At 38.1% G+C, this 72,089-nt stretch overlaps 1 protein-coding gene across 1 annotated transcript; it reads right to left on the bottom strand.

Moving 5' to 3' along the window:
- Positions 1-42,127: 42,127 nt before the first annotated feature.
- Positions 42,128-50,076, bottom strand: LOC113502507 (ionotropic receptor 75a-like). The gene is made up of 15 exons (XM_026884104.1): positions 49,488-50,076; positions 48,911-49,080; positions 48,499-48,643; positions 47,493-47,588; positions 47,342-47,421; positions 46,895-47,022; positions 46,737-46,794; positions 46,497-46,612; positions 46,211-46,419; positions 46,088-46,135; positions 45,748-45,932; positions 45,510-45,648; positions 45,027-45,189; positions 44,627-44,815; positions 42,128-43,772 (listed from the first exon to the last, which is right to left on the bottom strand). The coding sequence occupies exons 1-15, from the start codon at positions 49,624-49,626 to the stop codon at positions 43,694-43,696; spliced, it is 1,944 nt and encodes a 647-aa protein (XP_026739905.1). The 5' UTR covers positions 49,627-50,076; the 3' UTR covers positions 42,128-43,693.
- Positions 50,077-72,089: the final 22,013 nt, after the last annotated feature.

The following is a 72,089-nucleotide window of genomic DNA, read 5'->3' as shown; positions in this document are numbered from 1 at the left end:
CACATTTCCCGTATATGGGTCAATTGCCTGCATTACAGGTGAGCTTTGTTTACAATTAAGGTTACATTATTTATATCTTTAAAGGTTTTGGTCAGATAGTGCTTTACTTGCTATTGTGTAGCGAAGTTCACAATAAATGTGTATGTGGCGGTATGTGGAGAGGTATTCGTCGTAGCAACCTGTGTCTATGCAGTCGTAAACACTACGGCCGTAATTAGTTACAAAAATTCATCAAACACCTCGACATGTAATCTCAGAAAGGAAGCAAAATGTTTGAGTTTTATCGGACATTAATTGTGTTCGTGAAAGCCGCAAACGAGCAGTTAAAAGCGCGTCGAACTGAGCGCAAAGAATTAAATGCCGCGTAATACGACACACAAATTGTTCACGGATTGTTTCACGTAACTCCGCCGGAGAGGTCGTTCGGGAGTTACTTCCTTTTTACAGTTATTGTAAATGTTCTTAACTTTCGATTCGCTATTTTGATATTGATTGCATTATTGAATTAGGAGTCCTCATTTGGGTATGCTGCAAAACGTCAAAAACTGAAATCGATAGATTTAGGTATAACTAAGGTTAGAAGATATTAGTAATGATTTATATCTGCCCTGTTTTTTTATTGCATCTTCGCTCCTATTAGTTGCAGCGTGATGTTTTTATAGCCTAAAACCTTCCTCGATTAATGGTCTATTGAACACAAAAAGATCTTTCAATTTGAACCAGTAGTTTCTGAGATTAGCGCGTTCAAACAAACAAACAAACTCTTCAGCTTTATATATTAGTATAGATATATGAATATAGCAATGAAATTATCTGAGTTGGCAAAACCATAACGATACTGATCGACAAGAGGACTTAATAAAACTTTTAAATAATATATGTACTACCGTCAAAATAAGTAGCTATTCAACCGACTAGATACCTTATTACACTTGCAGTAGTTAAGTGTCTATTATAAACAGGGTTAACTTAAAAATAATACATCACGTTACTGAAAGCGCTTGCTGACTCTACTGAGTACAGAAATAGGAACTTGGCGTAGCGGCGTAGCAGAGAGAGGCGCCTACAAAAGATTTCAACGAATATTTGCGCCGTATTCGTTCGTTCACATGTTGTGAATAGTAGCGGTTTATTAGTATCACGTATCTATTACCTACCTACTACATATCTATTGTACGAGTATATGGTTCTGACAAGTGTATCGTTTTTCGGAAAATAAACAGAAGAGTCTGACAACTATACACTAAAATTTTTTCCCATAATTCGAGATTTTCCTACTTAAAAAAAGAACAAAATTCAATTAATCTTAACATAAAACAAATATAAGAGCAAAATTGGTTTCTATCAAGGCTTATCGTAGAGGTTTATCGCACAATAAATTTCAAGCTTTTCTTTCTTCAGTGAGCTGCATGACAGCCGCGAGGTGACGTCACTGACACACACTGATGCCGTCACACTGACGACGTTTACCACAGATCGTGGAAAAGTTGGAAAAACTGGTAATAAGGCTTTAAGTGAAAGTCAAGCAAAGTAAAAAAATCGGTAGAGACAGATATTATACCAGTTATGATTTTTACCAAAGGCCAAGATAAAATTTTCTTCTGCCGTCATTTTGCATGATTTTTCTTTCATTTAACGTTTTTGAAAGACGAAAAAGAATAAGCGACTGCCAATGAGTAGCAAACATTGATTCCAGAACTCAACTCAGAACTCCTGTTTTTCTATATTCTGTGATGCTAAAGCTCTTTGTGTCACATTTCTATTTAAAGCTGTAGAGAAAATAGGATTTATTTGTCAAAACAATTCTGTAAATACGTTTGTAAGATCAGCTACACTCAGCACGGTTTGAATAAAATCTTAAGTTAATCCATTCTTGCTAGAACTAGACAAGCAACGTTCATCTCCATAACTTGATACTTACCTTTACTACATCGTAAGGAGCATTACTAACTACACTACTACGGCGTAGCGGTATGCGCCGTAAATCGGTCGCGTGACGTAACGACGACGTAAATACCGATGTGAAGGCTGCGGGAAGAGGGCCGACATAATATAGAGCTTAATTGCACTCCATCCGTTACACAAATTGTAGTCTTCAGGCTTGCTCTAGACAACAAAATAATTCAGCAAAAGATGTTTGTGTCAATTTTAATAACCTGTCGTTGCAGAATGAGTGCATAATATCGAGTTCAGGATTACATGAAAAAATAAATTACAATTAAAGCTTAACTTATGTTTAAATGTATTGATGAATTTTAGATATTACATTGAATGGCTGCCGAGGGAAAGACACAACAAATTAAAACCAAAACTTTTGTTTTACATCAAAACAAAAATTTATATTCTATATTTATATGACTGATGCATGAAAAATGTCCTCCTTAAATTAAACAAACTGCTTAAGAATGATGAACCTTGTAATATACCTCGCAGTCACTTAACCCTTCGCTTGATAGAGCGGTACATTTAAACGGTCTCCTTGCAGGCTGTCTGCGACTCTTGACTAATGACCTCCGCTCGCCCCGCGACATTAAAAAATAAATAGAGAGACGTTTGCGACACAATAATGTACCTTCTCGTTACATATGACAACTGTGTGTTGCTCACTTGTTACCGCGCGTAGGGCTGTCTTCTGTAACGCGAGTGTAGAAGTGCAGCTCTAAGCACTCGTCGTTCTGAAGCGCTCTTAAGTTTTATTAGTATAGCCTGCTGTGAGTAAGCACGAGTCTTGCTACAAAATTATGTTTTTTATTAGTTGATATTTTAGGATTGTATAATTGTATACAAGTAGCAGATTTACAGCGCTAATAAATAACTACTGTAAAGTGAAATTAACAAATAGTAAAGTAATGTACAGAATTGGATGCACCAGTTGTGACATGATAAGAGAGTTCATTTTATATGAGAACTATAACGTTAAAGATGTGTAGTTTAACTTTTCTGGGCACTTGACACGCGAGGGTCTCGGGTGAGCCAGGTGAGAGTCGGCGTGACGGATGACAGCAGACAGCCCTGTGTGACAGACAGAGTATATTGGCCGCATACAGACGTTTAATTCGGCTAATGGAGGCGCGCGGGGGTGAGGGTCGGGTCGCGGGTTCCGCGGGGGCAGGGACTCATTTGTTGAACAGCGCGCTATTACACAAATTGTGCGCCGTAGAGATCGCTCTGTGACGTGGTTAGCTGGAAACGGGTGTCAGAACAATATTTTTTTGTTTTTATCAAAAATATGAAAGCGCAATTTATTTTTTTGTCTTGTTTAATAGTTCAAGTAATATAGTAAACTACTACCATATTTATCAATCATGCCAATAGTACAGCGTATCGTTTACAGCGCGAGTCACGCTCGCAGCTTGCGGCGCACACACAGGCGCGTCACTAACTCGACGCAGGATTGACGCGCGGCTCGTTAGCGCCGCGATTTGTGGCGCCTCTCTATTTATTAACAACACTAGCCGTCAGCGTGACGTCACGCGTCACTCTCGCTGCGCCCGCACTCGCGCGATATTAAGCGCTCGACGGCGACATTATATGATTGCGGCTTTTACTTTTGTTATTTATTGTGATTTATTTATTACTCTTGTCGTTTACAAGTACAATTTCAGTAAATTAAGAAGACAAAAAATATTTTGCTTTTAGTGTTTTTGTAGTAATATCATTTCATACGCTAGCGTTATAAGTATGGAAGCTAAATTAAATACAATATTTTGCTTCAAACATACTTGGTAATGTACTGTTACATTTTATAGATATACGTAGTTACATAAACATCGAGGCATCGGCGACAATATAGTGTACGTATGGTGTTGCACGTACAGAACGCGTATTTGTATATGTTCGATATCTCGCGCTGGCTATAAATTGTTATAATATTTCAGGGCGACTGCCGCTGTGCTATTTGCTTGGCGGGAGCGAGATGATATCCTAAAAGGTTTCACAAAGAGGTCGTCCGGGGGGGGGGGGCGTCAGGTAGGGGCACGGTTGGGGTGGAGGGGGAGGAGCGGTGCAAATGTGCATCTCACGAGATGAGCCGCTTGAATATGCCTCAGTTATGCTAGGCACCCTCCGCTTGCTAAATATGAAAAGGGACCCTTTTTTTGCGCAAGGAATATTAGAGTAAAAGTTGCAGGAAATTAAATATGCTCTAACACATTTAGCGTTATGCCTACAATTTAATGCCTATTTTTTACATTTTAGTAATATGAAAACAGAATTACGTTCTAATAATGGAGTAGTTACTAAAGTACTCGTAGTTAATAAAGGTGATCATGCCTAAACAACGAAAGAAGCACTTTCACACGATAATATAATTCCATACTTTATCTACGTTGATATATAATTTAGTAAACCTTATTAAATCTCATTTCATAAAAATATATAGATAATACAAAAATACTCCTTTTTACCCAGAAACTTGCATGTTTACTATGAATCCTCTGCCACTTCAGCCAACCAGTTAACCTAGGCAGGTGTGTGAGTGGCGTGTCTCGCGAGAGGCGACGTTTTGTTGCTACGGTGCTACAGAGCTACGCCGCTACGCCGCTACGAGGCAGAGGTCGCGATCCGGAGTCAAGCCATTTGTTGCTATTGTGTGCATATGTGAATATTTTAAAGATGCTTCTGATATATGTATAAACGTTATGTTGTGTATTAGAGCAAAGAGGAACATTAATAACGGCGGCAGATAAGAATGTTTGTACTTTTGTAAATGTATGATATCGTTGGGATTTAAGAACTTTGTTTGTTTTCTTGGAATTGATTTATGTATATTTAATAATTTTATGCTTGCATGCTTAGAGTTCAACAGGAATGTAAAAAGTTACTTGCTCCTGTTTATATAACGAAGTTGCTGTAAATATATTAGTGTTTATGAATAGTAAACTATATCTATTGCATCTAGACAGTTATTGTAGTCTTGCTACCGTACAGTATGCGGTATCACACATTGTACACAGGCAGTCGGTATATTATGCAGTGGGATCCAATTAGTGTGAATGTGCTTATTTTTGTTCGGTCGCGGCGCTCGCAGCGTGCACGCGCTTGCGACTGCGTCACGCAGTGCAAAGGAAGCTTGCTACTGACAACTTAATCCTGAAGAAAGAAAGCGCGTATTGTTCTAGTTAATAGAAATTACAGTTCTTTGACGCATGATAAATATGTCTATTTAAACAGCTGCCACATTAATATCATTAGAAAACTCATTTAGAAGAATTTTAAACTCTTACACATGCATAATAGATTTCGTTTTTACCTTTTCTTCGGTGTTCCTTTTACATAAACAAGTATCTTAAGAACTTAACTAAACGAACCGCTCGAGTAAAGCCGGTGTCGAGGAGGTACCACCTCACACCGCGCAGCGCCGCGCTTTATCTGCGGACATCAATTACATCTCTAATCCGATGCAGTGCGCTGCATGCTCAGCCGACAGAGACGGATCCCTGCCCCGGAGGTAGCGACACCCGGGGCTTGGGTGTGGAGCTGAGCAACACCAACACGCGACCTCCTTACCGACTCCTTAGAGCTAAATCTTATCGTCACGGTCTCTTGTAGAGCAAGCACAAACATAACTAAATCATATTCATTTGTTTTGGCTCGGTTTAGGAAATGGACTGTTGTAGTTTTGCTGATGAAGTGAAATACCTATTATTATTTTACGTTATATCAGTTACGGCTAGTTGTCATAGTCTGATAAGTATATAGATATGATAAGTAGTTTGAATTGACTGGTATAACTGCAAAATGCTAGACCGGTTTCTAGGAGGTTCCAGTTTTTAACTCGAATTATTTATGTTCCTGTAGTGTGTAGAGCAAGCAAAAAGATGGTATTGCAATTATTTAAGGAGATACAAAAAGTAAAGCGCTCTTAGCGCAGGAGCCACTTTGTATCGCTCGCGGCGGAGAGTCGCGCACGAAATGTTTAATTAGTTCCGCGATAAATAACGCGCGGCATCACATGCGACCTGTTAATGTACATCCATTGTGCTTGCATAATGAACATTAGCTTAAGGTGCACTCTTAAACGCAAAACGAAATAAACTAGAACGCTTGAAAATAACAGTTTTTGTGAACCATTTAATGTTGTTCATAGTGCCAAAGTAAAGGCGAGGCAGAAGGTTCAGTATCTTAAGTTATCATCAGTAGTACATTTTTAGGTTTGTGCGGGAGATGAAACTGTATATTTATTAACGCAAAAAATGCACATTCAAACAATATTATCATACCGATGTTAATTTTAAAGGATTTCTATATATATAGAGTCTGTGTGTTTGCTATGGTTGATGAAACCATTACAGAAGCTATTTTCTAATCTTTTTATTCATTTTAAAATAACCGCCAACGAATAGATTTACTGAATTACATCTGCAGAGTAAATTCTTTTGCGCTTTTATTTAGGAATGGCATTTCTGTTTATAGTTGTTTTGTGATGTCTCTAACCCCCGCATACGTTGGCATCCCTGGCTCCGAGGACAGACGCGCGGCAACGCCGGTACTAACCGGGAACGAATGTTTCCGTGTATACTTGCCGCTGAGCTGAGGAATAGACTAATTACAAACACGGCAAATAGAACGTCTATAAAACGGTATTATATCATTTGTCTAAAATGTGTGTGTTTTGATATGAAGCATTGGATAGTTGTCTTGTTTAACATGTTTACGAATGTTATTTCTTAGAAGAGTTTGTTTCGTTTATTTTTGTTTTTTTAAATTAGTTCTTATTTTGTTGTGTAATTGGAATTTGAAATACTTTCATCATCATTGTGTGGTAGCTAAAAGTATAGAAAATAATGTATGTTTTTGCTTTACAACATATACAATTTTTACTAGGTATTGCAATTTGCCAATAAATTGTCAATACCTTTAAAGAACAAACTGAATATGGCAAGAATAATAATTTTGACCATAAAAATATCTTAATAAGGGTGCCCAAATACACGAGGTTGTCGTCGCGGACTTCAACTAGTGAGGACAAAGTGCACGTAATTTATGGGCCGCCCGGGAAATTAGCAGCGCGCGCGCCACCACGCCGCGCCGCGCGCCTGCCCCGCGCCGGTCGCAATTACCGACCAGCCACGGCGAGGGCTATTAACGATAGTTTTTATTCTTTCTATGCCCTACAATAGTGCTAAGTGGCTCAGTCAAATCCCAACTGATGAAGTGAAACGGCAGCAATATCGCAATTAATATTCGATGTACAATTAATCGGCTTACTGCGTTGTGAACGCAGTTGTAAAGAATAATAATAGTTTTTGAACAGATTTGTATTTAAATATGCATGACATGGTTTGCAACGAAAATACATTCTTTTGGGATTGCTGTAGAGATGCCACTAACCGCTGGAGGATAGATAAGAAGCAGCTTAAGATATAACTTTGGCCCAATATTTGCATAAAAAGAGTTATCAGAGCGTGGACTTGGTATTCCGTTTTCGGTAGTGAACTTAGCATTTCCGGCATCATTGTGATATCATGCTGTGTTCTGTGAAGTGCTTTTTTGTATTACACGTAATACTACATAACGTTGACTTCGACACTGTTTTAGAAACACAGTGAGTTTTTCGACTCAAAATATCATGACTCACTGTAGTTCCGCACTCACTTTCCTTAGCAGACAGTCACCAAAAACATTAAAGTCCAAGCAAGTCAAGACAATGTTAAAAGGCTGGCAGTATTAGCGCAAGGCTCACAACGTGTCATTACGATTGCTCCGTAATGCAGAGCTCGCGTGCGCGCGGCGCGTGCGACCCGGCCGACACGACCGACCCGACCGGCACGACCGCCGCCCGCCAACATCAACACTAATTCGTTATTAATTTATATTAATATCAATTAGACTCGCGTTTTACACTGCGACATGATTTGTAGTGCAGTTGCTTATTATGAAGGTAATATGGAACAAGAACCGGATATTCTCTACAATTAAATGTGACCTGTAAGGAATAACAGGCCATGAACTAAAATGACAAGAAGTATATAAATATGTCTTTATTTCGGATTAGCTGACATAGCTAACAAATTATGAATTTAAATCATGGAACTTATTCGATTGGGCAAAGTGCAAGTTAAGAAATCACAGTAGTGTCAGTTACATGGGCAAGTATTTCGGCTTGCCTACAAAACTAAACGTCTTTTACTAAAGCAATTGTAGCGCACAACTCAAAATCCGCGGGTGCGCGCTTCAGATTCCACAATAACAACGCCGGGAAAATACATCGGGATCCCGTCGCAATCCCGGACAGCCCGGGATTCCTGGCGCGCCTCACCCAACGCTGCAATACACCCAATGAATTGCTGATTGTGCTCTTACTGTATTTAGTGGTTTATGAACTCTCTGCCAGCGGACAGCGGACTGCGGACGCGGGACGGGCTGAATCAAACAACACACGACTGGTTCTAGTTTAGGGTTGTAAGCAATCTGTTGTATAATATATGTTACGCTTTTATCGCATAATCATGTTATGTTACAAAGTAATATTTGTTCCCTAGTCAAGAACGAACAAATTAAATTTAGAAATATAATACAGCATGGTAAGTATGTGTATAATAACTTTATTGTTACAGGTAAAGCAAACTAAAAACAAATCTTCCAATTTGTAATGCACGTGCTGCCGTAGGTAGTGTCCCGCACCTCTGTATCGTCAGTAGTTTTATACGGTGAATATTTTGCTCGGTGTATGCGGCGGCGCGCCGATATATTACGCTGCGTTTGTTAAAGGCAAGCAGCTTGGACAGCGGCCGGGAAACATATTAGTTTTCAATATTTAATAGAGAGGTCGCGCTGACGCGGGCCGCGCCGGGCCCGCAGGTGTTGTTATGTAAACTTTAGGACGACTTTATTGTATTGAGATATCGTATTTGTTGGGTGTGTGTCAGTAAACATTTTCCTTTTAGTTCAAATGTTACATATTTACGTGAACAGGTAGCATCCACTTTCATTGTCATTGTAATGTTAAGATACAAAGACAAATACGGCGCCTCGAAATAAATTTGGTTTCCTACCCTTTTTAAGTATAAACTTCGCAGATGTCGAAGTCCAAAACTGTTAGTAGCTCCACCTGTTCATTATTTACCAATGTAAGATCTCATAATATCGGTGGCAACTAGTTATGTATGTAGATTATTCCCTTAAGAGCTATCGCACCGTCATTCGCTTGAGTGATTCATAGTGCAGCACAGTATCGCTCATCGATCGTCGCAGCAATTAGATCAAATCTCAGGCAGATAACAGGCTCGGTAACCAGGGGCTTGACAACCAGTTGCGCATTATTGAGGAGACTCTAAAAAGGTTATCTGATCGACATTTCTTTACTGTACTATTTCACGTGAATATACTGTGATATATATACCGCTACATTTTAACAAAAATGCTACGAAAAGAAAATAGTCCGCGAAAGTGAATGATCGTCGGACGCGCGTCGCCCCGAAGGTTAAATAAAGTAACGTACTAACGCAATATGTTCAGCATAGTAACACTGTCAGGTACAAAAGTGCATACATTTGAGTCCTTACTCGATGTTTTAGCATTCCGATCCCGTCACACAACTCCAACTTAACTCCGCGAATGTGTAATGCACTCTAAATACTTGACAATATTTACTTACACCTAGCACGTGCTATAATGAACCTTAACTATTCCACATAAGAGTTATATGAATAGACTTAATAGGTTTGAAGGTGGTATTCGTAAGGCGAATGCTAGTTTTTCTCACTCAGCGTATATACGTGAATGTTTCAGGCGTTTAGGTGGTTGTTGTATATTGTTGTTTAACCCGCGCGAGGTAACCACTTGCGCGGAACTGTTCTTACGGTACGTGGAAATGTCTTTAGATCTAATAGTAAATGGTTACACTGACGCTGAGAACCTTCTTATCTGTTCTGCGTAGTAGTTCCGTATATACTTACTCTAGAAACCACTTGAATGGGAATTGTTAAATGTAGAAATAAATATTTAAAGAAATCTTGGTTGTGGAGCGACCTACAACAACAGTTAACCTGCAAGAACAGTAAACGATTCGTGTTAATAATAAATGAGTACATATGGTTGATATGGTTTCTAGGCATTCTTGCTATATTGCTGGGCTATCAGCTACAGACAACCAATCCTCAGCTTTGAGGTCAGGTTCATATTCTCGGGATGACAACAAATTGGTGCATTCCTGTGGGTTATTATCCCGGCGGAGGATCCCGGTCCCTCCTGACACAAAGCCCTTAATCCGCTTCCACGACATGTTCGACGCTGTGTTAAGTAATGCAGGCGCAAGCCGGGACCGAACACACCCAAATCATTTCTAATAAGTTGACACACATGACCTTAACGTTATTCTGAGTAGGTGTTTTTTTTATAATGATAGAACAATTACTTAGTGTTTATGTATATGGCATCGTTACTGTAAATTGTCACTTTAACAATGCTCCGTACCTGAATAACATGTCTTCATATTTTAATGAAATTCTTTATCAAACTCGTGTACTAACTTACGGCACAAGTTTGACGTGGTAATAAATAACAGCGCAGGGCGGCGACCAATCATTTTAAGAGCAGGTCGCTGTCTCCGTTTGAGAAGTCTCGAGATAAAACAGCGTAATATACACAAAAATACGGAGGGAAATAGCGGCAAGTTAATAGTGTATGTGGTTATAAATGGGCAGGAGTCGCAGCGGATACGCGTCGTGCCGCGGTGTTTGCTGCCTGATTGCCGCACTTAATATCTGGGCCATAAGGCGAATGAATATACATACATGTATAACAATCTAGTAACCCATAACCATTTTTTTGAATACCAATATTTGTTTCAACTATACCTATAAGTACCTGAGCGACTTTGTATATCTCACGGCGTTACTAGATGATAACATTACCAGTCGGCTGCGGGAGGCGAGCGACGCGACATGACAGGACGCGTCATCGTCGACTGTTTATTACACATGCCTATATTCTTTTCCCATACTCCCACAATGTTGACCCGTTAAGTATAGATTCATTAATATAGTCGATAGGTCAATTATTAATTGGATACTAATATTGAGCTAGAATGAGCACTGTAATTTAAATTAAAAAAAATATTTTTATCAATTGTAACCATTTGGGGTCGATATGACTTGCCTTACAATATGAGTTCCTAGTAAACAAAGCCAGTTATTTCCTCAAAGGAAAACAAAACACAGCCAGCAGTCCACCTCGGTCCAGTCCGAGTGTCTTGTGTTGTGTAGTAACAGCGAGACGTATGTCCCGCCGTCAGGCGCGCGGGACACTCGCGCCTCATCCTGGGACAAATGGCGGGACATTTGACTCCGCATACTAGCACATGATTAACTTCCCAACAAGTCAAGCTAATAAAAATAAGTTTGTTCCGGGTATACAGTGTGTTTCCTTGTGGAGTAGTATCACGGAGCTTTAGAGATTCATTTAAGAAATGAATTTCAGTAAGAAACTGGTGTCCTTGACCTTAAGATCGAACTATCGTTAGGTGTTTCACAAAACTGGTCTAAATTTTTGCCGATTTGTAATACGTTGACACGAAATTAAATAAGCCTCTGCTTATTATAATAAAAAAAAAATGGTAATCGTAAGGTACAAAGGATGTCCATAAATAAGCTCAAACTGAAGTCCTTTTTGTAAAAAATGAGGTAGAGAACGAAATTCATCCCGTGCAAAAAGCATTAAGAATTAACAACAATCACACCGGCAATACCAAAGTTGTGTGTAACAATAAAACTAATCTGTTGTCCATGTATCCGTCTGTTAATAGTGGTAGCGACGAGACGGTCGGCTGCTCGCAGCTAAGTCTGCCCGACGCAACAACTCACCGGTAATGTGCGCGATACGGGACCGCAGCTGATCTATGACGCCCAATGAAATAGCTGCAGGTGAACACAACAGGACAAACTACTGATACCTACACTTTCAAAATAGGTTACATTGTAAGATTAGAAGAAAAGTTATTTCTTAAACTTAATCTGTCTTGTAGAAAACGAAATGACCTCGAAATGTTTGACCGGGTAAAAGGTTTGGTTTATTTGGAAAGAGCCAGAAGCCTTGACACCAAGGCTAACTGTAGGTTGAATGTTGAATGAATAGTTAACAGTCGTTGTCCTCCAAGTAATGGTGATATTTTTACGAAATCCATTTCTACAATAAAGTGTTTAAGCAAAAAAAAACAAATTCGTGAAAATTTATTTAAATACGGATTATAATTAAATTTAAATGTAATTTTGATTTAGATCTCGCATAATTAGATATAACTAGTACATAATACAACTGCTTTCCATTGTGGCGCTCCTCGTTAATTTCATACTTACTCTCAATTGTGGTGTATTACAAAAACAACAAAATGTCGGCTAGTGGTAACAATAAAAATAAACATTCAGTTTCAGTACTTTGCAGGAGACTGACCGTGATTAAAGTATGAGCCCTATCCCGGTTCTTGTAAAAATAAACCAATTTATCCAAATGTTAATGCTAAATGTCAGAAGGTCCAAAGCATTTTTCTCTCAGCTCCAAGTTTTGGCAGGTTGATTATAATAAGTTGTGAATATATGCCACAGAGGAGAAGGTTTAAAACACAACAAGTATTACGTTAAGCGCCTGTTTCAGAATCACTGATTAGCCGCCATCTGGCAGATAAATTGAAAAATTTTACCTTCTTTGTATGAAAAGATATGTCAAATAGTTTAACGGGAACTCTCTTGGCAGTGGAGAAAGATGCCCGAAGAGTATCTGTGTTTCTTTTCTTCATGACTAATGAATTAAAGTCATATGGGTACAGAGTCGAGGCAGTCGTCTTGTTTAATGTCGTTCGTAGTGACCCTTCTGAAGTATAGTACAATGTGGCGTGGTGGACTCGGCATTACCCGGTGACGTCACACGTTCGCGTAATGATTAATGAGTGGAATCAGCGCCATCTCTGAGCGGTTCCCGTACAACTCAGCGCGCCGCACTGCCGCACAAATGCAGGCGCCCATTTATCTCACAAATGCACCGTTTAATTCACTACTGGACCGCTAACCGTGTTTAAACCCGATACACGCTTTGGTAACCCATCTCTCTTTAATTTGATACGATAGAAGGAGATGGAGTGAACCAATGGATTTAATGAGGTGCGGTGAAGTAACGAGGTGCTATGAATGATTGATTAGAGTACTGAGCAAGTTATATCGTGGTGTGTGATGTGCGGTAATGGCGACTCCGGTGGAGAGATGCATTGTTAAGTGTGCGACAGCTTCGACTGTCGGATAGGGGAAAGTTGCGGTTTACCTCGCTACTGTAGTGCTTACACATTATAGTATATTCACCAACGGATAAAATACGCACTTAGAACAAATACCTATAATATCAAAGGTACTGAGGCCTTTGATATTACAGACACTTTACCGATCCTCAATACTATTTAAAAGAGCAATTTAAATTTAATAATTCAGTATTAACAGATATAACCATAACCTCATCTACTTTGCATTGGTCTCCAACTGCTCAAATATATTATGCACTTGTTATATTTACTTTGTCCTACACGTGGAAAGTATCTCCTGTAAGTGCAATGACGGACAAATTTGTGACGCACGTTTATTGTATACTGGATTGATGGTCTTCAAATGCAATGAAACTGAATGGAGGTTGAACCCCTTGACACTAAACCATTGAACTTTATCTTTACGAATCACAAATAGCCATTGAACAGTCGAGAAGACATAGATAATAGTCACTGGTATTGCTTCCGACCCTGCACTTATCCGACAACAGCGATCGCAATATAAACGATACTGACAATAGTCCACGAGTAGCTCGGCTCAGCAATATCTCTGAGCTGTCTTCTTGTGCCATCATCTGAAAATTACTGTTAGGTTGAGTTTATTTAATCATCGTAAAAAGCAACATAAAAATAAATAAAACTAAATTGGTCTTGTTTTTAGACATTAACCAGAACTCCCTAGGTACAGTAATGTTTAGATGAGATACGCTTATATATTTTTTAAACAAAATACTCGTAGTAGCAGTCTAGTGTCTAGAAAATGAGCCTCGTCGCCAACGGCTATCAGACTAAAACGCGGTTCATTACAAAAGTAAAATGAGTCTCCCGCTCTCACATAATTGGGTGGCGTTAGAGTATGATGGCGGCGATTTATAAGAGTGTATAAATAAAGTGTAGTGCAAATCCAGGCGCCGGTGTAAGTGGATGCAGATGCCGCGCCGGCTGGAGGCGGCGGGTGATCTATCACCAGCCGGCGAGAGGCGCGTCCGCGACGCCCGCGGGCAGCGACCGGCTGTCGCCCTGCCCTCGCCATATCACCACTAAATACATTGATTCTCATATCTATCTGTACCAAGCTGTGCTCAGGGGATTAGCTACCGCTGAAGATCTTCTTTAGCAGGTTTATAGAAGGTTAGCGTAACTTAATGCGTAATGAAGTCTGCAACATTTTATGCATCACAACTAGAACACAAATTACCAGTTGTGTGTCATAATTAAATCATATACAGACAGAGTTTTAATAAATTCAAACAGGATCTTTAAAAACTGGTTTAAAACTGTTTTCGTGGGATATAAAAATCGCTGTAGTCTTGGCCCCACTACACGGGCGCTTACCGGGGTTTAATAAATGCCCTGTCTTTGCTTTGCTTTATAATTTCCCCGGATGAAAATAAGGTGTCTATAATACTGTGACAACGGAAATGAAACGATCCGGACCTTAGGAATAAAGCCTTTTTATTGCATTCATTTAACTGTTAATAATATGAACAATCTCCCTACTTTATAATGTAAAAGTAGTTTAACCTCCTTAGACCTTAAGTAAACTTGCGCAAAGGTTCTTCAGTGTGACGTCACTTTATGAAGTAATTATGACCTTTTTATAGGAATGTTAACGTTGAGTTAGATAAAACAAATTTTATGGAGCTGATGTTCATACTTGTGAGAAATTGATAGTTTACGTTTCATAAAATATTTTATGTGTATTTAAAATACCGTTTCGCTTTACGATAACAATATCAGTAGCATAGGATTTGTTGATGCCTTAAACATTATTATTTTGAAATGTAAAGATTAACGAAAGAAAAATAAATAAAAATACTTTTTTTTGCTCTACATCTCGTTGTGACTTTGAATTTGAGAACGTTTTATGTCAAGATTTAATTGTTGTTTTCTTGGAAAATATTCAATGATGCATAAAAAATGAGGATACATTACAAAATCCTTTGCGCAGGTTCTCAAGGGGTAGAGTAGAGTGCAGGGTTCGGGGAAGGGAGGAGGAGGGTTTGTAGGAGAGTTCCTTAAAAATCCGGTTAAATATGAACGCGCTCGCACGTCCGCGCCGCCCGCGCCGGGCGCGCCGCGCGCCGCGAACTCACAGAAAACAATTGTTGACTTCTCGATGCCGCACCCCGCGCCCCGCACCCCGCACCCGCACCCCGCGCCCCGCACCCCGCGCCCCGTACAAATGGATAAAAGTTTCTTTTAAATTGTCTCAGCTAACTGTCTTTGTTATATACAAACCATAAATGTTACATCTGTATGGATTTGTCTATGTGTTAAATTCACTAAACAATTGTGTTACTTTATTCCCAAATTAAGATTTTTCGCACTTAATTGATACCTCTACCTAACATTCGTTTCTTTATTAAAATAAGTGGATTTCAAACCTGCATACTTGTTCATCTATTTCATATTTAAACATCTTATCTTAAATAACATTCATAGTTTCCAAATACCAAATGTATATTTTTCGGTCTAATAATACTCTAGGTGACTCTAATAAAACTCTATGTTTGTATTGCAGGTGAACCCGCGCGGTGCCCTAGTCTCGCTAGGCCGGCACCCGCCCGGCAAGTGAGAGGAAAAAGCTAATTTCCCTTCGCATTATAAATTCATGGACTCTTTGTGTAGCCCAAAATAACTTGTTTGTTTCGACATCCAAGTTTTTTTCCGGCGGCAAAGTCCGACATGTAATTGCTGCCTGATCCCCGGACAAATTTACCTCCGTGCAGGCGGATTTATGGGAATATTTAATGCAGGCGCGGTTATTGGGATAGATTTTATACTATGGCCAGTTGTAAACTATTACCATAAATCAGAGAAGGCTTTTAGATTACTTTAGATACCATTGTCGCCTTGAGAAGAATGAAACCAAATTTGTGGCCTAATATTATAGAGAGCGCCTGATAAATGCATGTTAACCCTACCTGAGCAAAACGGTGTGCCTACGCCGTAGCAATATGAATAAGCCGTAGCAAGATAGGAAAGTTCCTAGTTTAAAGCGTAGCGAGTTATGGGCTACACCTCGTTACGTTGAACCGCACGTCGCAACATTAATAGGCAGTAAGTTATATCGGCGCGTCGGCTTCGCTCGCGGCGGCCGAACAAGACAATGCTTTTAGTCGACACCGCCCACTTGTAGCCGATTTGTCCTCCAATAGACGCCAACAGTCGCTCCTAAGTGGAAAAGTGCTTCAAGTCTGAGTGGCTTACTTGTGTCGTAGGGTCACGAATGAGGTTGCTCAAGTTCCTACTTCTTAAAGTGGGACGTTGATTTAAGTCTATTGTTTCACTTTCATTATGTAATGAGATGATTTAAAAAGTTTTGTTTTATGAATAAGAACGTTCAAAGTATACTCTTCGTTTGATCCATTTTCTTTAAAAACTGAATTTTGTCATCAAACATTTGTCCTTTTCCATCTTGAAAAATGGATTATGCGAAAACCAACTAATTTGCTGATTGTGTCGCAGTAGGCCAAGTGGAGTGATGTCCCGGGACCGGGGCAGGAGGGACAGGAGGGTGGAAGGTATCGTTAAGTGCGCGCCGACAATTAGGTGTCGCTCGTGGACACGCCTTACAGCTTGAGGATACCGTCGCAGCTGAGGTACACAAGGCGCGGTGTACAGCTGTTCTAATAGGATTACACATTACACTGCAATTTCAATAAACGGTTTAACTTTAGAGTACTGTTTTACCCCATAAAATTAATTTAATTGAGTGCGGTGAGACTGCAAGCCAAAAAAGGTTAAGGTTAGGTCTAGTTCCTCAAGGAACACTTCAACAAGGACAACTTTTTGTATCAGTCGAGGACTGTAAGAATTAACAAGAGGGAATAAAAAAAAAGCGGAATGGAGTCATTTTAAAAGCCTGGTATTGAATTCGTATAGCTCGTTGTGCCACCGGCTTCAAAGCAAACAGAACTAAAACATGACACTCATTACGGCGCGCGTCCGGCCCAAAGCCTCCATAACGCCGGGATAACTGCCGTGAAATTTGTATAAATTATATAAACTATCCACCTCGCGGCCGGCGGCCGGCGCCCGGCCCGGCCGCGGTCACGCCGCACGTAAATCAGACCTCTACACGTCTGGACCGAAGGAACCCCTCGCAACTGGCCCTTGTGACCTTTTATCTCTTATAGCGGATGTTTACATTTTGGTCACTAAATTGTTGACGCGACCTCGTTGAAAGATAGTGTGGGCATGTCCTGCTTTTAATTACATTACTTAAATAAAGTTGTATTATATAGCTGGATAAAACTAAACGCACTTGTATTTAGAAAATTTCTTGACAAAGGAAGGTAATTTAATTGATCAGATCTGAGCCTATTTTTTCTAATAAAGACTGAGTTGGAATTGCCAAACAATTATGGATTTTATTGCTCAACTAATACCAGTTAAAATCTTATTTCAATTTAGAACAAATATCTATGTACGAAGTCTGAAGAATTTAGCGATGGTGAAGGTTTGCAGAAGCTGGTTTAAGAAGTGTGTCACTAGAATATCACATAACGGTTGTGTTCAAAGTATTTGCGCTCGCATGTTTAGCGTTGCATCTCGTATGCAAATGCGTTGTCTCATCTCAGAGGGATTGGTTCGGCGGCGGCTGCGCGGCGGGAGGGATTCAATTACCTCCGTTTGAATCCGCTCCGTCTTCTATATAAAGTCTCTTTGAGTCGCATCCGATGAAGTATTGTGCGTAAAAATGTTTCATTTGCACTATCTTGAACCGGATCCCATTACTCTAGAAAATTAACCGAAAAGTAGAGGTACTTTATGATTTTAGTTGTGGTCCAAAAGAGCAAAGATATTCAGGCAGCAGCAGGTTGTTCCCAAAAGCCGTTACATTCAATTGGCTCCAGATTAGTGGTATGCAGACACACGCATATTGTTGCGAATTCTTCACTTTGTAGAGAAATAAACTAAATGACGCGTCGTTATTGCATAAACCAAATTTTCTATAGAGTACCAGGGACTGCTCAGCTTTCTTGTGAGCACAGCTGTAAGATTTGCGTGTGACGTCACTCCCGTTCATTAATCCTCTCAGTGAGTTTACTTATTGAACATTTTAGTGAAATGCTGCCACAAACTGTATACTGTAGTAGTCTGGAGATATAAATGAACGAACGCTTTGGTTAACGATTTACATATTCGTTATAAATTTGTTCTAGAATAAGTTTTCCTAATAAGTGCTATTCAAGTCACATTCACAAAGACACCTAGGCTCGCCACATAAGGCCTGTGCGGGGATCGAAACACTCGACTATCGGTGCAGTCATTCTATGTGCCACTTTTATTTTAAGTTTTATTTAATTTAAGCCAACTAGCACTTGAAACAATGATAGCGATATTTCATATCGAGTATCGGTTCTTTATTGAATGTGATGGTGTCTTGAGATTTTGCTTTCTTACCTATTTAACTCCCACCCAAATTCCAGAAATAGATAGTTCATCATTAATTCCAACTCGCAACCCACATTTCCTACATTATCTATATAAGTGTTTATCCGTGTAGATCAGTATATAAGGCGTTCATGTGTGCGTGTGCTTGCGAGTGTGTGCAGCGGTATGCAAACCTGTCGTATAACTCCGAAGGACTTTAGAATCACTTGAAATTCTGAAAAGAAAATCGTCAAAGCTTTATATTGCCTCGCTCGATTTGTGGCTCCGACTACCGAGGGAAGGCGAGTGCGAATCTATTGTTAAAAGATGTGTATCTCTACCGCAGTCACTGAGTGAGTGAAAATAAAAATTTGTGGGACAAAGTTGTAAAAATGTTGTAATTACTTATTTTTTACTGGTAGAGTAAAACTGGTTTACACGAGGGCAACTTAAAGTTATTTAATATTTTTCGCCACAAACTCTGGTAAAAATGTATCTTTCCTTCTTCATATACCTTAAAAGGAGGATTGTGTTTTTTTTATACTTCATCTATACAACATCTTTAAGTTTGACGATATAAACTTAATATATGTTCAGTGCCGCGTATTTCGCTGTTCTCGTGCCCCCATCAGAAAGGCTAGAAACGACGTATGAGTAAGAAATGTTTTATTCATTACGCGAGTACAGTCGACGTCTAAACAGCGGGCGAAAATATTTGAAATTAAATTTGGCATGCAAACAACACTCGGTCTTTACCTGCCGAGCGATGCGTCCGCGGCGGCGGCGGCGGCAGTGGCTGTGGTGACGTGAAGGATCCGGGGAGCGGGGGACGGACGAGTTACTGTCACGCCCATTTTAAAGCTAATGACAGTAAAAGGACTAAATGCTAGTAATTGTACGATTTTTGCCCAATTACGTATAAGACACGAGACTGTAAAACAATCTTCTAAAATATTCCTATTGTAGCTATTATAATGGGACCACACTCACCTGCTATAGCGCGTGGAGTAATTTAAAACAGTTTATAAATACTTCACTTTTAGTTCACACTGGAACACTGGAAATAGTTGTTAAGATGGAACGTTCAGATAATTTCGCAATAACTGGGTAATCTCGTTCGCTGTTCCGCTTTAGCAAGCGTTTGTGTTCCTCGTTTGCTTCAGCTGGCTGCCGCTCAAGGAAATCTATTACACAGCAACTATTTTAAATGATTATAATAATCGCTAACTACTGGCATTTACTTCTGACACCGGAACTCTTCATGTCACCTTTCGTATTCAATGAATCTATTTTATGTTAAGAGCTGTTATCTATACTCTATACTAATATATAAAGCAGAAGAGTTTGTTTGTTTGTTTGTTTGAACGCGCTAATCTCAGGAATTGGTCCAAATTGAAAAATTATTTTTGTGTTGAATTATCGACCATTAATCGAGGAAGGCTTTAGGCTATAAACCATCACGCTGCGACTAATAGGAGCAAAGATAGGTACAATGGAAAATGTGAAAAAACAGGGCAGGTATAAATCATAACTTATATCTTCTACGCACGGGAACGAAGTCGCGGGCAACAGCTAGTAATACATATTCTTGTTTCTTCTTCGTATGTAGGTAAAGGAGTTTTATAGACCAAAACTCGTTTATTGGTCGAACTTTTTGTAGGTTAAGAAACCTCCATATGTTTTATTTGTTTTGGTAAGGCTTCATCCAAACAACGGTCACAAAAATATGTTCTCAAAAAGCGTGAAATGGCGCGTCAACGTCACAGCTAGCGGAGTACATCACTTGTACTGGCTGTATACGACTTGCCTTTGCTATTCTGTCACGGATGTTTTATGACATAGAATCGGTGCATGTCTGGGTTAAACATTTGACATAAAACAGCTGTGTGTGCTCGCAAAAACAAACGTGTTCAGATAAAACATGGAGCGAACTTCATCAAAACGATATCGCTGCGAAAATATTTGGTTTTCCACACACAATATCTATTTATAGAGTCGGATTTCGTGTTTGTGTTAGGACTACGGCCGTGCGCTCAGTGGAGGCGGGAGCGGGAGCTGATTACATCCGCATTAGTAATGAGTTTGTTACAAGTTTGTTTGTTTAAAGTTTGCTTTGATTTATCAAGTAAAAGGGATTTTTAATTCATTCGGTATAAACTGTTGTATTATTTCACTTTGTTACATTAACTCATACTAATTCTGGTAAAAAATATGAGACCAAGATTAATATTCAATAAGGCTTAGTGTAGAGGTAAGACAGCAGGAAATACCTAACATTAGAATGGAAAACAAGGGGTGCCTTTTTGAATTTTGTATGCATTTTAGTAAACAGAAAGTATTATGGATTCCGTATTGTAGAGCGTTTGTAAAATGATCGTCTGTATGTTCGTGTGGCTTGTGATGTTCTCACCACGGCCACGGTCCGCGCCCGCTCCGCTTGTGCCGCGTGCCCGCGGCCTGGCGGCATAGGGTTGGCAATCGTCAAATTCCGCCAACAACGATCAGCCGGAACGTTTTCTCTTACAACAGGGCGCGTCGCACATGAATCATTTATAAATGCAAATGGCCATTGTTCCCAACTACCCGCGATTATTCACGTTCGGTTATCTTTGACGTATTGAAGCTGGGTTTGTCGCAGCCCTGATTTATTTATACACACCGTTTTATTGATGTGTCTATAAATTTTAACAGCTTTATTAACCATTTTATTTATTATATGTACGTTATTTGCATACAAAAATTAAAGTAATTTGAAATTGTCAGTTAAAAGGCAAATTATTGATGTGCAGATGTTAATTACGTTGTATTAATTGGCTATTAATGTCGTCAAATATGTTTAATTGAGCGCAGTTTATTTAGTATCCAAACATTACATTTAAAGCAAACCTTATCCACCAATTAGCCACTTACCGTTCAGCGTTGGCGTTATACTTGTTTATTTTAATACATACCTTACATAAATATTACTTTTGACTAAATATTTAAACTTGCTAGTATTACATTACAAATTAACAGCACACTTGTCTACCTGTACTCGTAAAACTTCAATTCTCTCTAAACTTAAATAAACGTGTACACAAACTCTACGCCTGTTATTTCCTAAGCGGTTCACCTCGTTCTGTTTCCACAGTATCCACTTCTCCGCCGCATCAGCTCACATCTTCATTCGTCTGGTTAAACAGTGAAGTCTCCTTCACCCGACCGACGTCGCAGCCGAAATAAAAAGGCGCAGTACATCGGTAAAACATTTGCTCTTCTTGTATGAGCTTTAACGTCATTTTAGTCCATGCGCTGTTTTATGAAAGCTAAGTCAGCGTATCACGTAAGTAACGTATAAGGAAAAATGTATCAGCGTTTGAGTCTTTAGTACTTACGTGCATGAAGTGAGGCGTCTCGTTTTCACAGTCGTGATTTAAGGTGCATAGAAGTACATGCTCTTTAGGGTCCCGTGCCCAAACGTAAAAACAGAATCCTATAACTAAAGCTCCGCCGTCTGTCCGTCCGTCTACCTCGATCAATTTTGTGGACATACTGCTTTAGGAGTGCGATAAAATTTTGTCATTTTTTATGTATACGAATCCCTCTGCACCGCAAGTCCGAATCACACAAAAAGTTTTATTAAGAAAGTCTTTTTTGTTTGAGTATTGATTTTACAATTAAATATACCAATACAAATACATAAAGGTCCGCAGTACAGGTATAAGTTGTTATAAATATATATATTTTCGGTCCACCTGTGATAACACGTTATTGAATATGGTAAACACGAACAAACAGCCAGTTTGTTTTGCGCCTGTTGCGTACCGGCTGCGATAATATGTGCGACTATACATATGTGTATGTATTAGGAATGGTTTATACAATCTATACTTCTATACTAATATATAAAGCTGAAGAGTTTGTTTGTTTGTTTGTTTGAACGCGCTAATCTCAGGAACTACTGGTTCAAATTGAAAAATTTTTTTGTGTTGAATAGACCTTTCATCGAGGAAGGTTTTAGGCTATAGACCATCACGCTGCGACTAATAGGAACGAAGATATAAAGGAAAATGTGGAAAATGTTCCAACCACGCGGACGAAGTCGCGGGCAACAGCTAGTATATCATAAATAGCTGGTTTGTTGTAATTTGCCACTAAGTAGGTACGTTTTTTAATAAAGAGTTAGCAACGTGAACACTTTCACCGAAATAAATACCTACAGTGAAACCATTTAAAAATGATTAAGTTAATCATTAGCGTGACACTTGTATCTGAGATCATCAGTATACAAAAACCATGAATTTTGTAATAATCAGCTTTTAACTGTGATTATTTTAAAGCAACGTCAAAAGAGCTACATAAAGTAGCAGCTACCGGGACTCCAAGCAGCACCTACCACTACCACTTGAATGAGCACTGTCGCGGTGGATGGACAGAGACACCACTATACGCCTCGCATGTTGTGACTTGCCGTCTCCCTCACACAGCGGCAACAGGCTTATTTTAAACGGTAGCGGAAAGCTCCCAGGTAGCGAGAACAAAGCGCGCAGACAGACACAATGCATAATATCGCAAGTAATTAGTCGGCGCGTGTACCGCCGAGCGTCTGCGAGTTAAAGAGCCGCCGGAAACTTTGCAAGACAGACAATGTCTAATTTAAAGTGGTATGAACTGGGATAATAACGTTAAGTATCGCTGATACTCTGCTAGGGATGGCCGGGGATTTATTCGGATATTTTCTTGATGGTGCCTAGAAGACTGATTATTTATAGGTATCCATGTTTTGTTTTAATAGCACAAGTGCGTATCGGAACGGTTTCTGTCCTTATTCAGGTTAAATAATTATTTACCTAACAACGAAAATTCTACGAGCCGTATGGTTTTCTCTTCCTTATTATATTGTTTAAGTTCCAATAGTTACAAACATGTACGCAGGTATAAATATCGGTGAATATCCGCGTGTGTCCCAACACTACGAGCTGGGGAGTTTTGCGGTGAACACATCACAAGTTATGTTTGGCGCGCTTAATGTACTTAAACAAGTTGTTTTGATTATTATAACTCCCGGTAGTCAGCGCCGTGAAGCAGACACGTGAGCGTGCGCCTCATAGTGTGTCTACTGCTTTACGTTGACTCTTATTAATTATGCCTGTTGACCATCTTCAACAGATTATAATTTATACTTCATGTGTTATGTGCAGACGTGTCGCAGGTTTGATCCCCGCGTAGGACAAGGGTTGGTGTGATCCACGAATGCTTGTTCTGAGTTTGGGTGTCTGTGTGCATGTGAATTGTATGTTTGGGAAACTAACAGCGACATAATTATTAAATTCATTAGTGCGGGAGTCGTTTAAAAAAAAACAACTAACATTGTACAGATCCGACACAAGTATTTTTATTGATAGTACAATTGTTTGTCAAATTGAATATGCAATACACGGCAGTGGAATCAATAACAGTTGTACAGATTCTTTAAATATTTGAGGCGAGTATTGTGCGGCAGGTCGCTACTCGCAGTACTCGCGGCAGGTACGAGCACAATGCTCTGTTTGTGAGCTGCACTATTAATACCCCGACGTGTACAATATTGCACTCCGCTGTTATTGTTGCGATATTAACATTACTTCCATTATTTATTTCAAATACAGACTCCCGACTCAAAGATGCAAATAACGAAATACATAACGAGCCAGTCTACAAATGGCACCTAAATAATAGCCGGCGAGCGAGTTGCCTCAGCACTGCGCGAGCTCACTGAAATGTAACCCGTTTACTCAAAACTAAATTGACTCCATAAATTGTTGGAACAAAAACGATTGATCTATAACGAGCATGTTTACTGGCAATCCACTAAAACGGCTGCACTCAGGTACAGCGAGGGTGAGAGTAAAAATGTTGAGTTATGAGGAGTCGTTTAGCGCGGCGCGCGGCGGCGGCTTGCGCTATAAGACGGAGCTCGGAGGCGCGTGTCGCGGACACCGCGCGCCGCCGACCCTCATAAATATACGCACAATGAGCACCGCGCGGATGACAGCTCCTCATTATATTAGTCAGCTGTTTTGTATTGGCACCAGATAGAGAGCCATCACTCTGAGGATTGTAATCAGGTTATAAATCAAACGCTCGTGTCCCTTACAGAGGAGTAGTAAGTTGAAAAATAATAAAAAAACAACATTGAGTCCTACGTACATACACTTATCAATGTAAAGATTTTCATTACAACAATTACCAAACTTTAAAAGACCCTGCTCCCTAACGACATGTAAAGTTGTAAATACCTGAGAAGATTACTGTAAACGTGCTTCATTAAACACTACAAACTATCTCGTATTACAAATTATTTGGCACAACAGAGTTAAGTCGATTGGATACGGTCACATGGAACGTCGCAGAAGTCTCACTCTTTTGTGGAAAGTTTCAACGGGCACAGAAAACGCCTAATGATAATACCACTAGTACAATTCTGATTTAAGGTATTTTATACTAAGCTCAGCAAAAATGAATTCAGATGGCACTTATTTCAAAACTAGATATTGAATAAATTTTGCGATCCTATAGTGAAAGAAAAAGCTGTGGTTAGATACATTTCGGCCCATGAATACCCATACAATGCTTTCATACGGATAGTGCTTTAGAAAATCACATCGAAACAATGCAATTTGATTTTAAATATTAGTTCTTCTGTGGTTCTCTGCGTGGTGACATATTCGCGAGTCGGGTAATAGCGCGGGGCGCGGTGGCGCAGGGCTTCGCGACGCAATCGAGAGGGGGCTAATAAACTGAGGCGTTATGTTCGCGGGATATAAAATAACACCAATTAGGCTTAATACAACAGCACACGTTCCCTGCTTGTTGGCGCCGGTTAAACTCGGGACTTTACACACTTTAGCTGACTGTTTTGTGGTCAGCTGTACATATTACAAGGCTCTTACAGCTTGCTCTCACGAACTAAGTTTTTGTACTGTAAACCGTTTTTAAGTAATAGAATTTTCTTTATCCTTAGTATCTCAAAATGCATTTATAGATGAATCAATTGAATGTTTATATTGATTACTCTTCTAACAAAGTCTGCATTATACGAGTATGCGTTAAGGACATACCTACTTACCTACACTTACAGTTACGATACAAAAACGTTGAACTTAATGTGAGATTTACCATTTTGATTTTATTTTTATGAACAATTTGATTAAGCCTATTATAAACATTTACAGACTGCTATAAAATTTGGAACTAGTCTGTAACTTTACAACCAGGTATACAAAAACCAGAAAAATAAAAACTAATATATGCCCAAGTCCTTCGTGTCAGTAGTCACACATTATCTATGTGTTTATACGCAAAGTTTGTTCGGCGCAGGTATTAATTTCCCGGTGGACGCGGGAATGAATCCCGACCCGCGGCAAGAAACAAACACCCTGTTGACTTAGGTACCTATGGCTCATTACACCGGCTTAAATTGAATCTGTCAACTGATTAGCTGCACGTTAGAAGAGGGTCCGCGCTCTTAACTGTTGTGCGCTACCGTGGAGGGCATGTCAACATTACGCTTTTTAACTTTATGATAATTAATTTAAGCCCTCAAGCCATATATTCTTGTTTTCCCTTTATTGAGGCGGCGAATATGATAAGTATCTAGGTAATCTAGCAATGATTTTTTCGATAGTGGTTCTCAGTAAGATTACAAATCTAAAAGTATTCATGAATCATGGAATTTAAGCAATGTCACATCAGCTGGACTGCTGCTTTGCTTTAAGATAAATCAAGGTGACGATACTAAGCTGAATAGGGGTCAGTATACTTGCAGTCCTGAGTATTTAGTATAGCACAGAGTAATAAAACAATAGTGTCATCGCACGCATAGCGCGTCGTCGCAATCAGGTGCAATCAATGCGCCGGTCCCAGGCGACTCGACGCTGTGTATAAAGCGCCTGTTAAAATGCGCGCCGACATAATTGACACTGGATTTCAATGCAAACGGCATGAATGTATAAAAACATACGAGTGACCGGCCTCTGGTGTGAACATCTACATCTTATGAAAATAATCTATACTAATATTATAAATAAAAAAGTACCTTTGACTGTCTGTATGTCTGTCTCCCTTTCATGCCGAAACTACTCAACTGATAGTAATGAAATTTGGTACACTGATAGTCTGAGCCGGAGAAAAAACTACAATTACTACTTCTTTGGAGGCCAAGTTTATATGAAACTTTGTTTTTTGAATGGACTACAGCTTTAAATTTGGCCTAAATATTTCTAATAACAACAGCTAGTATGAGGTATATAAAAAGATTTTTTTTAATTTCATCTCGAAAGAATTTATGAAAATATTTTTTTTTAATTGTCTCTTCTTTTGTCGACCAGTTTTCGTTACATTAACCAATCATAACGTAACACCACACGCATTGAAACTCCTTAAGTCCTTACTGCCGCACAAACGAGCTACGACTACTGCTCTAGTATTGTCTTGGTAAATATATACTACCCTCGATAATCGAGATAGTAACATGTTCTCTGTTCGAGAAGTTATTTATTACTGAATATAACAGCAGTTTGTAGCAACAGTATGATGTTTATAATTATGTAGAGCGTCCATAGCCGGCCATATGTTTAGATGTGGTCTCCAAAATGTTTTATAGCGCCCGGCGGGACCATCGCGTGGCCGGCCGCGCGGCGCTGCAGCCTCGCCGCGCGGCGCCGCTCGTTTATTATCCCACACTTTATGTCCACTTTATACTCAGTGTTATGTGCACCTAGTGTCTACGTTTATAGCAGATGTTTGAGCTGGGTCTCATAGATGTAGATCAAATTGTGTAGAGTTATAAAAGTGTGTCATTTCTATTGCTTAAAGAATATATTTCCATATTTGATTACATAAATTATGTGAATTAAAAAAAAATCCTTAATGATCATAGGTGCGCGGCTCCTGAATATCATTTCTATGCAGTAGAACCTACAAGTAACTCCATACTCTACTAAATTCGATGCAAATTACACGCTCTGCACTTTTCCTATAGCTTCATTAATTTTCTTATTTTTTCCAGACGCAGGTTTCAAATTCCAGCGGCACTCCCCTCGGCCAGCGAGATGGCGGTAAATACCAGTTAATGGAATATAGATGGCTCTCCAGCTAAGTGGGGCAGCTTAGAACAGCAAGCGCTCGGCACGTATCGCCAGGATTTACATATCAAGGTTAAATGTGTCTTGACTCGCAGCATATTGAATTAGAAGGTCGCTGAACACACTCCGATCAAATTAGAAATGTTCTGGAGAGACCCATTAAAGGACGGCTTGATTCCCGAACGTTGATTTGGCTACTTAATTCTCACTTGAGGTAGTTTCATTACACAAATATAGTTAAAACGGTTTTTTAAGTATATGCCGTCGTTGTTTGCTATTCGACAAGTGCTCTACATTTGTAGTAGTTACAACAATGATGATAGTGAGAATGAGACGATTCACGCGAGATCGAAAAGGCTTATTGTCGCTGTCCAAATTGTAAACATCTGCATTCTATGAAATGAAATCATTGAATCTGTAAGTAGGATATATCAGTCCCTTTTTGATGAGCTCGAATAAGGAAAAACTTCCTCATCCACTTTACTACCTACAGAAAAATATTGTTTGAAAGAGGCATATTTTGGAACCGTGCCTCGGATTTCGGTGAAAACCTACAGGGATGAGTTGGACGAGGATGAGTTAGAAGATATAAGTTATGATTTATATCTACAGTGCTTTTTCTACATTTTCCATTGTATCTTCGCTCCTATTAGTCGCAACGTGATGCTTTATAGCCTAAAACCTTCCTCGATGAATGATCTATTGAACACAAAAAAATTTTTCGATTTGAACCAGTAGTTATTGAGATTAGCGCGTCCAAAGAAACAAACAATCAATCAATCAAACAAACAAACTCTTCAGCTTTATAGATTACGGAATACATCACAAGGCGAACATTATTAATATTATTAGAATATATCAAAGATACAAAACTTTCAAAAAAGTTAGACAGTAAACCATGTGATGATTTTGAAAGGTTATGCCCGGACGGTGCGTCCGTCTCTCTATAGGCAGTATCTCAAAAAAGACGTATTTTATTGTCGCTGTAACATAAATAATAATGAGAATTAGGTAAAAGAAATAGTCCAAAATTGGTCGAACTTGGTGATGTATCTGTTTCTGTTCCGTCAGTTTGGCAAGTCTAACAAGAAATGGACAAGCTAGAGAAGTGTTTCTGGCCAACTGCTGGGAACGCAGCTTGTACCAAATATATTCTTTTCTCATGTTGTTTAGGAGGGAGGGCGTCCCATGGCAGTGTACCTAAGCAGCACCTCTACTATATAGCGGTCTCTGTGACGTAGCGACGTGCACTCCGCCCGCGTCACTTCTGATCATCGCCGATAAGCTTTTATATTATTTTTATTTTTTTTATGCAGAACAAGTGACAAGCGAAGAACGAGCGACATTTTATGAGTGACAAGTTTAACGATTTAAGTTTTAGCATAATTAAAAAATAACGAAAATCTAGGAAGTATTTTTCTGGATTACTGTTTTTTACGAAGACTTATTACTTCCATTGCTGTCTAAGTAAGTGAATGTTAAAACAATTTGAGATACATTTATTTATTAATTAATTTATATAAATTAATTAATTTTTAGTGCAAGGAGAACTTGAGAATAACATAAATAAGTAAAACTGAGTCCCAAAGAAACCAACGTTTTAGAAAGTTTCTTGACGGACAATGTTTTGCAATCTTTCAGCGAGTATAAGCAATGAGTTAGTCGCTGGCGCCTGTGCCTCGGGCCGCGCGGACAGTGGAGGCCAAAGGTCTCGGGCGGCTGAAGTGGGTCTCAAATTGACGTCCATCTCTCTATTAAACGCGATGCTTCGCTTTTAATACTTCACAAACGTCCTTTTATATTACTGCGGTGTAAATATGTATTTCGACTTATGTTTAAATAGCTCGTTCAAGTGCACTTTTGTTTTTATTTTATCTTTGGGACTGCTCTTTGAAGTTTGTTCATTTCAAATTGGGAGGGATCAGTTTGAGCTTTTCTTTACAGTTTGAAAGAAAAAGTATGTAGTGCAAGTTTCGGAACTACTCGTGGTTGTATGTATTATTACACTTGGTTACTTGCTATAGTGTAAAAGTTTTTATTAGTTGCAGACTATTTAGCTTCGATAACGGTCAACTGTAAAAAGTGTAGTTAAAATATGTTATTTAATTTATGACTAAGAATAATACTCATACTCCACAAATAAAACAGACCCTTAAACCAAAAAGCCAACTTGACGACAGTACATTAGCCACCCAATAAGCATTCACATCAGACATAAAATAACCATCAAGGCATTATTACAAGAGAATTTCATTCGCATTTTACAGTGTCTAACAAATATTTACACCGCCCTATAATTATATAGAACAGACGACCCGTTGTTTCCTTTCATAACCACTGGAATTCTACGCTAACCAGAAGGTAACGTGATATTTTAATAAATCTCATTCACAGAAAGTACATTGCCTGCTAAACGGTAGTACAAGTTTGATGTTCGTATGTTATGCAGCAATGGACTATGTTCAGGCGATTTAATCACTATTGCGACCAGGCCGACTGTGCCATGGTACAGGAGGACCGATTGAGACGTACAAATGTTTGGAGTGGGATTACTTTTGAATTGGAACGTGCCTACGAAGACAGTCGCGGATCGAGTTATTTGAGTTTCAATTATCGACGGTCTCAAAGCAAATACTAACCGGATTGAGTTACGATATGCACATTAGCGGGCGGTGATCTCTTATTCGGGTTCAGTTCTATAACAAATATTAAAAGTGAATTAATTGGGATCATGCTGACCGAGGATTTAGCGCAGAGACCGCGCGTCAGACTCGGGCCGCGTCGCGCGTGGTGTAAAACATGCGGCGCCGGCGATTGACGCGTCCGACGCGGATACCATTTGTGAGGTGCGCTTTTATGTATCGTTGACAGCCGGTAACTTATGGAGGGTTTATAATTCCTAGAGTAATGACAAAATATGTTAGTCAAAATTGGTTAGGTATAACTTTGTAATATACCTTCTTCAAAAACTAAAAATAAAACAAATACTGAAAAAACTATCTTTAAATTTTCTCTGGGCTCTGCGCGTTAAGCCCAGTATACTTTGTTATCGTGGTCGTACTCATCAATGTTACTGAAATGACATAAACATATTTGTATGCACTGTCGACATATGTACACTTAAATACCTAGGTCGCACTAACCGGTAGTCAACTTGTCCAAACAATAAATGTTATTTTATACTCACCTGTTGTTTACAGTGTTAGTCAATCGCTCTTAACATGCTCAGACAAAAACAAACTTTATTTTTGAAGACATAAAGTTGGAATTCGAAATCGTCAGGTGGCTCCAGTAGTCGCAATAAATAAGTCCATCTGTCTGGGTGCTTGCGCCGGAACGGTAGTGCGCGGCTCCTTAAGGTATCGCGTCACTAGTAATATATCTCAGTACTCTTGCTGCGGTCTACACTATTTGTGTTCCCACTTGCGTTTGCTCGCATGTATTTAGAAATACCTGAGACAGATTTCCACTTTGGGTAGTTTATCCTTATTTAAAAGGAATAGACATACATAAAGATGCCCAGACTTGTGAAATATGTTTTGGATCACGAGCAACTCAAATACGGCTGTCTAGATTTTCTCGTCAGTCAAAAGTGTAAATGGGTGAATTTTAACAGGTCCAATAAAATCTTCATTTCCGTGGATTTTTTATTCTTCAACTTTAGAACAAGAAAAAATAGTGTTAACTCAAGTTTTTGATCAGATATGCAGTTTTGCTTAATATCTAACAGATAGCTTAAAAAACTAACGAGATATACAAGATTGAAAATTCCGTGCCACGGCGATGAAACATGCGTCCATGGCAATGAAATGTTATTATAATAGTGTACAAGAATATTTAAATGATAAAGTTAATAATTGAAACAAAATTAAATACTATTAATTTATACGCAATAATAATAGAATATAATATGTTAAAATCCAGTAACACATGATATTATTTTTATAATATAACTATAAATAGCTACATCCCTGTCCAGTGGCGATGAAAACATAAGCCACGGAAATGAAACACGTGGCCACGGCAATGGAAGGAAACTGTTTTACAAAGCACGGCGATGATGTTTTTTTCATTCCCGTGTATTTTTTTTCATTACCATAGCAAATTTTGTCCACGGAAACCACGGCAATGAGAGCACGGCGATGAAAATCAAGGGATATAATTCAATTTACTAAAAAACTGGTTATAATTCACAGTAATGAACACTTTACAAATAAACTAAATATAAATGGCATTGTATTGAATGCTCGTGGATGTTAGACCTATCCACGGCGATGAAAGAAAAAATGTCCATTACCAAAAAAATCGAATACTTTTAATTATAGCTCGAAAACGCAGTCACGTACACACGTCGTTCCTTGTCGAGCCTTTTGACGTTACTTATATGCAACGTTTACCGCACAACGGGAGGGACGCAAAACGTTAGAATATGCAATATTCGGACATGGCGATGAAAGGTAGTTCTGGGACAAACGGTTTTTTATTAAGCATACGTTGTATTGTTTAAATATTTGAATAAATGTATTCCGAGACAATACTTTGACTATTCACGAATCAAATAAAACTAAGTTTTAATATAAATAACAATATATTTTTGATCAATGATGTATTTAATACATCAAGGTGACGTGTGGACAAACACGGCGATGAAAGATTATGTGGTTTAACTTTTTTTTTGGAAAACCTATTAATTCTATTAATAAAATATTTAGTGCTACAGATAGATTTTTATGTCATCTACCTAAAAAAAAATGTTAGAACATTATAACAATGCTTTTTAGTACCGATTTCATCGAAGCCACGCGGGTCCGGGAAATTCACCCAAATGGGAAAAATTGTAAATAGGAGAATGAATAATAGTGCCGAAGACAATTACAGCTGGGATGGATGTCCAGAGTGACAGGACGGGACCGGATGAGGAATGGAAGTATAACAGGAAATTTGGAAACAGTGGTTTTAGAAAAAAATACTATTCGAGTTGAACTGAGATTGCAAGTTACGTAAACGGATAGCCGGAACACATTTATTCACCTGCAAACCCCTAAACAAAATCTATAAACTTGATATACAGAATACGACTCATGAGGAGCGGATAAGCACACGTTATTTTCGGAAAATTCGAATCTCCTCGCACTCAACCCCAAAGCGAGCGTGAACCAAACTAATACTAATAACCAATACCGTAATAACAAGAATAACGATACTTTCAAAGCTATCTGAATTCATTTATATAGGAGATTAATTGAAGTTTTAATCTGACGTCTAAGTTTCCCGTTGCCTCCATCAGGCAGTAAAGTCGCGACTATTTATACATCGGTCGTTAAAAGCCGAGGACTATCGCGCGCCCGTCACCGGACTTTTTGTCGATACCTCCTTGTGGCAACCGATTTAGACTCGACTTTAAATTAATTGACTATATCACGTCGCAGTGGTGAGCTGAGATAAATTTTCACGATCGATCTATAAGTTTGATGACTACAGAATTATTTCCAATGGTTGGTTTTTTATCTATTCCTGAGCTTCCGCTGTCTGTCCATTCGTCTGTCATTAAAAACTCTGTTTAAACTTTCACATAAAATCAAATCAGAAATGTCTTTATTTTTCTCATCATCGGAAAATTATGGTTACATTAAAGTGTTGTATATGACATAGAGACTGGAGTCTGTTTTAGGTAAAACCTGTGTCACAGATCACCAGTATTATACACATTATATTTTGTATTTAACTACTTACAAGCAATGAAAATTAAGAAAAATAAAGAGAGCAGCGAAAAGGGAAAAGAAAAAAAACATACAATAAAAAGTTAAAATTTTCAACACATTTTTTAAAACATTAAAACAAAAAGCTGTAACGGTAGCACCTACTAAATGAATATAACCAAAATGATGTTTCTGTATTCGTAGTATCTCTCATTTTGCAAGCCACCGATCATTTGATTTGAGTCGGGGAGTGAGTGTTCGGCGTGTGTCTCGTGACGGATCACCCTCACGGCGCGGCGGCGCGGCGGCCTGTCCGTGACGCGTGCCCTCGGCTACAGTGCACGGCTGTTTACAACACAATAACCAATACCACTGTCTAAACATACTGTATCTAGTACAGAAGGCTGACTTCATTATCTAGCTCTAACATTGATGAGACCAATATGTTTCATTTGAAACTGCCTATGCCTTATGGTTTGGGATTGAATATTTCATTATTGATTGTATCGGTACGTTATCACCCCACTGATAAAAAATATCTTTGGATCAATTTCTAAAATATGCATTATGGAAAATCTTATTCGTGTTTCATATACATAATATGTACACATACACGTACGCATATACGTACTGCATTAAATACATTAACATATATGTATAGTGATGTAATAATATACCTCCAATCTAGTTCCGGTAATAATTGGCGATACAGATCCCCTTCCATATGATTCAACCGGTGCGCGGTGAAGCTAACAGATCTGCAAGTACATTAAGCTTAGTACAAAGTTAGACTCGGGAGTATATAGTTTGGTCCCGGAATACACGCTGCGCGGACATCTGAGCTGTCCATCTAGACTTGCCAACTAATTGGTGTGTTTCCATTAACCATGCCGCACCGGCGATCTTGGAAATAACAGCTCGGAAACCTGCAGCCGTGTTATTTCTATTCAGATGAATTAGACGGGCGGCGGGCTCTCGGTCGTTACGTCTAATTCTTATGATGTTGAAGCCTGTAGTGTAACAGACCAATTAAGTAGCCCTTTACGTTCGTCTTCTTGGAAATAAAACCATTGCTTGTCGTACCAAATACAATTAATTAGAGAAATACATTTATGACCGAAACAACTGTTGCTTAAGCTTAATATTAGAATATATCAATATGTTCCTTTAGGTCCAAAATGGTATATTAGAGTCTCGCCAGGGAAACGTTGAAAAACGGTACGAGAAGGCGTGAAAAATGATATTTCTAATTTAAATCATTTTTGACGCCTTTTATTTGCGTTTTACTCTGAAAAATAAAACTATTGATCTTGATACTTTTATATGTGACCTTACGATAATTCTCAGAGTAACATTCTCACACTCTTACTTTTGTCATTCTTTCTGTGAAAAAATGTTAAAAAAGACAAAAACGTAATCCCACTTTAATAGTTGCATGGATGTATGGGTACAATAACAAGATTCCAAGAATTATTGTGTAGTGCCTACTTTCTAAGAGCTGCGTAACTTTTTTTAGCCACACTGATCTTGTTAATTAGCGCTGCTGCGCTACTAAAACACGCCTTAAAACCAAATCGTCTGGTTAAAATACTCGTCAAAATGAAATATTAACGCAGTATTTTGTTGTACAGTCAAGGTTGCTGGCTGCGGGTTTTTCAATCATGCCGCCTTTTCTTTTAGAGTCTGGCCAGCGAAGGATATCCTTCGCTGGCCAGACTCTATAACTGAACTTTGTTTTGTCCAAAAACACGACTTCGAGCTTACTTTACATAAATTCCGAAATGAACTGAAAACTCCAAAACATATCCATTGGTTTTAAGTAAAACAAATCACTCCCAAGCTCCGTTCAAGCTCTTACTTACAGCATCTCCACATTAAGTTATAAGTCGATACATCACCAAGTTCAATACTTTCATAGAACAAGAAAACTTGAATGTTACCATTAGCTGTAGATATTCAGACACGGGCCGCGCCGTGTCGGCGAGTCGCCGCGGGCCCTACAAACTTAGCCGAGCTCCCGACATGAGCGGGAATATTACTCGCACCAGTCTCGCGAACTGGCTTGCGATGGTACCACCGATATTATATAACTTATCATTCAAGTATTGCTGACTTACTAACAGCTTTCATTGTGCTCTCAACTTGCATCTTTAGTAGTCACGTGTGCGGTAGTTGGCGCGGCGATGCTACGGTGGTACTGCGAGCAGTATCGGCCAGCGTGGCGCTGACACAGGCGGCGATCACCGTCAATATGACGCAATCACGATCTAAATTCAAACAGGAAATTTATTTGATTGATTGTAATAATTCTCTCCTTCAATTATTTTGACAACCGCGACCGTTTCTGACCTAGAAACTGGCAGTGAAACACAAATTTTACTTTAGTCGACGAAAAATAGATTTAGTTTATGCGGCAAAAGTCAGAATATACAGAGAATTTTTTTTAAGATAAAGATAGAGTACGAAAACCAAACATTAAAGAAAACATATTTAGGTATTATTTCAAAACAATTATTAACATAAACAAATTTGCCTCGGCGTTTACTGATGTGACTCTAAAGTACTCGTATTACTGAAATATCAAACAAAAAATGGGATAATATATTCTCAGCAGCAAATACAACCCTATAACACTTTAAACAGAACGAGTATAACGTATTCTGAATTAGAATTTGTGAATGTTTGATAAAAATATGGCGTAGACCGCAACCGCGACCGAAGTGTCAGCGCGCCGTGTCGCGCCGTGCCGCGCCGTGTCGCGTGGGGTCGCGCGGGGTCGCGCCGATAGCCGCAGCCCGCCGCGATGACACGCCGCACTCCAGCGCCCTGCAGTTGACAAACACTCGTGAATTACACCTTTATTATTGATATTTAGATTAAATATGTTTTTGATTGTTTACTATTTATTCTTTTAAGAAAATCAAGTAAAATGCGAACATTCGACTAGATTTTCTAATTAACTGTAAGGTTCTACTATGTCTTACTAGTTACTTATTACCTACATGGTCTGCGGGCTACGACCCGTAACTGGTTTGTTTACGTTTCTGATTTCGATGTGGTCCTGAAATATGTAGTTACGGCAAGATAGTGAAGGATAGCCATCTAGTTTTATCAGCGTCGTTAGCAGTTGATCAGGCTAAGTTCTAACTCGTGCCACTACACGAAATGGTGCTAATGTTGTTATGGAATCGAATCCAATTCAACGAGTACTCGATTCTGTCGCGCGTAAGTCTCCGGTGTCCATGCCGCGTGGTCGTTCAGAAAACAGATATGTTTTGGTATTACAGTAATCCGTTCTATCAAAACATAAGACAGCGTGGTTACAGACATGTGTCAAATAAGTACTCGAAATATAAACGCAATATTTATGTGTTGTGTGGTGTGAGGCGAGCGCGGGCGAGTGCTGCTGGATTACGCCGGTGTCACGCTGTGACGCGGGCCAAAGCTTGCGTGAATTCCGTTTTGTGTAATCCCACGAAATTGAAAATATGACATTGTCCTGCTTACGGATGAATCGTTGTTACAATGGGATATTTCTAAATCACAAAACCTGCAAACTAGAGATCACGATGTTCCTTGTTTTGTTACGAGACATGTTTTGTGCATGTTTACATGATGGTGGCTAGTTTTAGCAAATTTATTATTTAACTAAATACTATAAAAAATATTTAAAAGGAATTACCTTAGTAGGTTGAGTGCTTGACACAATATCTTGGGTGTTGTCTAAATATATGATTCGAGTTCATTAGAATACAAAAAGCTGGAATGTTGGTAGCTCAAATGAATGGTGAAAAAGTGTGTCATGTATTATGCAACAGCATCAGGTGTCTAAATTAAATTCGGGACTCTAGTGTTAGTCAAAAGTGGAGAAATTACCGTAACCAGTGTACGGAGGGTCATCAAATATTGAAGTAAACGCTACTCACTGGACGTTCCTGTTTCTTTATGGATAAAAAGTAACTAATATAATATGCATGCCCAGGCCAAAACTTATTTAGTCCGAAGCTGTGAGGAAATATTTTTCAGGAACAGTAGATAATTATTTTTGGCTGGTTTTTTTACTTCTAACTTAATAACCGGTTGCAGTGAGCAATAATAACCACAGCAAACCAGCGCCTGGTAGCCCTGCCCCCCTCCGGCTCCCTCGCCCCGCGCTCCTCCAGCACGCGACTGCTCAATCTTCCCACGCGCCGCGCCGCCTTTTTCATTTCGTCTCGAATTTATATAAACGTTATCGTAAAATTATGCCCGCACTTTATTATGTCCCAAACAAACGCTCAGACATTTTTCTTTGTAATCAACAGCACAATTAAATGTAAAGCTAGCTTGATAACATTATACCTGGTTTTATTTGTAGATCGACGATAGTCGCTGTGAGGGTTAACGTACAATTAATAGCAGATATTTGTGTAGCGACGCGGGTGCTGGAGACTGTATTGATCGCGTTTAATTAATATGTACAGCTTATATGTAGCCTCAGGTTAAAACTTTTATCTGTAATAGATGGTACCTTTGTTAAGTCTAACACCAGCCTACAGACATATCAAACCACTTTCCGAATGAGGCCTGCCGTGACAGAAGACAAGAGGCAAAAAAGTCGTAAAAGCGGTGGTCGGCTCTTTGGTTTATTAGCAAATCGAATACTTGTTGAAAACATAAGGTTTGCTCATTAACAAAAGTTGTACTAATATTGTTTTGTATTTAACATTCCTTGAATATCTGAGTGATTTTTTGTCTTTATGCTTAGAGGAAGCTCTGATGTTTGACTTTACGCGTAACTTACTATAGAGATGCAGTCGACCAAAGATAATGATGATTTCTGTATACGTAGCAACATATATTCTAGTTGCGGCTGGTTTTGCAACTTAAGCGGATTTATTGTCAAACGCAGCTGCCTATTGATATGCAACAATTACTCGGCGTAATCACACATAATTGGATGATTAAATTCCATTCTGTTGAGAGATACGTCGGCCTGTTCGATGGTTTTACGTCATTTATATCGGAAATTCGGTGCTAGTGGCGGTAGCTTCCATATTTTGTCGGTTTAGAATTTCCTGAATACGAAATGTATATCAAAACAATGGAGAATTAGTAATACGAAAAGCAAACTGAAATATATCTACGTTCCTGCTCACGTCAGTTGTATTTCTAAAACTCTCGGCCAATTCAATTTTACCAAACTTGACCTGCGTAAGGAAAGTATTTGTGAAAGGAAAGCATCCACGCATACTTGTTTTGAGTTTGGGTGTCTTGTTTGTACTAATGTGGGTTAAAATGTCTTGAGTGAATTTGTTAAATAAATCTAGTGCTTTCAAATTTGGTAAACCATAGATATTGTTGAAGTAGGTATTACTTAGGGCTGTGGATGTGGTGTCGCCAAACGTCTCTATTAGATAATATTAATATTATAAACGCGAAACTTTGAATGTACGGAAGTCCTCTTTCACGCAAAAATCACTGAACGGATTTAGACAAAACTTTGTACACGGATAACCAGGATTAAAACATAGGATTTTGATTCCGATCTTATGTTGCCGTCTGATCATTGTCGATTTACAGCGTTTACATTTATTATTTTTGTTATTGAGTAAATTGGCATTAGGTTCGTAGCAGACTCGAATTTCGTAGCATATTAAAATGAGACCCTCGTAGCAAATGTGATATTTTTTTATAAATTAGCTTCTTATCGGAATTAGTTTCTAGTTTTCTAATTAATAAGGAAAAGAAGTATTAAGAAAAATATTTAAGTCAAAAAATAGCTTAAGTACCAAATCCAGTCATTTCTAAATCAACGCTTAATTTTTTATGAAAAAATGTATCTTAACTATGTCTAATAAAGTAATTAGTTTTATATGTTAGAGTTTTTGTTCACATAATTAGATTTTCATAAGTAGGAACACGTTTTCCGCGACGTCAGCCGTCTCAATAATAACGTAATGGATGTGAGGAGGCCCACAATATGTGGCGGAGCTCCCTCGATACACTACAGCTTAATAGTACTTAACATTATTAATTCTTTATCCTATCAAGCATAACAGTCCCTTTCAGAATCGTATCTTTGAGATTAATGTTTGGCCAAAAAGTATTGAAAAAACATCTTTATAAAGCAAGTATCTGATGATTAAATTGATAACGTGGTGTTTTTTGTGTGAGAGATTGGCCCAAACAAGTCTTATCTGACAAAGCCCTTTCGGGCTCGTGGACGGCTTAGAAATGAACCCTTTAGAGATAGATCAATGCGCAGACGTCTCGGCGCAACTTACAAGATCAATTTTTTTTTACTTGTTCATGAGTTATGCACAAATATTCTATATCATCCCTGTCTTTCTGGTCGATTCTACATAAACCGATTCAAAATTTTTGTTTAATTTACCTTGATGTCTCATGTTTCTTATTTACTTATGCAGGTTGAGATAAGAATGAAGAAAGAAACAGTACTTATGTGTTTAGTAGTCAACGTTGCTCATGTTCTTTTTTCACAATTTTATCTTTCCACTATTGCTGTATTGTGCGGCAAGTCTAATAGAGTGTAAGTTTGATATTGTGATGGAGACAGCTACTGACGTATCCCCGCTCACCGTTTCCCGCTCCCCGCTCTTGGCTCGCGTCACGCGTGACAGACATCAGATACGCGGCTCTCGAGTGTAACTCGTACAAAGTGAAAATCCGCCGCCGCAGCAAGTTTTAATGTTGCGCTCACGACCGCGAACCGTTTGATTTATAACCCCATAAGTGGTTTTATTTACTTTGTTCTATTATCATAATGCTGTCCCGCAGTCGCGGGTTCAAACTTGTTTGTTTGGTCAGACTTGTGCGGTTCGGATGCGAGCGAGCCATCAGCGGGGGCTTGCGAGATTTGTGCTGCTACCGATCTATTTTGAATGCTGTTCCTTGTGTTGCGCAGGTGTACTTGATTTTGCAACATAAAACTTATTCAATTAACTAAACAAAGAAATCTTGAAAAATCATTACTTTTTATGCTTTTTATCTTTATTTTTACAGCCGTATTATAGGGGCCGAGTATTTGTCGTCACTAGTAAATAACCGTGAGCCGGTCGTCCGAGGAGTCCGGTAAATCGCTTTAAATATCCATTACTCACGGACATGCATTTTATAACGGCTCGGCATAAAAAATGTTATTGACGTCATAAAGCGATAGTCAATATTGAGTCCGGCGCCAGTCGCCCGGTGTCCGGCGGAGCGCCCGGCCCGGCCCGGCGCGGCCCGGCACGGCCCGGGACGGTGGAATGTTACGATTTATCGGCTGTTCTCGTCAATCCGTGTTGAGAACTTTAGATGGAAGTAAAATCGCATTTTTCTTTTTATAGTGGTGCAGTCTGCTACCTCCTGTGTTCTTTGGGGATTAACTAAAGACAGGTTTGTGTACTTTTTACTGGATGCCGTTTGATGTTTTGTCCTTCCGAACGATCAAATGTCGGTGCTATAAAAGATTTACAAGAAATGGGCCGTCCTCAGAATGCTTAGAATTTATTAAATATAATTGAATCTCTATATAAATGCATAATATATTTATCTACACTCATTAAAAAGATACTAGATTATAGATGCAACTACATTTATCACGGATTGTGGAGTCTTTGTGTTCTAAACTTAAAAAAATGGTTTTTAAACGAAGATAAAAGCTTAACGTCAAAAAATGCACAAAATTCTAAATTCAAAAGACGTTGCATATTCTAAGTAGGTTGCATTATTTGAACGCAAATTGAGTTTGTTTTGTCAGCGACACTGTAGTGTGTTCTCGTATAATGCGTCGGAGCGGAGCGGGGCAGAGCGGGGCGGAGCGGGGCGGAGCGAGGTGGAGTTAGGTGCAGGAAGATCTTGCTTTCATAGTTAGGAGAAGGTAGGAGTGCCGTTAAAGTTAATGTGATGATTTTAAAGCTGGTGTAAAAAAGTATAAATGTGATAGCATTCCTTACTAGGTATGAGTGAATTGAAATTTGTTAATTGTCATCAAATGGGTTGCAGTCATAGATAAATAAATAATAAATAAATAAATGCGGACAACATCACATACATTGTTCTGAACCCAAAGTAAGTTGCTGCAGCACTTGTGTTATGGAATTCAGATACAACGAAGGAACCACAAACACCCAGACCCGAGACAATGTAGAAATGTTAATTTTTACATTGACCCGACCGGGGATCGAACCCGGGACCTGAAACCCGAAACCGGTGCGTACGCCACTCGACCACGGAGGTCGTCGCTAATATATATCAGATAGATCAATGAAGGCTACGTTAAAATTCTAACGCCATTATTTATTTTGTTTGAGGGCCTGTATTTCGCTCACATGTTCGTAATTTATTGTAAACCGAACAAAATGTAAATCAAGCAAAGATACCGTGTTCGAATGGGCTAATTAAATTCGTGCCAAAATTAAAACCAAATTCATGGAATATAGCAATCAAAATCTTATGAGCGAAGCAAGAACGCGTCTCATAATTTCGGCGGCAATCCATTTCCAATTAGCAGCGGATCAACAACGGGCACATTTCAATATGTGCTTCCATTACTCGTACCTATCCAAACTGAACGCTTGCTAATTCCCGGGAACATTCTTACAGGCAAAGCTTCATCAAGATGTCTGGAAATAATTAGAATTTTGTAGGAAGAGGGGAATGAGCTTATAAATGATTTTAATGTGGTTATTGATCCATCAAATATTTTTTAATGTTCGACTAATAATATATGTTTACATTGATTATATATGTATGTGTATTTTGGGTTTTTTGTAGTAGTCAATTGACTGTGGTTGTTCAGTCAGCTTAATCGTCAATCATCTTTTACTTGCTACCGTAATGAAGTCTCAGCTAAAACGTTTTGTCTATATTATTAAGTTATAATCATGCCATTTGTAACAGCACAAAGAAACAGAAGTTTTAATTTAAAGTACCTGCAATAAAACACAGCAAACAGCCAGGCGGAGGGCCACAAGTAATACATTTTTTGACTTAGTGCTAAATTGCACTGTCTGAATACTAACAACATATGAAGGAACAATAAAAAGCGTCGTTTTCCACGTTTGTGTACCCCACATGAATGAGTGTAATTTCATTTTGGGTTCAACACGAGCTAAATTGAACTCTATGCTTGTGTAATAAAGACGTTATGGAGTGTATTAGTGTGTTTTTTGTAACAGTCTCGCCAGTTAAGTAATATAATATCCGAGTGACATTTTCCATTTGTATGCAAATGCAGGCGACGAGGACGCGACGAGTGCGCGACGACGACGCGACGACGACGCGGAATGGATACGTCTTAAGTAATGGCTTTATTAAAATTATTCTTATTCATATTTGTTTGTTTGAAGAGTTACGGTGAGAGCAGAACTTTAAGAAACTTCCGCGAGAACGTCCTTAGTTTGTAGACGACGCGAACGGGGCGGTGATAAGTTGTCTCCACAGTCGTGCAGGTGAACATCTGTTCACATTACCTGCCTTCATATTAGAGCTCTTTACGTAAATATTCTGAAAACTTTTTACAAATATTGGAGTTTGCTTTCTTATTATACACATCTTCGCGTCCTTAGGTTTTTACGAAAGGTACAAAACAAACAAATTATACTACTGTGTGGCAGGGAGTGTAGAAAACCATTGTTATTAAAATTATCGGTAGAGATAATGCTTGCAAGTTTTTTGATATTAATAACTTATTTACATTGTTTTAAACTAGACTTGCTTCCTGAAACATTATGAAGGTGATGCCAGTGCAATGCGAATTGAATCTCGCGTTCGGGGAGTAAACAGGAATTGATGACATCATCATTTACAACGACGCGATTTAGATAGGCGAGGGACGCGCCTCCATTACTCAGAGCACAGAGTACGTGCGAACAGCTATACAACGAGATATAGTTCACAAGATGGTTAATCCCACGGCTGCATCTGCAAACACTGTAAAAATTAGGTTAAGAAATAAACTTTCAAAAAATATTTAAAATGTTCAACATTTGTAGTGTAACTTTAATTTTACAAAAGGAACATTTCTTAGTTTACATTTCACTACGTAAAAAAAATTGATGTGTTACACACATAACAAAAAATAATTTATAATAACGAATAATTTTAGTTTATTTATTTATTTAATACTTATGCAATGAAACGATTTAACAAAGTGACTCTACTGTGCAGAATTTTCTGTGGCGCTCCTTAACGGCACGTCAAACATCAACTCCAATTGTTTTTTTCCATTCGTCAATGTGTAGTGTCTGTGTAGGTGTCTCTGTAATGCGCCGCGATCAGGGCTCGATCACGGGTGACGTCACTTTTTGCACCATATCACTGCCCACTGCTTCATCCCGCTTTTTCAACTGGACCCTGTAATGACGTTATTTAAACATTCTGCAAAAAGGCGAAGTTGAAGACAAGAAAATAAAACTCCTTCATTTTGGATGTATGTTCTCAACCTCTTTTTGTGGATACCTTAAAGGTAATTTACGATAGTAGTTCAAGATTGTCATCTAAGTCAAAGTCAAATAATTTATTTCAGTTAGACCAGTATATGGCACTTTTGAACGTCAAAACAATAATTTATACATGAACAATATTAAAAACTAGTGCCAGTCTAGCGGTCAGTCTCCTATTGAAGCTGCCGCCAGGTTGGTCTAGCTCAATTGTATGCTGTAATTATCACTCCACATAGAATACGTCATTACGTAGCAAATGTATAGAAACCACATGTCACGTAAATTCTATTCAAAAAGAGTAGAATACAGTCGCGAGTCGCTTAGTTTTGGTGAGATTTGGCTGACTGCCAGGAAAAAACAGCGTCCAGGATTGCGAATAAACGGAGAGTACGGAAATAGTAGCAAGTTGTAAGTTAAAGTGACTGTCTGAGATGTGGTCATCTCTGTCGTTTGAGAAATAAATTCGACGTTCAGTGTGCAATTGTGCACGTAAATAGAAACGAAACATTTTCAGCTACTGTTTGCTTAACTTGCATTAAAAATATGGAAATTATATCAATAGTTCAAAAACTTATTTGAACAAGTTATGACCACAATTAACTGTTTTCTTAGGAAGCTGAATAATGGACGAGTCAAATTGCTGCTGTATTTTTACGTTCAAAAAATGGTACATCCAAGTTTAATTTGATAAGTATAATGAAAATTTGATTGTTTATTTATCGTGTTGTGTCAAATACCTATTAAGTAGAGTGTTTTGTTACCTACCTCCACCACAGCAGCTCAAAAGCCAGTATAATCCAGGAGAGCACAGCTATGAGTATCATAATGACGAAAGCGGGCGCGGCCTGTCCCAGCGCGAGGGCCCGCGGGCGCGCGCCCGAGCACGCCGGCATCGTGCCCGCGAACCGGGCGCGGATCGCCTTCACGTGGCCCCGCTCCAGCAGCCGTAACAGACTGGAACAGAATGAGTAGGTAACGGGATCTATTAAGAGTTACTTCTTTATGAGGCAACCGAACCTGTGGTCCAAGACACTTCACATCAATACCATCTTGTACTATTTAAGGCATTCATAATATTATTATGTTACTAAAACATTAACCTATCTTATTATACACAAAGGTCTATCATCATTATCTAATATGCTGCACTTTATGCGAGCTTCACCTCCAGTCGAAGAACTCCTTATAGGGGCTCCGTTTCTGCGCCATGATGTAGACGTGCGCCGGCAGCATCATCTGCAGGGCTCCGAGGTTGCACAGCTCCTCGTCCTCGTAGGTCTTCGAGATCACTTGGCTTGCAGTGTACGGCTCAGTGTGGAAGGCATATTCTGCAACCATTCAAAGTGCCATCTCATCTGGATATGATTTATGTGATCCACGAATGCTCATCTTGAGTCTTGGTGTCTTTGTGCATGTGACTGTTTGTGAAACCCCCCGTACCATAAGGATTAAGTTTCTTAACGCGGGAGTCGTTTTTTTGTAAAGAAAAAAAATAGAAAAAAATGAAATGTTCACAAACATTCTATGATGACCTAAACTAAACTAGGTACGGTATGACATAATGGAAATGATTGAGGATTCCAAGCTTAATAAATATTTTACAATTAATTTATCAAATTAACATAAGTATAAAATAAATCAGACATACTTCCGGTCCTCACCAGCTCGATGCCTGTGTTGACTGTCTGCAGTACCGATGCTGAACGCTTAGCGTTTGTTACTTTCTTCTCTCTTAGTTCATCTTCTTTCACGTTCTTGAAACCACTGTAGTAAAAGAAACCTGGATTCTAAAACAAAAAATTTGATTAATTTCTAAATGTGAATTTAAGATTCAAACCGACTCCATTAAAACTGAGCTGTAACACACGATAGTTATATTTTATTACATCGAGCCATCCGCGTGTGTACCCGATATCTTCGAAGACCAGCTCGAAGTCGCTGTTGATGAGGCCGTCCAGGTTAGCGATGGAGGGGGCGGCGGCGTTCAGCAGCCACGAGACTACGCTGCTGGTGTAGTAGTTGTACAGTAGCATGCTCGTCAGCCCGATCACCAGGAGCGTCACCCGCCGACCTACATCAACGAAATGAGACCTGGACATTTGACACAAATTAAACTTTGAATTATTTCTCAACAGCTGATATTTCGTGAAATCATTTTGTAATAACCACGGCTCCAACTGCATCTTCTTAAAAGGCAAGATTAAATACACTATTTATGTTGGTTACCTTGACTTGAAAACGTGTCTTCTACCATTTGGACACCATCTTCATAACCTGAAGGTAAAAAGTAAAAGATGAGATAAACTCGTATCTTGCTTTTCTAATAGTCACAATTGATGTGTGAAGTACCTTGCTGGCACACAGCAGCAAATACGCTGAAAAAAGCGTACAAGCCAGGCTTGGGTCGGCTCTCCATCATAGCGGCCACTACCAGCACCAGAGTGCAGGCGATGCCGGCGACCAGCGCGCAGCACCACACGCCGGCAGACATCGGCGTCAGGAACCGATTTTCGTACTGACCCACTCCCGTTTCTGGCACTAGATAGTAGAACTTGGTCCTACGTCCAATTTTTCAAAGTTTACTAACTTGCCTATTTGTTCGATTTTTTACCAGAATTTATTGATACACACTTACTGTAGGTTGGTGGTGGGCGGGTGGTAGATGTCGACCCAGTCGAGCCACTTGGGGAATATCCTGGCACAGGTGCTGGAGAGGTCCTGCTCCTCCCAAAACAAAGCGTTCGTGACAGCCTGGCAAATAATTCCACAAAGATATTTTAGAATAAAAGGAATGTGATTTCTTTGGATTGATACTGCATTTTGCTGCTTTCCAGGCAGGTACTTGTTCATATAAGTCGTATTCTAAAGGACTTACCAATGTCGAGTTCCTTTTTGGCGATCCAATCCATCGTCCTGCGATGCTATAGTTAAATCTGTAAACTTGGGAATTTTAATAGACACGCATTTTATTTTTAGTATTATAATTAAGATTATGAACAACTGCTATAGCTCAAAATGCCCAGGTTTTATGACCTGAAGTTGTGCTGCTCCTTGATAGTGTTGAGCATCTGTGAGGTGATCTTGGTCATTGCGGCCACGCCCTCCGTATACGCCATGTCTGACAACATCTCTGGGAAGAATACCTCGGGCTGATCCACAATCTGTACAAGAGTTAACATCAAGAGAGTAATGTCAGTAACAAAAGTAGACGTGTAATTGTATATTCTTAACATAACAAGGCTTCTGTATACTTTCCAATACTACTTATAATTTTGACTGTGCAGTAAAGTGGCTTTATGCACTTTATAGTTAGATGTATAAACAATAGCTAAAAGCTAACTAGAGACGTTTTCTAACCTAACCTAACCAAGTTGTCCCAATAGTATTTCTATTTAGTTGTCTAACTACTTTTCGCTAGATAACAGATGTCTACGTAGGCGGAGACGCGATCTCTGGCTAGTATATTTCAAGAATACTTGCAACAGATATCGCGCGGAGAGTCAAGTTGTTAAAATCCCATCGACGGTAGTACTTGTAGCCCGTAGCTAGCATTTCTAGACCTGGAACCAAATACATTGCTTTTATTTAACACAAATTCTATCATATATTTAGTTACAATAACAGTGTCTACCTTTCTTTGGTTCCCATGTACCCAGTAGTGACTTTTCCAGGCTATTTCCTTGTATTTTCCCAAAATTAAACACGTCTTGAAAAACGTAACGGCCCTCTGAAAATACCCATGAAATAAATCGAGTTAGTTTAAAAAATATTAATTGGTTTACCGTGTTCGACTTCCGTTTAATTGGAAAGTAGCTCTGAGTAGCAACCGCTATCATTTCATATGAAAAAGCATAGCCTATGAAGTGGGGGCCGCCAGAAAATTAATCATTGAAAGTTAACATAAACATGAAAATCTGAGAAAAAAATCGGAATAGGTAGTAGAGCACTAAAACCTTTACGTTGTTTTTCTGGAAATTATGGTACGGAGACTGAAAACAATAATCTGACTGACGTATTTTTATGACTTCAGTAATATTCCAATTATGTTTCCAGAGCTAGTCTTAAAGACAACAAAATGTTATGATAATGACAGCTGTAAATGAGAACGAAGCGATAATTCGAGCGAAAACGATGCCGCGCTGCGAACATCAAGTAATGTACTTTTATTTTCTTTAAGACAGTAGCTGTAATTTTATGATTGGCTACATTAACATTAACCTGAGTAGTTTTTCTTTACCAATCAACTTAAACCGCAAAACAAGAAAAGTCAACTCGATTTACAGGTTCTACTATTTCAGTGTCCGGAAATGTTTTTTTTACATACTTCTAAACCATAAAACAATATTATCAAGTAGGCTAAAGGATAAAAGTCCACCTCCAACTCATATTAGAAACGCGAAAGTTTGTCCGTATGTCTGTATGTATGGATGTTCCTTCCTCTTTCACGCAATAACCATGCAATTGATTTAGACAAAACTTGGTATACAGTTTATAACCAGGAATAATACATATGATTGTTTTTATCCCGATTTCATGTTCCCGTTTGATCATTTTCGATTTGTAGCGGGTGGGCCCACGTACAACAGCTAGTCTAGAATAATTGAGAACTTCTTGGGTGTAGTTATGTTACTTACGACTTTGAAATAGTACAACGATGTCGGCATCCACACTCAGGTTGAGGGATCCGAACGTGTCATCAATGTATGCCGTGCTGTCATCAGGATGTTTGTCAGTCAGCACCAGCCACGGGTGCGTCGCATCGAACAGCTTGCTGCTTGAGGCCTGACAGTAATCAGTAAGCCTCTGTATACTCACTTTTTTAAATATTTTTTTTCCTTTCAACTATCGAAAAGTATTTTGAAGGCTATTTTGAAGGCAATTGTGATGTTACTGGTTATGATTTAGGTGTAACAAAGTTATTCTTAAACTTATAATATTCTTTCCTAATTTCACTAAGCCCGTGGCCAGAAAGTTGGAATCTCGTACGATTAGGCTAATTAACAGATAAGAATAGAGACGGTAATGTATGAAGGTAATTGGTGAATTCACCTGAGAGAGGATGCGTGTCGTGACGTCACAGCCGGCGTCGAGCAGCGCTCCCACGGGCGCCGTGCGCTGGAGCATGAGCCGCTCCAGATCAATATTCATGTGCTCGTCAATACGCTTCACGGAGATGCGGACGTTCTGCTCCCTTAACTTGTGTGCCACGACTATGCTGGCTGATGTGGTATATACCAGAAAATGTAGTTAAGCCTTAGCACTCAGCAAGTTTTTGGCATAAACTAAGTATCGAACAAAAAGTCGACTACGTTCTATTAAATAATAGTAACAGAATTTTTATGAAAAATTCGTGAGTCGGATCACGAGATTGTCTGTAATTATGATAATGTTTAATTTAAAATATTTTTTGTGTAATAATAATTTATTAATCTAAATTAATCGTCATCAATGTTAATGTATTTTATTTAAAAATAATTTTTAATAACAATGAGAACCATTATGTGAATGGTGTGTATACAATTCACATGATGTATTTAAGTGACATATTTACTCTGTGATCTGATAGGGATTTACGGTTTGGACTCGAGTTACTTATATTATTTATTAATACAGAACTATTACTTACAATGCCGACTCCCGCATGTCAAATAACAAACGTATGTCAAATGCTTATGTGCTATGTAATCAGTCGTAACTTTGATGACATCAAGCTCTTCAGCTGATATCAAATATACGCAGCTCAGTAGAATTGCAAGCAACGTCATGTTGTCTATCAACTAGCGTAGTGTGGTGATGTGAGCGGACAGTAGGCTGTAAGCGGTCGTGTCGGTCTAAACACATTTAACCCCTGAAACAGACAAATAAAAGGAAGTGCCATAAAGCTAAGCACAGGTGCGACTTACCTGACGACCACTACTTCTATTGTCATTCTGCTGACAATATAAAGGCGGATTTGGAACCAGTTACAGTTTTTATATTTTTCTACCTACCTCCGTTTTAACATACTATTTGACAGACGACGATCCTGGTCAATTGCGATTTCGACTCGCGACACTAAGGGTTCAGTACAGACATTTCAGGCAAAATGGGAAGGGTAACTAAGAAATTTGAAGGCTACCAACAAATGATGCAATTCTATGCCCGTAATATGTAACTGTTGCTTAACATCGATCTTTATTTTAATGATTGTAGTTACAACGATTACAGATATACAATTATCTGTGAAAGTATAAACTGTCAAGCTACCCGTTTCATGAGGTAAAGCATGGTGATAAACGGACAGACGATGCTGCCTCAGTAATTCCGTTAAGGATTCCGTTTTTACCGTTTTGGTTTGAAACCCCTGAAAGCGACAATAATCAAGCAGTGGAGTCCTACTTCAGTGAAGGGGCACTTTCAGCTTCAGTATAATATAATCTATGGTCTAAACTGTCAGTCATAATCTTGATTGACAGCTAAAACGTATCTAATTTGTTGTGCTATTTACCTCAAATGACTGCAGTCTTGCAATTTTCTTATGAATTATGGGTCATTATATTAATGGCTTTTAAATGTCCAGGCGTTTAGCAAAAAAAACATTAAAATACCTTAACATATCTGCGTATTTTCAATGATATTAGATAATGAGCACCAGTTGATGGACAGATAGTTTTATAATAAGTAAATAAACAGTAGCTAAATTATTATTTAAAGCTCATTTCTATAACTAAAGTATTCGTTTAAGTAAAGTTTTTCGTGGGAGCAGCTTTAACTTAGCTCTCAGTAGACATATTATTCCTTCCTCTAGCGCGCGCCCACTCAAAATGTTGCATGAATATTACCTTAGAAAATTAGCTACATTCTTCCGTACGTTTATGATAAGACCCTCATTTACTCCGGGAGACACATTCGAGTCTTTGTTGGTCTGGGTCCCCATCCTAAAGTAAAACTGTAGCAGATGTGTGAGAGGGTCGGCGCTACAAGGCGTAGAGTACCCTTTCGCTTGCACTCGTGCAACACTCTTACTTTAGACCTCGGTGGTGGGCTTCAGATCTGTAACACAGTATTGTCGAGGCTTATCTGAAAATTATTACCCCAATCTGACCTCGGCAGTGAGAGTGCTCTACAAGTAATAACATCTAATCCGGGATCTGCGCGGATAAAAAGGGCCGCGGATGATATTGTACTTCGTATGTTGTTCGATTACTTAATACGAATGATGCATAACGTACCTATTTCTAAAAAAAGATTATAAAATAACATGTTACAAATATTTGATTAGTGAGTAATTTATTTAAAAATAAATAAGTTATTTTTTAAGTTTTTCTTTGTGAATATAGGTATAATAAAAAAACTGTTCCATCCTTTGAACTCCGTCTACTTTTTGATGGCTTAAAAATCCATCTAATAATAAATATTACGTTAAGTGAGGGTATTTGAGGCTACATGGGCGCGGGCCGTACATTGTGCGAACGATCGTTCTCCCGATGTTATTATAGAATTCAGTTTGCGGAAACTGTTGCGATTATACAAATTGCCTCAATTACAGTATCGTATGAATATTTAACCCTTTGACCTTTTAACCCTCGCCCAGGTAATGTTCGAAGCTTTAATGTTTTATATGTTTATAGGCAGTGAGATAAAATAATGTTTAAGTAAAACCAACAGATGTGCACGGATCGTGATACGTATTTAAATGAGAGAGCAAACTCTCCATTATTAAAGAGCTTTTGTTCGACCTTAATGTTTTACTAATAATGGACAAGACAGTAAGACGGAATCATTAAAATATTGTGTTTAACTGATAAAATATTGTGTATGTCTTGTGGAAAAAGTCTCCAGATTTAAGAGGAGATTATTATTTTATTTAAGAAAATAAAATTACAAAATACTGCCATCCGCGATGCTTTTTAAAACGCCAATCAAAGTGTGTAACGTCAGCCCTCAGTAAATAATGTCACTGTCACCGAATTTATTTCGAGTTTCGACTACAACTGTTTACAAGTTTGCTGGGGTTGATGTCACAGCAATTTCAACGCCGTTGACTGCGTTTTGGTGCGAATAAATGAACGTGTCACAAAAGCTTTTTTTTCAATAATTATTGAAAAAATTACAGAAATATTATATTTCTTAGTAATAGTAGTTAATGAAGATATTCTTAAGTAACTACTACTAACTACATTGCTTTAAAACACATTTTCAAAATTTGTCGTCTTGCCTATTAATTTTAATGCTTCCATTATTGGAAACACAATCCATTTTGATGGAATTACAATTTTAAGAAGATCCTTATCGTAAGGATGAAACGTTAATCAGGTGTAACGCCTTATCGATGCTCCGGTCGCAATCTCGCGAGGTAGCCCTCGTCGCCCGTGAATAATTCAATAAAAGTTAAAATTGTATCCATTTTTGTTGGAGTGACCCTCTAAGAGTGTCTTGTTAACTGGCTTACTTAGGCCATTACCAGGGAATTATTGAAAGAAATTGTTCCCCCTGAGGTACAGACTGTGCTCTGCTATTATCGTCCTTATTGCATACTAAACTCGTGGAAGTTGCAGCTATATTTCCGTAGCGTCTGAGTTTGGCTTTGGAGAAAAATGATCCGACTTTTTTATGGTTTCAGCCCTAATAATGTACCCCGTGTTGCTCCATTAGCTACTAATTAGGAGCGACTGTATCTTTTGAGTTGTGTTGCGCTCAAAATTCATATTCAGTTAGACTGTATACTTAATTTAAAGTAACAAGGCTTGCAGTGAGCTAATTAAGGAACGACAGTGTAACTATATGAGGTGTCTCTTGTATATCAAGAAAGTCGAGTGTAGTTCTAATTAGTGATGTTAATAACCCTATTTAGAAAATAATTTGAAATCAAATATCGTATCAAGTCGTATCCTTCCGAAAGTTGGAAATGGCTTGATGGCTTCCTATACACAATGGCTACAATTTTCTCCCGATTATTTCGCCCCTGCATTTAGGCTCCATGTACCTGATAGGCGGCAGATCCCCTGTACCTGAACTTTTTCATAACAGTCATTATTTACTGAAAGAATGAATAATATACGCAAATCTTAGTACGGACCCATTCGACGCAATTTCAATTAAATTTAATTAAAATCTACCAAAGTGCTTTACACGTTGAAAATGATTAATGTACCGGGTGCGATCCGCTGAAATATACTTGTATATTGCTTGATGATGTCCATGTATATTGTAATCAGATTGCAGTAAAGGTTACAAGAGAGCGCAGTGTTGATGTTCATTTCGTGATGTGAGTGGTTCCGTATTGCCTGTTTTAACAAAGTTGAGAGGCAATCGACAGCCGTCTAAAAACATAAATAAAAGACAATGTCAGCGGTGTGAGCGCTTCAGCTCGCACGCTGCGCACTCACACCGACATGTGAGTATAAACTAAATAAGTATTTCTAAAACAGTAACTCATGAGGCTTTTTAATTTGTTTGCTGCTTCACACACACCTGTAGAGTTTACAGGAATTCCTTAGTATAAGAGTTCGTGGATTGCTCATGTGAACTGTATGTTTGTGAAACACACAAGGAATAAATAGCTTAGTGCGGCAGTCGTTAAATATTAAATCTTAAAATTTTGTTACAAAGAGAAGTTGTGATCGATGCTATAAAATAATATTTCGGTGTGACTAGCGGCCACGTAACAGGCGAAAGCAAAAGCAAAAGGCTGGTTGCGCGCGCGCTCGTTGCTAGGAGACAATATAAATGCTAATCCGTATCGCGGCCGACCGCGGCACAGAAGCGGCAAGTAGGTGGGGGGGGGGGGGGGGGCAGGACATCGCATCGGCAACTAACGAGGGTTTTAATGACTTTGTTTACTGCTCCTGTGACAAGCGTTGTCTACATTTGTTATTAGTAATGAAACACAATAATTAGATTTTTGTCCAAGATGGATGATCATCTTCTTTTCTGTTTTGTTCGAATAGTGCCTTAATAAGTGAACCCACCTGCATTCGATACTATTTATTTGTCAGTCAGGTATAGATTCATACTAGCAGCTAGTTGCAGGACACTAGGACGTATGGTAAGGATATTATTATATGTATTCGATATTAATTTAGTATCGTTTAATCTTTCATCTGTTCACATGTCTTCATTAGAGAAACTGAGCAATTAAGTGAGAGCATCGCAGAGTGTTTGAAAGAGACCTTGAACTGACTTTATAAATGGTACTTCATTGCTGCCAGTGTTTGTAAACGATTAAGCAATATAGGAAATAAATATGATATTTCCGAATCCCATAATTTACACTATATATGTATACTTTAAGAAGTGAATAGGTTTTAGAAGAAAACAATTTTATTAGTTCCCTGTTGGTTGCAGCACCTTCATAAAGTATAGGAAAAAAAAAGACTATCCACACTATAAATATCATAAATCGATTGCGTACAATATTTCACACAGGTTACATCAACATCGAAGTACTCAGTCAAGGCAAAGTACATAGCATTCGTGGACGTCTGTACGGACCGTACCGGAGCCCCGTACGCATTGTAAGCAGCTCAAGTAAATAGGGGTGCCGTATTAAGGATACGTTCCACGCAAATAGAGCTTCTTTGATAAAAATGCTCTGAATGGACTCTGCCTTTTGCAGACGCTTCATCTCAAATGCATACAAGATGCTACGAAGAGGGGAGACGAGACTCGAAATTCTTTAAGCAAGGAGCTTGAATATATTGTTAGGAATTGCACATCAACTTCGACTTTGCCTTCTATAACAATACATTATTGTACATCTATTTCAATACAATATCGTATCGTATATTTGTTACAATATCGTATATCTATTTCTTTATCTCCAATAAATGGTTCTCTCGTGTGGTGACCGAATTAAACTCCTGTTTATTTTTAAATTAAATAGTGTTGTATGCTCCCTCACGTCCTTGTAGAAAAGTATTTGGGTAAATGACACCTAAAAAGAATCGATCAAGTCCAACGTACGGATTCTGAACAAAAATCCTACAGTACATTTGCAATAATATTCCCATCGAAAATATAACCTTACCCAACAACCGGGTAACCGTAGACCTCGATTGTTATTTAGGTGTCTTTATCTCATTTAACTAATGTTAACGATACATTAAGAAAGCTTAAAAGATCCGCTTGGGTCGGAGTAGGAGCTACTATATTAAAACAAGTGTTTGGTTCACTTGACGAAGATGATGCTAAAACTTTCACTGATGCCATTAATGCTATCCAAGATGATCAAAGACATCTAGCCTCAATCATGAAAGACAATATCCACGTATTGACTTCTACTATTTCATCATTTAACAACACTATTTCTAAACTAAATCAAAACGAATACATTCTTAATGACAATATTAAGAACTTAGGTAAGATTCTAGACTCTGTTTCAGCTAATGCCAATAAATTAGAAATAATAACTCACTTAATATAAGTATATATACCTATTTTCAAGCCTGATACTAGAAGGCTACGGCTCGGTTAAACCCACGTAGTATAGTAACAGAAACTAGTTTTTAACAGTCATCGTTGGATGTGCTTTGCTATTTGGTTCATCAGCTATATCTACAGCAACGATAGCGACACTCAAATAATCCGAACGTAATAATATTATACAAGAATTTGTTTACCGTAAAAATAAAAAAAAACAGCGGATAACATAATCGCTTAACGCTCTGAATAAAACAAAATTTGGCGCCTCCAATGTTGGAGACGACACTAAATCAAATAATCTTGAGGCTGACAGGGAGTGTTCACACGAAATCCCACGATAATACGTTCAACCTTTGAGAAAATATTATTCGATAATTTGGTTGGAATGAAGGAAAAACTGTGGTACAATAAACAGACTGTATTCAAATGAGACGCCCCCGAGGACGAACGGTGTCGGCTGGCTTCGGCTGGCGTCGGGCGGCGTCGGGCCGGCTCGGGCGGGACGCGTGACGAAACAATGATAATATTACAAAGTTATTTAGATTGGGGCTACGAAGCACAGTATGCAGCGGATTGATAACACTACAGAAAAAGTACAATTAAATAACTAATTTTGTTACATAATAACCCATCGTTTGCACACAGGAAGGGACAATCTACAAAACGTGTAGAGTCTCAAAGTTTTCTTTTTAATTGATTTAACAAGTAAATTACGTCAGAACTTTCCATTCATAAAAAAAGACTCATGGCGGTACTCGTTTGAAAGTGACACACTTAACTATATACTTGGGATATTTAAGTTATTTCGTTCGTGGAAGGTGGAAGTGAGTCCGCTCGTAACGCGGCCCCAGTCTTTTAGGACCAAGTAAATTCGGAAAAAATTGTGCGCACCAATGTAACCTTGAATATTTACGAGAAGCGTCCCGAAAGGGTTGGAAGCAGCCCCACATATCGGATAGGTGACGCCTTATGAAATTTCGTCTCAGTATCAAAATGTTGGTGGAGTAACAAGGCCACGATCCAAACACAAAAATATGTAAAGAAATACGATAAACTTCCAACATTTACTTAAATTTATAATTAGTCTCAATAGTTGTGCTTGATGGAACATGAAACACTTTATAACTTTCTCGTACAGAAATGTTTTTTATCTCACTAGAACGTCGCAAAATTCTCGTGGGTAACTAAGAAAATTATTTTACAACTGTGAGGGATCCTTCTTAGGAGAGATTTTACAGTGTAAATGTGTGTAAAATTAAAGTAGAGTATAAATTCAAGTTGGTACGAAATATTTAGGCCAGACTTTATTTAAAAAGTCGTTCATTTTTTTGTGGTGTAACGCTAAAGATGACTGCATCTCTCGCCGTCGTGACGGCGGTGGGATATGTCGTACTTCCAACAAATAACAATATGACGGACTCCTTCCACTGCCTTAGTTAAAGTCATTGGATCTGGTTGGAATGACCTTTGGAATGCTTCTCGTGGAATAGGTGTAAATACCTGAGTCCTCATAAGAATGGATGAAGAGGACAACGCGCCTCCTTTTTGGCCTGTAAGCTGCGCTTTAATGAAGCTTACCAAACCCAAGTTTTTTTACCATGTCATCACCTGCAATCTGACAAAAGTCGTTAATAAAAACAACATTATGAATCACCTTTCCTTCAAACAGCTGCGAACCATAACAGTATATTGTCTGATTATTACATAAGATGTGGAGTTGTTTCGAGACAATCATCACTTGGAGATTACACACGTAACAGAGAATAAATAGCTGGCAGTAATGTGTCGGTTTGTGGCGCTGGTCACGTGCGAGCCACATTGATCTAGGAATATGGTTCGGTCGCGCGCCGCGCCACGGTCTGCGACCTGCTTGGTTACCGAAGCTCTTCAACATATGACAGCCCGTTCTGTACAGTTACCAAATAAAAAACATTAATCATGTATTTCATTTTTTTAGATACCATTATAGAATACCTAATTCAAATCAGCTCAAAACCAGTAATAGCTTCATTGACTGATTCACAATTACTGCAATCCCGCTGCAGCCATTCTAAATTCTAGAATTAAGGATCTTTTACTATAGTTTCAAGGATTTCTTACTAACATTTTTTTAAATAAGTAATTTGTATGTAATTAAACAGGCACATTTATATTCTGACTTAATTCTATGAGCGTGGGCTTTAGTCTTGAACTTTTCTATCTTTTTAGCCTAAATATTTCCATAATGTCGGTTACTAAGTAAAGGTTTGAAGGAAGCTTGTCCACCACCACCGCCGCGCACCGCCCAGTGTGTCGCTCGTCTCGATCTCAGGGCAAAATTTATACGTCCTCTGGGAAATTAATATCAGGTGTTAGAAGCTGAGCGACCGGCGTACTGTGCAGGATATCACCTAACGCCTACTCTAGTAATACCGTGTAATTAGATAAGCACGGCTGTAACAATATGTTACGAGATAATTTATCATGTAATTATAATGTAATCTATAATCAATGTAGTAACAATTTCAACAGGTTTAGTCGACGTATTGGCTGTAGGGTGATAAACGGATTGTCTCTAGCCGGGTTCGTTTCATAACAGGGTTAATGAGTATTATTCTTTAAAATAAGAGTCAAGAACCTACATGACATCACATATGGTATAAAATTTCGAAGTCGCTACGTCACAAGCCAAGTCTTACAAACAGTAAAGCAGTTTATCTTTTTATAGTCTTCATTGCTCACAATAAACACAATTTTCACAAAAAAAAAACCGGCTCCAAATTAGTTTCAGTATTGCGGTTTTTGTAAAACTTTGTAAGTGCCCTTGAACATTATTTTTTTTCGAAATAGTTTTTATAACCTTTGTAGTGAGTTCAGGCGTGATAATATGTTGTGTGATGGCGTAAACAATGCTTAGATATGCTATAGCCTATAGCAACAATTGCGGTTAATCTCCTGTTATTTATTGAAGAGTTCCCCAAATTTCTACAAGATCCCATCATCAGATATTAAAATGGTGATAATGGGACCACACGGGAAGCACAAGCTTTCAAATAAAAAAAGAATCATGAAAATCGGTTCACCCAATCGCAAGTTATGAGGTAACAAACATACAAAAAAACTAGAGATGCGCCGAATAGTAGTTTCACCGAATAACCGAATACTATTCGGTTTAAAGTTTACCGAACCGAATATTCGGCCGAACTATTCGGTTCAAAATTTTATGGCCTCGCCGCGTAAACAGGTTTTAACATGTCCTATTTTTATTTTTATTTCAATCCATTTTTTATTTTATTATCTTAGTTCAACAATTTTTTCATATCATTTCGTAGACTTATAACAGAATAAGTTATATCTTTTAGTTGTACATCGGGTAATGTGGCGGAGAAAAAAGAACCGAATATATTCGGCACCAAACCGAATAATTCGGCCGAATACGAATAGTAAAAAAATTGCCGAATATGCCGAATACCGAATACCGAATAGTTATTCGGCGCATCTCTAAAAAAAAACACAGTCGAATTGATAAACTCCTCCTTTTTTTGAAGTCGGTTAAAAAGGAAGAAATTTGTAAGTTTTCTACTCTAATAACCAGCCTCCTTACAATAAAGAAAACCTTTACAATAACAGACAGTGGACATGTTTATAATAACATTAAAAAGTTGTCCATCGCAATATGTATGATTAAGCCGTTGTTTTTTTACAAAACCAGAGATAGTTTAATTTATCGGCTATGAGAAACGAGTAGGTTTGGACGTAACTGTAACTACTAACTAGTTTTTTTTGGAATTTTTTTTTTTTCGTTCGATAGTTTATCAAAAAGATATAGATTATTTACACCGCAGTGAAAACATGAGTCATTTTGCAATGAATTTGTAATTAGGTTATTCACAGTGGTAGTTTTAAATTTCCTTTGGGAATGAATTTTCTAGAGTAAAATACTAAAGTTTTAAATAAGGAGTAACGTTTTGCTAAGCCGTGTTTATGCGTCTGAGCTCAGTCGGTGACGAGGATTGTCTATTAAGTCTCAAAGTTACAACAGTTAAAGCCTGTAAGACCATGTGCGTGTAACATTTGTAAAACGCCGTTTGAATATCTTATTATATTTGCAACACTTTATTTGCATTATTATGAAATTACATTTCTATTTCTAACCTAAGTGAGATGTAGCTAACGCGAATCAAGATTGGATCCTATCAATTATTACATACAAATTATACACAAAATGAAGTTTTACAATCATTGAAAAAAGTATATCAGAAGGTCATTCAGGTCGTGGATTACTCATAAAACCAAATTTGTTTTCAATTGCATTTCTTTCTTTTGGTACGTCATTTCGACCTCCGTGGTCGAGTGGCGTACGCACCGGTTTCAAGGTGTCGCTAGCTCTGAGGTCCCGGGTTCGATCCCCGGTCGGGTCAATGTAAAAATTCTTATTTCTACATTGTCTCGGGTGTTTGTGGTACCTTCGTTGTATCTGAATTCCATAACACAAGTGCTTTAGCAACTTACTTTGGGTGCAGAACAATGTATGTGATGTTGTCCGCATTTATTTATTTATTTATTTATTTCTTCTTCATGTATACGTGATAAGTGGCATTTGGATGTACAAAAACAGGAGGCAAGCCACACGACACTTACTGTCGGATTGCATTACAATTATTCCGACATGACAATGTGGGCGACAAATTATATTTCTCGAAGCACGGGCTGATAAGGCGCGCGACGCTCGCGGGCCGCCCGCGTGACGACCGTGTGACGCTCGCGTGACGCCCGCCGGGATTACCGCGGCCTCTACCGAAACAAAGTGACAGGTGCGCCTTTATTCCCGCAAATGATCTGTAATTCACTTTTGAAATTCGTAAGCAAATAAATCTTCACGCCTCATTCCGCTAGAGAATTGTCTGTTTCAGAAGTAACAATATAAATATCCATCGTATGTATTTGTTTTCAGAATGTCTTAAAATTATACGTCTCATTGTATTAGGTGCACGAAAAATGAGGAAAAATTATAAACAAAAAACCACATTGAATAAACCATAATTTTTGAATAACCAGCAGATAGGAGAAAGCCGCGGGTATTGCTAGTATAATGTATTTGATATTTGCTTGTGGACCTCTGATCGGTAACATAAACGACGAATACTTTTATCTCGGATTATTTGGAATGAAGTATGGATAGACATTTTAGTTTTTCTGAAGCCGTTAGTCTCATCGCTGTCACTTCTTGTAGATCTAGTTCTGATGATAACAAATAGATTGTTCGTTCGAATGTCACTTTGACGTAACCTTGAGCCGAGACAGTTTGCTGGATTTGTGGACTTTGGTTTTATAAATCACTTTTTATCATGTTCAGCAAATTAATGTATAACATTAGTTCATTTTCTTTGTTATTTCTAGTTCCTAGGACGAGAGTATTATCAAGGTTACTAATAAGACATGCAAAGTCTAGTTATTTGTATAATGACTGTTTTTTTCCTAACTCTCTGATGTAGCAAACTGTAGTTAGTACCCTAACACTACTTTGTACATCATTACAAAGTTTAAACCACGTCTTTGGTAAACGTATCATCCCCTATGTAGATGAAGTGACTTCGAGTTTGTTTATCACGTAATTAAAACAGCGATTAGCGTTTGTAGCCTCACGGCGAACAGTTTGGAATTGCTTCTGGTCGGAGGTTCCAGCACACACCAACTTGCGAAGTTCGATAGTTAGTTTGATGAAGCCGGTTGTAACAGGTGGCATTACTTTATTCTTCTTTATTAAGATTCGCGTTTCACTTATTGCGATAATTTGCCAGCTTTGAGTCACAGTTTAAATAAAGATATCGTGTTATTTTGGCTTCATCATTAAACTCTGTTTATTTTATTGACTGGTCCGAAAACTCTTTTTGTAAAAAATGATTTTCGATTTTATTTTTCTGAGATATATTAACACTCGCGTAAAATAAAAGACAATGAAAAAATTATTTACACCAAACAAGTAATATTTCTAGAAAGTCATCATCAATAACAAGTTGAATTAATTAATTAAGCCTTCAACCTTTCAGAGCTACTATCCAATTACTTATTCATGGAACTCAAGAACTGTATACGCAGAAGTAAGTAAATCAGCAGAAGCTGCTTAACCTGGAAACATAGCAATCACACTAATACTAGGAGATAATAAGTGGCGTGGAGGAAACGAAGTTAAATAATTAGTTGGCGGCGCAAGAGGCGCAGCTGCATGATTGACAAACCGAGCAGTCGACGTAATTAGTTCACTGAATACACTTGATGCGCGGCCACCTGTCACACCGAACTGAAACTTGGGAGAAGTAGGAGACACAATCTGCCAAGCTTACCACTCAACCGCGTTTGGCGTGTGGTATAATTGTGTAAATCCTGCCTTCACCAAATGTATGTTAAAATAGAATATGGTGTAAGATGAAACAAGAGAACTCAATGCGATCTTAACTTGCTCAATATAGGTGACACAAGTCCACATTGTATGATACGGACAAAATTGCTGTGTTGTAATATTATTCCTGGAGTCGATGTGTTTTGGTGTAAATGCGTCCCGTTTACGAGTGTGTTCGTATTCAACTAGCGCATTACACATACATGGAGTGCGGCATAAATCGCTCGCTTTGCATACATTGCGCGCTGAATGCAACGCTCTGTTTCTCTTAGTGGAACGCGCGTTTTAATGCACATAATCATATCGCATATGTACGTATAGTTCATTAGTTGTATTCACGTGCTTGATGAAACTTACAGGTAATTTCGTTGGCTTGTCTCGTGCTTCAAAGTGTGGTCGCAAATTAAATTGTAACATTTACATACATTTTTGATGTTTTCATGGTAAACTTTTTTTTATATATTTTGTATATGATATTCCATTTTAATTTAATATCTTCATTGTGGAACATAGGTCTCAAATAGTTCACATACGAACCGCCATAGTTTTTACGTATAATAGAAATAATAAGGTTAGGTAACTTGTACACAGGCCACTAAGCACATCATGACAGAGACGGCCTGTAACGCAGCAGTGAATTGTTCAATAAAACGTCTTACATAAAAGACACTTGCATGCATAAGTTGAGTATAGTAAGAGTCACCTTAGGCATGCATATGCATGACTGTAGTGTACTACGGTAAGCAAATAGACGTTATGAGTACTTATGATCATTTAGATCAGTGATTCCCAAAGTGGTCCAGGTGGACCCCCAGGGGTCCACGAGAGTCTTGCTGGGGGTCTACGTAGGCGTAAATAAAAAATGGGGTGCATAAGATGTTAATGGGGGTCCACGAAAATTTATCTGCTGTTGACAGTAAAGAGCAAAACTGTGCGACAAAGTGTGACAAAATGTATATTAGTATTTGCTAGTGCCAGAGACAAGTAAAACCTTTTTTGTTGTAGTTCTTAAGTATTTTGTTTACGTGTACAAGTCGGTAGATCACAACTGCTTGTATAGATAGGTAGCTTAGTAACTTACAGATATATTGATTGTCCTGTTTCACTTGAAGACAAACACAGCACGTTTTATTCAATTGCTTTTTCTCTAGAGAAGCACTGCTTCTCCAAAAAGGCTGAATAAGTAATACTGCAGAGCAATTAATTTTGTATTTTTTCTTTCAAATAACTAATTTTAAAAAATAGTAATTTCATAATCATATTAAATTGATTTAGTTTTATCAAAACTATTCCTTTTTGGAAAGAGCGAGCGGTTCGCGGGCGACGGGAAAAGGGCGAAGCTTTGGCTTCGATACCAGTTGGTCACGATTTTAAAATGAAGCCGCAGACAAAAAATACTTATAAACACGGAGCGCGTGAACTCATTGATTTGATGAAATATTAGTTATTGTTTTTATGAACAATTTTATGATTTCACACCGTCGTACACCACACACTTCGTAGACAATTTTTATTTCTAAAATTAGTGGCACATTAAGTACTTTAAATTTGATACCGTTTTGTGAAAACGTCTGTATTTGTCATAGCGGTTTATTAGTTGTTTTTTTACCTTTTATAAGCCGTCATATCTATATCTTCTATCTTCTATCTTCTATCTTCTATCTTCTATATATATAAAAATGAAATGCTGTTCGTTAGTCTCACTAAAACTCGACAACGGCTGAACCGATTTGGTTTTTTTTAGTCTTGAAGTATTCGTAGAAGTCCAGGGAAGGTTTAAACGATGAGATAATTCGAAAAAATTGCGGAAAAGGCGAAAAAATAACAAATTGTGAAAAAAAACGGTCTTATCAAAGCAAGTCTTATTTAATTAATAATTTAGCTGGTTTTTTTTAATAATTTATGTACACACACAAATAGTCTTACAATTAATGATGGCTTTAGTATATGTAGGTTTTCTAATAATCGCTCAGTTTAAGGCTAGCAGCTACTTGAATGCATGTTTCATACTAAATTTGCTAAATAGTGTTTAAGATGATAGTTTTATATTGTGTGAGTTTTTGTTTAGTTCAAAATATTATGAGGTTTATATTTTTTATCGAAAACACTTAACTCTTGAGTATTTTTTCACTAGATTTGCCTTTCTCCTTTCCTAAATATTTTTTACACTCAGAATTAGGAACAAAATGCATTGGAATTAGAATTTTTAAATCGGAATAAGGTGCCTCAGACTTCTTTACATTTTACACTATTTAACATTTTTTATCTTTTATACAGTCAATCTGTGAGTATATTTCAAAATTAAGATAAATAACACTTCTAATAAAAATTGCCAATTCTACAGAAAGGTATATTAAATACTCAATTTATGTTTTAATTTATAATGAAAACACCGCGGAATTAGGTGCCTTTACCTTACTTTCCTGTCAAACATTTGACATATTTTGATGTCTGTCATAGTTTGAAAAGTAAATTAAAAGAAGTCTTTATTGTTTTATATATTGTCATAAAACCTACGTAGTAGCCAGCGGACCAGTCACTTACATTTTACTTGATCAGGTAACTTCGCAATAAAACTATAACCATGACTAAAAAAGGTAAATCTTTCCCAACGTTTCAAAGGAGCTAAAATATGGAGGATCATAAGGTCCCAAGAATCTATTGAAGAGCGTCAGGAGAGAGTTGATGCTGTTCGGGAACATCAGGCTGCAACTCGCTCCGTAGCGTTAATTGCGTTTGATATCTCAGCGTATCTACGCATCTGCTTCTAGATCTCTAGAGGCAATTGCAGAACATGTGCGACAGTCCGCTGATCGTTATCGTCACGCATTGTATCACGAGTCGGAGACGTTTACTGATAGAAAATTATGCTTGAGTTCTCAGCAAATTTGCATATCTACTAATTAGTCTTTTGAAACAAGTGATGAACGTGATGGTCAACAGTTTGACCGAGATAAACCTAAATTGTACCGAACACTCACACACTAAAAAATTTATAATCAATTATAAAGTCAGAAAGAAAGAATTACTGGAGAACGGCATTAAGAGACAGAAAAAGAGCGCAACGAACATTTGAATTCTGATCGCCCTCGACATTCTTTGAACAATGTCGACATCATCTGACATAACGTATCGGATGTGTCTCAAAATGTTGCCGCAAGGCATGGCGGCCTTTCTTAGGTTGATAAGGAACGGAGTGCATTTTCCTATACTCCTATAAACCGACATCAGATATGGTTCGGTATATATTATGAAGGTGTTAAATGGCAAAAAGAAACAAACGGTATGTTCTTCTCAGTTGGGAAAATACGAAATATTAAGACTGCTAAGCGGTGACCATTCACATTCCATCTTTTGGTGCAACAGACTTAAGCAGGCCGATTTATGCTAACATTGAATGTGCAAGCCCAAGTTTACCACCTTATTGGTCATTATTGCCTAAAAATGAACCAAAGTTTTTCCAAATATATTTCGTATCGAATTATCATGACATGCAAATGACCCAACGGCTCATATTTCTGACCGGCAGAAGCACACGATCGGTGTGTAAAGGATTGAAACACTCTACCATCATCTTGAGAACTTGCTTTTGGGTATATACAGTGTGTATGAAAAACCCTGTCCAATCTTTGAAGGAAAAGTGACTTGCCAGAGGTGCAAAATAAAATAACATGACTTTCTATTAGTAAAAGAATTTCCGAAATCGGTTCAGCATTCACAGACTCACAAATTTTACCTCTTCATGATATTATTTAAAAAAAGTTCCTTAAGTTTAATTTTTCCTATATGCACGCACATAACCTACACATGCCTACTTATATTATAAAGCTGAAGAGTTTGTCACGCTTGAACGCCCTAATCTCAGCAACTACTGAGCGGTATGAAAAAATATTTCAGTGTTAGTCCATTAACTCAGGAAGGCAATAGGATATATATCTACTATCAATGTATGATTAACAGGAGCAGATCAGTAATGAAATCTGTACAACTAAGGGCAGAAAAGCAAAAAAACTAATCCGATTTAAAAAAAATCCTAAGTTTTATTTTTTAACCACGCGGACGAAGTCGCGGGTAACAGCTAGTCATTATTAAAGAAATCATTTGTATCGAAAATGAAGGGTTACAGATTTAGTAATTTTGTAGCCAGCAACGCAAGGGCAGTGCGATCTTAACGCCCTGCAGCAATGTTATGCATTATTTAAATTACACTATTTTAATTGATATTAATATCTATATGTATAGTTTTGTATCGCAGTTTGGGTAGCGCGCGGCGGGCCGGCCCGGTACGGTGCCTCTCACCACCGGCACATGCCACACACATACCCGCATGATGCCCTGTAAAACATTAATAAATGTAAAAAATTTAGCCTATAATTATAATGCAAATTGCATTAAAATTAGCGAATTCCGATAGGCAAAAATATATTATTTCCATTATACCATTTCAAATACTATTCGTAGCGTACTTTTCACAACCATATAAATGATTCTTTTTTACAGTCAACTTTTTTCTGTTTAATTTATTTTCAGGGTTAGGGTCTGTCTACACTGGAACAGTAAAAAATATACCATAAAAGTAAAGATTCACAATAGGTCTGCAAATTCAATAAAGAATCTCTACCGGCAGACCATGGCTATTGATTGTTATGGCTATTTTTTGACAAAAATAAGTTTATAAGTAGTTAAAAAATGATGATAATACTGTGAGTATATAAACATATGGTAAACTGGCACAATTCAGTCTTGATTAGATGACGGTTAATACGTGATATGAGTGTCGCGCGGCAGTTCGTTCCGCAGTAACTCACACCTTGAGTAATCACGCCGCCGCGCCGGTAACAAACCGGAGCTCTTCCGAACTTCCCCTTATTACACTTATGACGTAACGAGACTAAGATGTGATTGTCAAACTCTAATGAAGTTTTACGAATTGAACTTATATGACAGTGTGGTAGTGATGAAACTAATTAAGCTTCCATTATTCAAGTGACTGGATGTATGAAAGATAAAATGGCAACATTTGTAACTTGATTACCTAAAGAAATTGTCATTCATTATATACTGAGAGAAGTCCAACACCAAATTCCTCCACCATTCTGGTGAACCGGTAGCGGGATGCCGTAAGTAACGGTTACTATCGGCCAGGCTGTTGTGAACCGTGTATGACAGATTGCAAGTTTTTGCATTTTGAAGGACAAAAGAAAAAAAAGGAGTGATGTGAACCGCCCAATACCATTTTACCATGGCGGCGGCTTTTTTACCAACGTCTATACTTAATCACTGTTTTGGAATTGTTACATTCACGCGAAATGTGGTAGAAGTAAGCAAAACGTGCTGCCTTTCAAGTTCTATTAATGTTTTTCCACCTATACAAAGGTTAATACAGTACCTAATTAATTGTTTGCAGAAAAACCTTAAACCTTATGAAAACTGTAGAACATTTGAGGGTATTGAGATTTAGAAGTAGTAGATAGAAGATTAGTACAGACACCAATCGCCCAAAATGTTGCATTAGGGCCATATTTAATTTTTAAAGACAGCGTCACTCTTGTTGCCTTGTGTGATAGACCACTTTCAAATTTTGCTGGTTTCGGTGGACCCCCTGCTTCTACATTTCTACCACAAACTTGAAGTTACCAAAAACTAAAAATTATGTCGCTTCTGAGTTCTGTCCCTACATTCTATTTTAAGTGTGGAAACTGTTTTGGATTATGTGTAGTTTATTATGGTTGTAATTGTTTATATATAATATCTGTTTGTTTCCCTAATAAAATAAAATTCCGATAGGTAAAATCGAAACGAAAAATGGTAGGTACATTATATAATACTTTTTTTTTATTAAAATAATAGATTTACAAGAAAAATTAAATAAGGTAAGGTTCAGGTCATAATTTATTTTAATTGGAAGAGACTGAGGAAGGAGAAGAGACGGAATTTGATAGAGTGTCAGCTAACAATGTTCGGCTTTATTTTTATGAGCAATAACCGCAAATACCCCCGCTCTGTGATGCTTAATTTGCTCATTTTTTTCTTAAGAGGTCTGTAACGGCACTAAAACTCCTTTCGACAAGGTATGTCGAGGGAAAAGCTATTAAAAATTTCCTTGCTAATTCCCACAGTCCAGGATATTTTTTGGATATTTCTGATTACAGCCAAAATGTTTGGTAGCCTTTTTTAAATTTATATAGATACTAGCTGTTACCCGCGACTTCGTCCGCGTGGTTAAAAAATAAAACTTAGGATTTTTTTTAAATCGGATTAGTTTTTTTGCTTTTCTGCCCTTAGTTGTACAGATTTCATTACTGATCTGCTCCTGTTAATCATACATTGATAGTAGATATATATCCTATTGCCTTCCTGAGTTAATGGACTAACACTGAAATATTTTTTCATACCGCTCAGTAGTTGCTGAGATTAGGGCGTTCAAGCGTGACAAACTCTTCAGCTTTATAATATAAGTAGGCATGTGTAGGTTATGTGCGTGCATATAGGAAAAATTAAACTTAAGGAACTTTTTTTAAATAATATCATGAAGAGGTAAAATTTGTGAGTCTGTGAATGCTGAACCGATTTCGGAAATTCTTTTACTAATAGAAAGTCATGTTATTTTATTTTGCACCTCTGGCAAGTCACTTTTCCTTCAAAGATTGGACAGGGTTTTTCATACACACTGTATATACCCAAAAGCAAGTTCTCAAGATGATGGTAGAGTGTTTCAATCCTTTACACACCGATCGTGTGCTTCTGCCGGTCAGAAATATGAGCCGTTGGGTCATTTGCATGTCATGATAATTCGATACGAAATATATTTGGAAAAACTTTGGTTCATTTTTAGGCAATAATGACCAATAAGGTGGTAAACTTGGGCTTGCACTTTCAATGTTAGCATAAATCGGCCTGCTTAAGTCTGTTGCACCAAAAGATGGAATGTGAATGGTCACCGCTTAGCAGTCTTAATATTTCGTATTTTCCCAACTGAGAAGAACATACCGTTTGTTTCTTTTTGCCATTTAACACCTTCATAATATATACCGAACCATATCTGATGTCGGTTTATAGGAGTATAGGAAAATGCACTCCGTTCCTTATCAACCTAAGAAAGGCCGCCATGCCTTGCGGCAACATTTTGAGACACATCCGATACGTTATGTCAGATGATGTCGACATTGTTCAAAGAATGTCGAGGGCGATCAGAATTCAAATGTTCGTTGCGCTCTTTTTCTGTCTCTTAATGCCGTTCTCCAGTAATTCTTTCTTTCTGACTTTATAATTGATTATAAATTTTTTAGTGTGTGAGTGTTCGGTACAATTTAGGTTTATCTCGGTCAAACTGTTGACCATCACGTTCATCACTTGTTTCAAAAGACTAATTAGTAGATATGCAAATTTGCTGAGAACTCAAGCATAATTTTCTATCAGTAAACGTCTCCGACTCGTGATACAATGCGTGACGATAACGATCAGCGGACTGTCGCACATGTTCTGCAATTGCCTCTAGAGATCTAGAAGCAGATGCGTAGATACGCTGAGATATCAAACGCAATTAACGCTACGGAGCGAGTTGCAGCCTGATGTTCCCGAACAGCATCAACTCTCTCCTGACGCTCTTCAATAGATTCTTGGGACCTTATGATCCTCCATATTTTAGCTCCTTTGAAACGTTGGGAAAGATTTACCTTTTTTAGTCATGGTTATAGTTTTATTGCGAAGTTACCTGATCAAGTAAAATGTAAGTGACTGGTCCGCTGGCTACTACGTAGGTTTTATGACAATATATAAAACAATAAAGACTTCTTTTAATTTACTTTTCAAACTATGACAGACATCAAAATATGTCAAATGTTTGACAGGAAAGTAAGGTAAAGGCACCTAATTCCGCGGTGTTTTCATTATAAATTAAAACATAAATTGAGTATTTAATATACCTTTCTGTAGAATTGGCAATTTTTATTAGAAGTGTTATTTATCTTAATTTTGAAATATACTCACAGATTGACTGTATAAAAGATAAAAAATGTTAAATAGTGTAAAATGTAAAGAAGTCTGAGGCACCTTATTCCGATTTAAAAATTCTAATTCCAATGCATTTTGTTCCTAATTCTGAGTGTAAAAAATATTTAGGAAAGGAGAAAGGCAAATCTAGTGAAAAAATACTCAAGAGTTAAGTGTTTTCGATAAAAAATATAAACCTCATAATATTTTGAACTAAACAAAAACTCACACAATATAAAACTATCATCTTAAACACTATTTAGCAAATTTAGTATGAAACATGCATTCAAGTAGCTGCTAGCCTTAAACTGAGCGATTATTAGAAAACCTACATATACTAAAGCCATCATTAATTGTAAGACTATTTGTGTGTGTACATAAATTATTAAAAAAAACCAGCTAAATTATTAATTAAATAAGACTTGCTTTGATAAGACCGTTTTTTTTCACAATTTGTTATTTTTTCGCCTTTTCCGCAATTTTTTCGAATTATCTCATCGTTTAAACCTTCCCTGGACTTCTACGAATACTTCAAGACTAAAAAAAACCAAATCGGTTCAGCCGTTGTCGAGTTTTAGTGAGACTAACGAACAGCATTTCATTTTTATATATATAGAAGATAGAAGATTAGTATATAAGTAGTTTTGCTGTTCGAGCCATATTGTACGATTCTGTTCCAGCCTTATCTTCATTAATTTTAGTAAAGAAAAATATTGAACAGTACATTTTTATTGTAGGTCGTGTAGATATAATAGCAGCGGTTCGGGCCGGCGCGGGTGTACGCATGTCATGAGCGAAATACTAGCCAAGTTTTATGGATTCTTCGTTAGTGGTTAATTTCTAGGAGTGTAATTAATAGATTTATGAGTGTTACACGATCTACCCCTATTTTGATTTGCCATCAGAATCTGTTGATTATTTTGACGATGTAACGGTTTTTTGCCTCGTTGTACAAAGACTGGCAGAGAGCATTTCGACAGACGCGCATTTTAATAGGAATTGCTTTTTAGTTTTTCAGTGCTTGTCAAAAAAATGTGAGACATATGATACTAGGCTTACCTTAAAGAGCCTTCGTAGCCCCTCTGTTCCATTAGACTCGCCAAATTCCGTCTAATAGTTTGTAAAGTTGAGCGTCTATCATCAAGACCATCATGTAAATGAGATGAATGCATTTCACAGTTTAATAACTTCCTAACTTTTACAGCGAAAACTTAAATGCAATTTCTTTTCATGCAATTCGTTTTGCTTGTAACCCAAGAAAATAGTGAGACAATTTCTGAAATTGCGTAATCAGAGTCGTCGGGATGGACGGACGGTCAAAATGGCCGCTTTTACATAAATACTTATATACTAGCCGCTTTCATCGTTTTGGAGATGACGTAATAACAGCGGCGCGAAAATAACGTGAAATGTTTATACATTGTGACGCAGTACTGCTAAGACGACGTACCTACAAAATGTTATGAGATTTGGTATTCAACAAAGTACAATCAGCATCAAAAGTCAAAGAACAGAATCAACTGTATGTGATTGTGCCCATCGACTTTTTTGATGACTGTATAATATGATTTCTTAAAGTATGGTATTTGCTGCATGCCAGCGTCTTACAACGGGAATCAAAAGAATATTTTTGATAGCACACATAGTAATCTACTGAAATAACAGGGATTTGTGAAAACAGTTACTCGCCATTACAAGCGTCAGAGGCAAAGCTGATTTGTGTTTTTCATTCCCGAATATAATGTAATAATGTGAGCTTAACTAAATAGACACTGCGTAAAGAAATGCTGTCGCCACAAAAAATACGTATGATAGTGTATCCCGGGATCTCGTACCCATGTTACCGTAGATGGACAGACGGACAGATTAACGCGCGCCGACAATGACCGACCCGCGGATACGTCGTGCGCCCGCTCTTTGACTATTAAACTGTAGTTCGGACAGGTGACTTTATATGTTTCTTTGAACTATTTTAAGGACTAGGGATACCTGTTCTATGACTGTACACAATACACATCTAATAAGGTGCACTATATGAAGCAAAACAAGTCTTTTTACTCTTGTACTAGATCTGCAGCTATTTAATAGGCTATTCTAACTACTTCGAATTTGATTCAATTCAAATATTAACAACAACATTAAAGTAATTCGAGGTTATTTATGTAGGCGCTGTATTAATGAGTAGCACCGCAGGCGGCGGCGGCGGGCGCACGACGTATGCGTTACACTATGTGCAAAGCGCAGTTGACTTGCTTGCAACTTGCAATAAAACTTGCCTCTAGGGAACGAGCGACTACGAGACGGTGGCGCAAGACATGCTCACTGGCGGGAACTTGGAGCATACGATGTATGACCGGATTGTTCGCATTGCATTGAATGTACACCGAAACATTTAAAAGCTAAAAGTCAGATTGGCAGAGGTCCATACGAGCCAGTTTACTGGCACAATCCATA

Source organism: Trichoplusia ni, chromosome 17 (assembly GCF_003590095.1).
Source record: "Trichoplusia ni isolate ovarian cell line Hi5 chromosome 17, tn1, whole genome shotgun sequence".
In the NCBI taxonomy this organism is placed as follows: domain Eukaryota; kingdom Metazoa; phylum Arthropoda; class Insecta; order Lepidoptera; family Noctuidae; genus Trichoplusia; species Trichoplusia ni.
Note: the sequence above shows the minus strand (reverse complement) of the source record. Positions and strands in the feature narration are given on the sequence as shown.

Excerpts from the sequence above, each read along its gene's own strand:
- LOC113502507 (XM_026884104.1), bottom strand. The coding sequence starts at position 49,626 with ATGACGTTGCTTGCAATTCTACTGAGCTGCGTATATTTGATATCAGCT. Across the intron at positions 47,422-47,492 it reads TACATGGGAACCAAAGAAAG|GTCTAGAAATGCTAGCTACG; the intron begins GTAGACACTGTT and ends ATTTGGTTCCAG. Across the intron at positions 46,136-46,210 it reads TGCTGCTGTGTGCCAGCAAG|GTTATGAAGATGGTGTCCAA; the intron begins GTACTTCACACA and ends TTTTACCTTCAG.